This window comes from Chroicocephalus ridibundus, chromosome 3 (genome assembly GCF_963924245.1).
Source record: "Chroicocephalus ridibundus chromosome 3, bChrRid1.1, whole genome shotgun sequence".
Lineage (NCBI taxonomy): Eukaryota > Metazoa > Chordata > Aves > Charadriiformes > Laridae > Chroicocephalus > Chroicocephalus ridibundus.
The window spans coordinates 50,302,771-50,374,859 of NC_086286.1; the positions used below are offsets into that span (position 1 = coordinate 50,302,771).

The following is a 72,089-nucleotide window of genomic DNA, read 5'->3' on the forward strand; positions in this document are numbered from 1 at the left end:
TCCATCTGTGGGAGTTTTGAACATATGGAGAGATATCAAACCCCCAGACTGTTCTCTGTGGCCTTTCAAATTTCTTGCAATCAATTTCAATCCTTTGAGTACGGGGTTTTGTGCCTTGTTGGGGCTTTCATCCATTCCATTTCTCTCCCCAGTTCTGCCTCTTGATGTCTTCAGACTCTGTGAATCCCGTGTTTCAGGGACACACTGTACCCAGTGAGACCATACTTTCCTGTGGGCCAGCCACCCTGCTGTACCTATAGAAAAATGGAGAACAAGGGGAAGGCTGCAGATCCCCAGGCCCTCACGAAGAGGAGGGAGACAGCATGGCAGGGGCAGCACCCACAGGCATGGGTCTGCAAGTCTGCCCAGGACAGGGGCTCTCGTGCTCTATTTACACCCAAAGTTCCTGCAGGATGGGTCCCCACAGCCACCAACACATGCAGCAGTGGGAATAACCCACGTTCCATGGGGTGGTTGTGCGGGTAAGGCAAGGACCTGTCACGATTCCGGTGAAACACAAACGTGGGTCCCATTGCAATAAAAAAATCCTTTTCAGACTGACTGAGATCATTCAAACATTTGCTATAATTTATTAAGACCTCAGTAAGTGTTTGGTATTTTATTTCACCCAAAGAAGTGAAAAGAAGCTGGGTCCAAGCCTTCAAAGGCAGTTTGGCACTTACTTCCTATGGAAATGAATGGTGTCTGGTCCCCTGGACAACTTTTATCATCCGGCTGAACTGCTGAAGTTATCATTTTAGTTGTATTCACTTGCTTCTCAGCTAAAACTACTATCAACTTCAGTATGTTTTACTTCTAAATAAGGATTGAGTCCAAACCATCTAAAAGCTTTGAGATTTGGGCTGTCTTTGCACATATTTTTGAACATATTTGAACATATTTGCCTGGAGAAGAGAAGGTTTCAGGGAGACTTTATAGCAGCCTTCCAGTACCTAAAAGGGGCCTACAGGAAAGATGGGGAGGGACTCTTTATCAGGGAACCGAGTGATAGGATGAGGGGTAATGGTTTTACGCTGAAAGAGGGGAGATTTAATTAGATATTAGGAAGAAATTCTTTACTGTGAGGGTGGTGAGACACTGGAACAGGTTTCCCAGAGAAGCTGTAGATGCCCCATCCCTGGAAGTGTTCAAGGCCAGGCTGGATGGGGCTTTGAGCAGCCTGGTCTAGTGGGAGGTGTCCCTGCCCATGGCAGGGGGGTTGGAACTAGATGATCTTTAAGGTCCCTTCTAACCAGAACCATTCTATGATCCTATGATTCCATATGTAAATACAACAGACCAAAATCCATTTGAGATATAGAAAGCACAGTACTGCAAATAAAATAAAATTATAATATTACAGCCTGAAGAATAAGGATAGTCTTAGCTGTTAAAAAGTCAGTGCTGTATTCTTTTCCTGTTATAGCTGAAAATATCAGTATCTTTGTGATAGAATGTGAAACTACGTAAAAAGGTTGTAATAAAAACAGGTCTTTGGGTAATAAATCTGTTCTGAATCTAGTAAAAGGGTTTTTTTGGAACCCGGAGCAACAACGTGGGATTTACTGAGCATTTGCAGTGCTTATTTGCATTGCACTTGGTAGGGGAATGTTCCTTTGTGGAGGCTGAAAATATTTGGCAGACATAACATGTTCAGCAGCTCACATGTGGGGAAAGAACACAAAAATTCTGTAAAACGGTTAAGGACACATTTAACTGTCTGTAGATGGATATTTGTTTTGTCATATCGTCCTGGTTTGAGGACACATATGTACTGTAAGGACAGGGGGAAAACAGTTTCCAGATTAAAGTTTCCGACCACGACTTAAAAGCCTAGGGCTTTTACGGCGCTTTCCGTAAGTTATTGTGTGACACCGGTTAAATTACGTTGGAACCAATTTAGCAAAACACTTAAACTTGTGCTTAGTTTTAAACTCAAAGTCCTCCTGCCGACACCACTGAACAAGCTTTTGTGTATAAGCACTTTGTTGAGTAAAGACAAAGTTTGTAAATGGTAGTAGCAAGATTTCCCTCTTTGACAAGATTATTGTAAAAGTATACCAGCTGTACTTGTACAGCCTTTGGCCATTTGTTCTGACAGAATGTGTCAGCATTTGTATCTGGGTACATTTTATACCTGGAAATTATTTAAGAAAGGTTGGATATAAAACACTTCTCCCTCTGAATCAAAGAATGGAAAACTAAATATGTGGTTATGAGGCCCATTTTCTGACTACTTATGCACCAGAACTTAAACTACAGCATACAAAAAGCATCATCAAAAATAACTTTCTCCCTCATCATAGATGAATTTACTGTCCCTTGTGTAAGCTATTCCAGTATTCGAAATGTGCATTTAGCTGGAGTACTTACAAAATGCTATCTGAGGAACCACCCAGGTCTTTCTCCCTATCACTACAACCTCATTCAGAAAACTGAATGGCTGAGTCACACGCTAATCTGAAGTCATCTGTTTCAGTTTTGGAACCCAGATATAGTGAACTATGAAAATCAAACCTCACCACAGAAACTAAAAACTGCATTGCTGTATCACATGTATTTGTTTGTAATTAAAAAAAAAAAAAAAAGAAAAAGAAAAAGTGTCATCTCCATCTTAACACTGAGTTTCATGGATCTTACATTAGTAGAAATATAGGATTTGAATCCACAGATGTTCCAGTAGCACTTGTAAAGGAAACTTGGAGATCCACAGATTTCAAGGCTTTTGAGGACTGTTAAAATATTCAATATAACCTACGTAACAGAGGCTTGGAGTCCTACCCCACTGCTGTTGTACTGATACCAGTAACCAGCTGCTCAGAAAAGGTCAGCAGTTCCACAGACAATACTTAGAGCTTGTGAAAATGATTACATTTGTGAGATTAATTTTGCTGCCATTACACGGGAAATCAATATGTTGCAGTTACTATTATTTTTTTTAACCTGGAATACAGAATGAAGTTGAAGTTTGCTATATAAGGTAGTTCACGACCTGTACAATCAACACTGGAGAACCACTGTGGACCAGCCTCTTCCTGCTCATACTGCTGTCTTCTAGTTCTAGTATGTCTATATAGAAGGGAAGAAAGATTATCTACAGTATAAATCAACGGTCACACAGTTGCTATTCTCAGTGTATAATAAGTACAATAATAACGGATTTCCCCCAAAATAGTGATTATATTAACGGGCTTTTGCAATTACTTTTGTAGAAATATTGATGCTCTTACACGGTGACTTTATAGGCTCTCATAATGCATCTGATACTCACTGATGTTGGAAAGTGTAAGGCATGGGGAGATACTGCCTCAAAGAATAAAAGACTAGATGTGGACACAGAAGAAACGAGTAATAGTCCTAAGATTATCATTAGTTTGCTGCATGAGCCCTGCAACTTTTTTTCCTCTCTGTTCCTCTGTCCAGACTGAATATATACAACAGATGAAAAAGGCTAATCCTTGCCATTACTAATGATGATGATGATTTATTGCTACCTATTCTTATCAAGTTTGGTAATTCCTATGAATGAAGCAGGACGGTGAAAATAGAATAAGTGTAGACACCTAACTTCAGGAATTCCCATGAAATCTGTAACCACAAGCTAATGCTTTCAGACATCAAAAATGGGAATTATTCATGTAAGTCTTCACTCGCACACATAAAAGTTGCAGCATAGTGTCTATTATTTGATGAATGTATAGTCTTCAGTAAAAATAATGTAAAGTGTATATACAATCCATAACATAATTAAAAAGCTCTTGTGGCATGCATGAAACTAAAGTTTCTCTTCAGCCTTCTGACTCTACTGAAATTGCTGTGAATAATTCTTAATGCTCATGGGACAGCATTTCAGAAAGAATGTTTATCAGCATGAGGAGAGATTCCAGGACTGCAGGGTAGGACCTGAAGGACTCTTCATCATATTTGTGCAATTAGATACATTTCAACTAGCGGGAATGCTTTTGTGGGAAAAGAAAAAAAAAAAAAAGTTGATCAGGATTTCACCCAGCAAATTTGTCCTCCGGCATCATGCCACAGTAGCTTCAATTTTATCAGGAAAGAAGTCAAATAAAAAAAAATTCTAGTATGTATAGCATATTCTACTTCTTTGGTGGGATTTTTTCTAGCATAGGAGAGTTCAAGTCTTGCCCCAAACTAAGCTAAGTCAGAATGTCAGTGATAAACTCTTAGGCAAAACCAAGGATTATTTGATGGACATCCAGCAAATTACAGTTCTTTCTGAGACAGTGCCATACCAAAATCCTCCCATTCCCCAGTGACTTTCAGTAACGCAAGTTACTGTGCACGATGCTCACATGATCCAAAATGGAAGTCCCCTAGGGCTGGTGCAGAAGGGAAAAAAAGCAAAAACCCAAAGGGTAGACTGAAATAGGCAAAGGGAGGTGGCATAAAAGAATGAGAAGTTAAGGACCTGCGCTCATGTCTGATGTGCCAATATGAAGCAAAATGCAATGAAAGGTAAAACGCTACAGAAAACCGTTAGTATGAGAACTACTGTTACCTCCCTCGTGTTCCCAAATGTTAGTAAATCTGACTTTATTATCTCTCTAGTTACCATTGCTCACTTTCACCTTGTGCTAAAAAAGCAGGTAGCTTGAGAAACGTGAATGCAATTCTAATGTTTGCGTGTGTGCATCAACTAGCTGGGGAACACAGAGTGCCCATTCGTTCCCATGAGCCTTTCCATCAGAAATCACAAAAAGGAGAGGATGTTTATGTCTTCCACCTTGGGGAAAGCGAGCAGTGAGCATTTTCACAGTTGTGGAAAGAACAGAAGCAAATCTGTCTTCTCAAAGGTCATCATCCTCTATATAAATCACTATGCTTGAAACAATATGCCATCAGTCCTTCATTCTTGCAACGCCCACAGAGATGGGAAGAAGAATTTTGCTATGAGGTAGCTGGTTAAAAGCAATCGTGATAAAATTTGTCGCTTTGCTTTGCACTGTCTTTTTACAGAGTTAAAAATTTCCACTGTAAAAAGGGTTCTTCTATGAATGCACCAACAGTGAACTGCACTGTGTCAAAGATACCTTCTAGGTGTCTTAAACACTTTGCTGCCCTCGCTTCTCCAACTGTAAACCCAGTGCAGCTTCCTGATGAGAGTTGTGCCAGTGCCGTTCAAAGTCCTGTGGAAAACACACCATGCAGCTACATATATAGATATAAAGACTAAGTCTTAATATAGTGGGGAGAATGAGTAAACTCAGTAGAATTTGAGGTTTTGTGAACTTCATTAGCTATTTTTTTAAATTCTTGAGGTTTCGCAAAACTGAAAACCAAATGTCTTAGGAAGACAAAAAAGCCCTCTCCCTCCTAGCTTGGCTCACTCCCCTGGACCCTGTGAGAAAGGGGAAGGCTCCTTGGCTCCCACTACCCTGCAAGACCAAGGCCAGCCAAGTTGGAAGGAGCTTCCGTGGCAAAAGGAAAGGCAGCGATGCTTGCGTTGGCGTTTTCTGCTCTAGTGACAGATTGAGCCTTTCGAAGTCTTCCGAGTTCTGAAACATCAACACCTTTTTCTACTGGAATTTCAAATTGTGATGAGCAAAGTTGATGACTTTCTATGCTGCTTTTTCTTTAATATTTGTGGTGTTTAACATCTTTTTTTAAAAAAAAAATTGTGGTATTTATCCATCTATACATTGGACAGGGCTCCATTCCTTGGATTCTGCAGGCAACTCAGCCAAATTCATGCCTCTTTGAGTCAGCTGCAGGATACTTCCACAGATATTCTGCAACCCCCGTTCGGGCCTCAGCAGCGGGGATCCTGGTCTTCTTGTTTGACTTCTGAAATGTTTCGGCATGTCAGGGCAGGTTCTATGGACCCACGATAGGGTTCCATTCTCCACCTCCACGTGGAGCATGGTGCCTTCAGCCACGCTGGGCTGCTCCTCATCAGGGCAACCCACCAGTCCAAGTGCTAAGACTGGAGCCCTTGCTTGTGGAGATACTTTCCAGTCCTCCCAACGAGACTGGGAGCAGTGTGAGACTTCTTGTGTGCCGCTTTCATAAGCCCGAGGCAAGGCTCCCTCCACCAGGAGCACGCCTAAGCAAGCCCACCGTGCCTTCACTGAGATGAAAGGGGATGGTGCTGCATCCCACGGAGGAAGGAAGGTCGGGGGTGCTGGGGCTCACTTGAGAAGCTGCTCCAATAAGCGCTTCACAAACGGAGGGGGGAAAGGTGACTGGGGCATGTCTGCTTTTTTTTTAAAAAAAAAAAGGATAAAAAAGAGAGGATGGGGTCCTCGGGAAGGCTGAGCTCGCTCTCCCTCTCTGCCGGTCAGCTTTCGCGAAGCCCCCGGCCGGGCCGGGGCGGAGGGGCCTGTGCCGCTCTCCCTGCCAGCGGAGACGGGGCTCGGGAGGCCCCGGCCGCCCACGGAGCCCCTCTGCCGGTGCCTGGCGCCGCCTCCCGGGGGTTCCGCCGCGCCGGGCCGGACCGGGCCGGGCCGGCCGCCCTCTTCCCCCCGCAAAACCCCGGGCAAGGCTTGGGGCACGACGTGCGCCCTCCACCCCCTCTCCCCACCCCTCCGCGCCGCTCCGCTCCCTGGGGAGTGGCCCCGGCCGCCCGCCCCGCCTCCCGCTCCGCCCGCGGAGGGCGGTGGGGCGGTGCAGGGGAGGGCCCGGGCCCGGGATGGCCTGGCAGGTAGGCGATCGCGGGCCGCCCGCTGGGGAGGGGGCGGCGGGGGCGGAGGGGGGGGGGTGTTGTGTCGTGTCACTGCCACGGAGGGGCTGATTGACAGCGGGGGCCCGGCCCGCAGCCCATAAAGGCGGCGGCGCGGGGCGCGGGGCTGCGGAGGGACTTGCGACGGCGGCAGGGAACTGCGCTCCGCTCACCACCGGCACCGCCTCAGCGCGCCGTCGGCTCCCCACATGCCAGGTGAGGCGCAAGGCGGGGAGGCTCCGTGAAGCCCCCGCCGGGGCCGGGGGCTGCTCCGGCCGGAGCTCGGCGTGAGGCAGCCCGGCGTTGCCGTCCCCCCGCCGGTGCTCGGGGTGAAGGATGAAGGGACCTGCCCCCGGGACCGCTCGGCGGAGGCGGGTGTGCGGCACCTGCCCGCCGCCCCGTCGGGTCTGTGCCGGAGCCGTCCCGGCAGGGTCCCGCCGGGGAGGCGCTGGGTCTGGGGGGGTGAGAGGGGCGTCCCTGAGTCTGCCGGTAGTTGGTGTTAGCGGTGGTACCTCGGGGTGACAGGTGATGAGGGAGCAAGACGGTATTGGCAGTGAAAGGTGGCATCCCTTCTAAAAATGCATGGAGTTAGCACGGCGTTGAGGGGATGCGGCTGTATCCAGGGAAATGAACGTCCACGCATTCCCGTGGGCCCTGTCTGTGCCATTCGTTGCGAGTGCACGCGCATATGGAGATGCAATTACGTGGCTTAGGACTGCATAGTGCTGCGGAGCAAAAATAGCATCACGGTGAAAGTCACTTTATCCAGCTGTTGGGTTAGCTCTTGGGTACAGAGGATTGTAAGAATAGGTAAATTATTTTTTTTTATATATATTTATATGTAAAAGAAAGAGAGAGGAGTTTGTATGATGACACTAAAAAGTACCCCTAGTACTCAGAACCAGCATCTGCTTATGTCCCATCATCCTACAAGGAATTTCAGCTGAACATTCTCCTCCAAAGTAAAGATGCCGCTACTAATGTGCTGTATCTCCATCAGTGTCTTGTGGTCCCTATGCCAGCTCCTGAAAAATCGTGGAGAAAATAATAGTGTGTATTTTCTGTATGTCTTTCCTTTTTATTATTGGGGATATTTGCATAAAAAGGAGTTTTATTGTCAGGAATTCCTAATCCCTTCACTTGATGTCATGATTTTATATGTATATTTGCTTATAATGAGAGTTCTATTTGTGGCATTTCATGAGGTAAATTAAAATATTTATAGTTGATAAATATTGTTTCCCTAATACTTATTACTTTTTGATTTATTCATAGGAGTTATGCTGCAGAGGAGTGGCCTGTTGTGGCTTGCTGTGTTGATTACCCTGTGGGCTTCCTCAAATGCTCAGGGTAAGTTCTGACACTTCGTAACTAGATATAGAGTAAGTCCCAAGGCTAAAAGTTGGTGTTAAACATAGGTTTATCTGAGCTACAGTGGGCAAAGTAATCATATGATTTTTTTATAAGTGCCTGAAATAGTAGTTGCTGAGGTTTTTATTCAGTAGAGACGTCTTACTACTGTTAAATGAAGATTCCACAATAAATATTGAAAAATTGTTTTCTTTAGAAATTGTTGATCAAAATGTATATAATCTCAGAAGTAATTGCTATTATACTTTCCTCTGCAGTGGTAAAAGTAACATAAACAGAATCATTGAGTGGGGTGAACGTGTTAAAAAGATAGAGGTAGAGAAGTAGATCTCTACAGACCAAATATAAATAGGATGTAAACTGGCACAGTGCCAAGCTCTCATTTACATCTAACTTCTTGGCCTGAATCTTTAAAAAACAACTCTCTTGCTTCCTGTTGTCATGTGGCCACATGGCTTCTCATAATTAGATTTTTATTATCTGGCAGTTAAAATACAGATATTGGCTCAACTTGCTTATCCATTTATATATGTAACAAAATATTTAATGATTACGTTCCTACATGCATCCATGCATAGCCATATACATGAACATACAGCATGCATTTATATACAAGTGTGTATTATATAGTGCTATAAAATACATAGCCATATGTTTAGTTATAGAATCAAACATATTTATACCTACATAGAGGGAAGGGGAGAGTTGCCATGTAAATGGAAATGACAGGTGGAAAATACGATTCACTTGCATGCTAGTAGGAACAGTTCTGTTTGTGGAAGTAGGACAGTATTGTGTTTACTCTGCTGTTCTTTATGTCTGTCATATAATTGCAGTTACTAAGTATAGTCTGCAGAGTTGTGTTTCTTGTAACAGTTTTTGTAGACACATTGTCACATGCTGTTAACTTTTTCAGATGGTGACAAGGAAGAGGAGACTACTTTTGATTTACTTCAAATCAGTAACATAAACCGAAAGACAATTGGAGCAAAATTGTTTCGGGGTCCAGACCCCGTTATCCCAGCATATCGTTTCATTCGGTTTGACCATATACCTCCGTGTAAACCAGAGAAATTAAAAAAGATTGTCAAACTCATACGGCAAAATGAGGGCTTTATCCTTTCAGCCACCCTGAGACAGGACAGGCAATCTAGAGGCACTATCCTTGCTTTAGAGGGTCCTGGCATCAGTGAGAGGCAGTTTGAGATCATTTCCAATGGCCGGGCCAACACCCTGGACCTTATCTATTGGGTGGATGGCTTCCAGAACGTGATTTCCCTGGAAGACGTGGACCTTGCCGACTCTCAGTGGAAGAACCTCACCGTGCAAATAACAGGGGAGAACTACAACCTCTATGTTGGCTGTGACCTTATTGACAGCTTCATCCTTGAGGAGCCTTTCTATGAGCAGCTGAAAGCAGAGAACAGCAGAATGTATGTGGCGAAAGGGTCCATTCGGGAGAATCATTTCAGGGTAGGTAACCTGAAGGAGCTCGGGTCACTGGTGAGGTAAGGGTGTAGCTGCAACTAGTTTGAGAAGATGCAATAGGTGCGGTTTTGTTCTCCCAACACCTCATGGCTTTGGTGGGGTCATAGGTGTACCCAAGCAGAATTTCTGGAGAGTGTGTTTTTATTCATTACTGGATGCGTGTTGTGTGAATTTGGGGGTTGCTGAAAAGAAAGAACTGGTAAGGCAAAGTCAAAGGCCATGAAAAGTACACAAAACCAGTTTACGGGCTTTCCTGTGCAACCATCCACTTTCTCTTCCAGATTTAGGACTTCTGAACATGCTGCATTTTTGTGGTGATTTGTAGAATTCTTTGGAAATTTCTTGAAGACCTATTTTTCTGTTGAAATATATCTGTTCAAGTCATAGGAACCTGTCAATATTTGTTAAATTTTATTTAAAAAAGAAGAATGGAGAAAAGAAAGACTTTTTAATGGAGCTGAAGCGTGTGGTGTTGGTCCCTCCCCTAACAGAGTATCCTGATTTGCCATTCTGGATAGACTTTTGTTTCAATTAAAAAAAAAAACAACAAAATGTTTTGATCAGTCCTGTAAATGAGATTTTTTTTCTTTTTTTGGAAAACTTTTATTGTTTCTCTTTAGTTTTAAAATGAAGCAATTAGAAACTTTCTGGTTTTCCTATAAAATAAAAGTTTCTTCCTACCTCATACAGTGATGTGATCTGGCCCAAGTGCTTTAAGGGTGGCTTCTTTTCACTCACAGCTGAAATCAAACTTGAACTCACACCGTTTCAAAAATTTGAAAAGACTTTTCTTTCCCATCCTGTTGTGCCATCTAGTTGTCAGCCGGAGCATGACATGCTGGAATGTGGTTCCATAGGGTGACCGGTTTTGGCAGGAAAACCAGAAGCTCTTGCCCACAACCTCTCCATTTCTGCCTCCCTTCCTAGCCCATCAGTTGCGCTCATAGAACTGGTTATGGAGCTGTGCCGTTAAGTGGGTCACTGAAGTAATCTGTGTTTTTTTTTTCAAATGAAATTTTTTTTAAGTTTTTTTTTTTTTTTTTTAAGTGAAACATACGCTGGTCTGGCTTTGTAGTGTTGTCCCAGGGTGGTGCTGGCACATTTGAGGAGACAGTGAAGTATGGTGCTTTAGAATGACTGGCTAAGGATGGAAGTGCAATCGGTCAGGAACTTCAAAAGTTGGCTTTGGTCTCATGATAAATGTCTCGTAGAACTGTAATCTAAAATTAACTCTATGGAAATGGAGATATGAGCTCATTGCTGATTAATAACTGTTTTATTATGACCTATTTCAGAACATACCTGATTTTGTTGCTTATAGTATTCAAATTGTATGTAACAAAACTATCAACAGAATTTTTTTTCAGTGTGTGTCAGGTTGAATGCCTCGTAGATTGTTTTGGTTTTTTTTATATATTTACTTATGGCTAAATCCAGTAAGTAGCATGGGTTTGAGACAGACAATTTATTGGTTAATTCTAAATTGATCTAACTGTTTTAAAATATTTTATTATTATTATTATTACAGGGTCTTTTGCAAAATATTCAGTTAATATTTGATACTTCAATCGAGGATGTTCTGCGTAAAAAAGGATGCCAAAGAAGCCAGTCAAGTAAGGCTTTTTTACCTCATTAATACTGTTCAGTTAACTCTGAAAATGAGACATGTCGATGGTGACATATTGTCCTAAAGCCATGCAACAGATCTTTCTGAAATGGTAGAGGAATCTTATTTAAAAAAGAAAATTCAGTTGCTTTTTGGTGGTAATAGGAATATATTTGCTAGCTATATTGAGATGCTATTTCTACACTCTAGGCTACTATTTTAGTTCTTATTGATTAGATTTATAACTCTGAGCCTCTGTTTTTAAGTTGGCAAAAAAGCTGTTAAGCAAGAAATTATTAGAAATTGAAGGAAAAATGCATATGTATACGAAAATACCTACATTCTTCCAAGAGCTGTCCATGATTCTTTAAGTAGAAGACTGGGGATGTTGCTTCTGAATTCTGCTCCTGACTCTCAGTGGGCCCATGAGCAAGTCTTCAAGTCTTAAAGACGCTGAATTCCTCCGCAATAAGTTTGTTGACTGAAGGAGGCTTTGGGTTTGAATTCCAAAGCATTGTTAAACAAAAACAACCTAAGGAAAATAAAAAAAAAACAAAAGAGGTATGGAAGGCATGTATGTGACAAGCTGCCATGTGTTCTTGTTAGTCCAGTTCATGCTGACCTCATCAGGAGGGGAGCCCTCTGTGTGTGGGAGTATATTGGATTCATCATGAAAGAACTATGAAAATTTGTCAAGTATGCACTAAGGTTTTATACTTCAGCTCATGGGAGGTGCTGGCTATTTTACTTTCCAGTGTTTGTAACTGGCAAGTGCTCAGTCAAGAATCAGAGACAGCTGATTCCACCAGAGGAACGTGGTAGGTACACAAGGGAGTTAGGACTTAAATGTTTTTATTTGAAACTCCTACCATATGAAATGCCTTTATTTCTGTCATTTCGCCAAAACATAAGACGTAGAGCAAATCAATTAAGCAAACTTTTTTCCTTGTTTATGCGAAACCCATAAATTAAGCAGTAGCAGGTCTTAACTTGTAAAAGGGGGGCAGAGTATTGAGATTTTGTAGTGAAAACTCTCTATAAGATATATAAAAGTGTGTGTATCTATAAGTATATGCACAAAAAAAATCAACTAAGCTTGCTAGTCTGTTTTTAAATCTTGATAAAGGATATTGGTTGTTTTATCATATGTTCCAGAGGTGTGCCTGGCTGCAGGACCTCAGACACAAGTGTGATATGTGTTAGAAATGAGTTGTGTGGGCTAGAATGGAAGTGGCCTTAGATGGCACAGGCAAGAAGATATGCCCTCATTTGTTGGTTGTCATCTACCCCAGACAAGTTTTTTCCTGTACTCAGAAACTACTCGGAGCTACTTATTACTGGTTTTCAGCTTTGTTAGTGGAAGGAAATGCTTGAGGAGCGGAACTGCTGTGGGAAAACAGAATGTGTATTTAGGTGTAACTGTAATCTGAGTAAGAGAAGGATGGTTTCAGGAATGATGCAGTTCAGCTATCCTACTTCATTTACCAGTGAAAACAAAATTCCCAGAAGGTGAAGTAGAACCTTGAGGGCACTTTCAGCAATCAGAGACAGAACAGCCTCATTCAAGTGGATGAAGTCCCTAGGTGTAGATAGATTGAACCAGCAAAACCAATAAAAGAGGGTCTCTTCAAAGGTTTTACATTATTATTAGTTGATTACCACAAAGGGAAATAGTTTGGCCAAATGTTTAGAAATACTATCAAATAAAAATGGGAAGTTACTGACTTCTACTGTAAAGAGGAAGCCAATGGGAGTGTACAGGGATAATTGAGTTCTTGATGCTGATATGTACATTCAGCTGTTGCAGCTAATAACCAACATATAATATTTTTTTAATTTATTTGTTATCACATCTGTCAACTACCAAATTTTCAGGTATGATAAATTACAGAGGTTTGGGTGTTTTTTGTTTTATCCTTCTTGGTAAGTATTAGCAAATAGTTCAATTCATGGTATTTTTACTTTTGCATTGCAATACCAAGAGAACACTACAAGATGGAAATTGCTTGTGCAACAACAGAAGAGGGCTAATGGCACACTGTAGCTTGAGGCCATCAAAATTATTTGAGAGGCTTGCTAATGCATGTCTGATTTTCTGGCATTGCCTGTCCAGCTTAATTACCACAGTTGAAAAACCATGAGCGATATGCTACTGACCACAAGGTACATAAATATTTTCCCATTTTGATGGCCCACCTGTTGACCTGGGGTACAGACACTAAGGTGCCAAATTTACATGCGAGTGTCACACATGACAGATGTTATCAGTGAAGTGTCCTCAGCTCTGAGGACACAAAAAGCTTTTTTGGAGACAGGACTGTGTTTTTTCTACTGTGTCTTTAAATCCGAGTATGAGATTCTGGGCTCCCCGGTTCAAGAGGGACAGGGAACTGCTGGAAAGGGTGCAGCAGAGGGCTACAAAGATGATTAGGGGACTGGAACACCTCTCTTATGAGGAAAGGCTGAGGGATTTGGGTCTCTTCAGTCTGGAAAAAAGACGTCTGAAGGGGGACCTTATCAACACTTATAAATACTTAAAGGGTGGGTGTCAGGAGGATGGGGCCAGGCTCTTTTCAGTGGTGCCCGGGGACAGGACAAGAGGCAATGGGCACAAACTTGAACAATGGGCACAAACTTGAACATAGGAAGTTCCACCTAAACATGAGGAGGAACTTCTTTACCCTGAGGGTGGCAGAGCACTGGAACAGGCTGCCCAGAGAGGTGGTGGAGTCTCCAACTCTGGAGACATTCAAAACCCACCTGGACATGTTCCTGTGTAACCTGCTCTAGGTGACCCTGCTCTGGCAGGGGGGTTGGACTAGATGATCTCCAGAGGTCCCTTCCAACCCTATGATTCTATGATTCTATGATTCTATGAATATAAGGTATGGTGAAATGGTAACTTGGGATTGCTGTTGGGTTGAGGGTAGGAAAGTATCTCTGTAGTGTGGTGGTGGCAAATACTTTAGGCAGGACTTACACACAGCACAGGGAAGGAGACATGACAAAAACATGCCTAAATAGGCACATCAATAAAATCCCTTCTTCAGCTAGATCAACAGAATGACATTTGCATATGTGAAGGGATGCACATTCTGCTCTTCTGGTTTCTCGTTTTAAAGATAATCATGTGGTCCTTAGGAAATTAGCAGGAAGCCAGCAGCAGAGAACTGATTTCCCAATGATCCCCAGGCATCTTCTTTCAGTTGCTGCCAAGTATCAGTAGGAAGTGTGGATTTAGTTCTTCTAACATAGTTTTGGTTTATGTTTCCTGCTGAGATTGCAGCTTTATTAATGTCCTCAGAATGTTCCGGTCAAGGCACACTCCGTGTTGGCTTGAAAAATATGAAATTAATGACCTGAGAAGTGCTATGAGGGAATCTGAGAAACCTAGTCTTTCAATGCGGTAGGAAAATTGCATTCTTTCCAGGGACTCAAAAAGGAGCTGAAGTAAACAGTTATGACACAGAGTTCTGATCTGCTATGTGGTATATCGGTTTTCTCCCATCCTGTAAGTGTAGCTGGATAATTACTTCAACTCTGGAATACCGTGAACAATTTATTGTAGACCTTGGTTAGCAGCAGATACTTCATAGCTAATTGAAAAGCACATCTAGCCAATCACTTTAAGTATGGTTGAGATGTAATTATTTGATGCCATCTTATTGGTTGGTTCTTTTTCTTTTATTTTTAGCCTTCTAAACAAATGAAGAATACTTCTGCTCCCATTTTCATTGCTTATATATTTAAATATAACACTTTACATCGGATAATCAAGCATCAGATCAAGCCAATTTTTAAAGCATTTCCACCTTCTGTCACTTGTCAACACTGAATGGTATTGGGGTGATTTGAAGCATATGTTTTATTGCTCACATTCTTGTGCTGATTTCTTCTTTTTGAATTGCGATATTCTTTGCTTCTCTTTTCTGTTTTGTAACCTTGAGTTATTACAATGTTCCTGAGTCTGGTAAACAAGTCTTTATCAAGAGATGGGGCAGTATGGATGGATATAGTATTGCTGATACCAAAGTTGAGTGTAGCATCGAGTCCTTAGAGAAAGCTTCTGTGGAATCTATAAGATATTTACCTGGTGGAGATTTAAATGCTTAGTAGAATGCAGACTGTTTTATTTAATTATCTGTGTTCTTTTTTATGAATTCCTGCTAATGCTTTCTGTTATGTTCCTTCTCAAGAATTTGATATAGACAAGGAGGGCTTTTAAACTGGTAGAACGTGTCCAGTTCTCCCTGTATTGTGTGCGCAAAGTTCTGTTTTAATTATGATTTGCCTGATGGAGGAGTGTTTGGAGTGATAAATCAAATATTCAGCCTGATCTTAGCTTGACCTCCATTTCACTTCAGAATTAAGCTATCATCATAACATCTCCACCGAGTTTAACACCAGGCAGTGTAACACAGAGAAGCGCAGAGTCTGGTATAAATTGCATAATGGTCTGAATTAGAGCCAAGTAACCATGGAATTTGTGGGCAGAACAAGGACAACGACTTTCTGCAAGGAAACTTTCTCCTGCCTTTTTCTCTGCGTTGAGAAAATGTGATAGGTCATGAAAAAATATGAAACCTTCCATGGCTCTGAGTGGATAAAATGGGTTTGCTTTTTTGATACTGTGTCCTTTTGTTACGCCTTCTTCATAAATTAATGTGTTGCAGTGCCAACAATGTTTTAAAGTGAGGGCCATGTGAGACACAGCTTGGGTCTTAATTTTGAAAAGGGAAAGTCTATAATTGGAACCAGCTGACATCTAACCCCTCTCTTTTATTCATGGGTATAATCTAGCATGAAGCTGTGCCAAAATAGATGTGTTTAAGCCCTACCCATGGGTGCCAATCTGTGATTTCAGCAAAAATCTGTAATCTGTAGAAGAACTTTGTATATGCAGCTCTTCTTTTTTCCTTTTTTGCTACCAGCTGAAGTGAACACCATCAACGAGAGCACTGAAATCCTTCACTTGAGCCCTGCTGTCACAACTGAGTACGTGGGTGAGAAGCCAGAGAAGAAGGCTGAGTTCTGTGACCGCTCGTGCGAAGAGCTGGGAACGATGTTCACAGAGCTCACCGGCCTGCGCATCGTGGTCAACAACTTAGCTGATAACCTCCAAAAAGTGGTAGGTACCTGTAAGTCTGAAGAACCAAAAGAGGTCTGTTGTGCAGTACTCTTTCCTTCTTTGTTTTATACCACAGGTGTTTAGTAGAGGTTTCTGCATGTATGTGTGTATAACTGTTGGTATATCTACATAATGTAGAGACAACCTACATTTTCAGAGTGTAGGTAGTTCAGTTACAGTTAGGTAGTTCTTGAGTATAACACTTTAATGAAGGCTTGATTTTCACAGACTGGGTTTAAAAGAACACACACATGCACTCATACAGAGAGGAAATCAATCCTCTTAAATGTATGGCAGGTTTGGAAATCGAAATCTAAAAAACCCAACCTTGCCTGTATACAATTGAGGCATTGTTACCATGCTTATACCACTTATAAATTCATCAGCAAGTGGCTACACGGGGTATGTAAACTCTAAGTAAATGTATGGAATTTTCATAGTTGAAGTAAGAGGGTGGCATGTTACTGAAGTCTGCCCCTCTTCTTGTTCTGAATAAGCTACTCCTTTCTGAAGGAAGTTTATTACTATGCCATATGTCTCAGAACTAAAATCTTCCTATCTAAAGATGAGTTGTATTGTATGGCTGAGAACAGATTTCCCGTAGTATTGTGTGACTGTGTCTGTACTGTTAGCTGAAATCGCTATGCAGTATTGCAGTACCTGAGATCTTCTACTTTATGTACATAAAGACGTAAAAAATGCACCTTTTTTTTTTTAGGAAGAATGAAATCCAGTAGTGTTTCAGTTTTGTCTTATTTATAATGATTTGTTAACAACTTACTCTGTTTTTTTTTCCATTTGCTTCATCTTCTAGTCTGAAGAGAACCAAATTATGTGGGAATTGATTGGGCCTAACAAAACACTGAAGAACCAGTCAGTTTGCTGGCAGGATGGCCGTGTCTTTGCAGATAATGAAAGCTGGATTGTAGATAGCTGCACCAAATGTACCTGCCAGGTAGGGTTTTGGAAACATTCTTCTTCTCTGCAAAAATGGATAGTGGGTTTGCTCCAGGTCAGGTCATACTTACTCAGATCTTGGCCTAGACTTACTGATATTCATAAAAAGTATTCCCCATGTCCATCACACTTAGAACAAATCAAAGAATTTCCACACATGAAACTTTCGCTAGATGCCCACCTTAATTTGCCTCTGTATGTGAACATAAGTCAGTAAGTTGATTTCTTTGCCTGTAGGATTCTAAAATTGTGTGCCATCAAATCACCTGCCCAGCAGTCTCCTGTGCTGATCCATCTTTTGTTGAAGGCGAATGCTGTCCAGTCTGCTCTCACTGTGAGTATTTAGCCAAAGAGAAAGAAACTCTTTGGCAATATTGAAAATCACTGCTACTGTGCTGGAGAGGGCAAAACAAGTAAGAGGTTGAGGCAACTAAGATCAAATAAAAACCCCTGAGGTTGGACGTTCTGATTTTTTGTTAGTTTGCAATAGCACTGTGCACTATTATTTCTTTTCCATAGTGCCTGGTTAAAACAAACTAACATAGGTCTCCTTGTGGAGGATGTTGAAGTTCCAGATCAAAAGTTTCATGCAGTTAGGTGCAATATTTATTAAGAGTGCAAGTTATTTTTCCTCTCTGTTACTGTCATGCTGTTACTCTGTTTTATTTCTTCTCTGTTATATATATTCTTCTGATATCGTGCTTTATTTCTGTGGAACAGGCTGTCAAGGATCATTTAAGGCTGTGAGCTAGATTTTGGAGTGACAGTGGTTTTAATAATTTCACTAATTAAGTGACTTCAGTGTCACTTCAGTACATTTCACTCTACTAGACAGGTCTATTACAGAAGAAAACAGTTACTTAGATGTTCTAAATGAAAATGCATGGGAAAATACTCAGAGTTTTTTGCCTATTCAAGCATAGAGTGTATTCTTAAAATGTGCTCTTGATCACGTTCATCGTTATGTTTTGTTCAGAGGTGGGGCCACATCTCATTGTACTGACCTATATTCTGAAGTCAAAGGCAGTTGGAATTCAAGTTTTTGGCTCAGTCCTTCCTAGGGATAAGATGATCTTTCTCCAGTGGTCAGTGCTTTGTACAAACACACTGCGTACAAGTTCATGACAATCCAGGATTCTTATTTGTGCTAACCTCTCATTACACTAAACCATAATTCCCTAACTTTGATGGCAGCTTGGGAAAGCTAAATTAGAAAAAGAAAGGACAAGTCATATGTTCTACAGACAGAGAAGTGAAAATCTTCTGAGTAGGATAATGGAGCAACATTCAGTGCTGAGTATTTTTTTGTACCTTTTGCTCTGCAGCTGATGACAGTGAGGAAGGCTGGTCACCATGGTCAGACTGGACAAAGTGCTCAGTTACCTGTGGCTCTGGGACTCAGATGCGAGGAAGGTCATGTGATGTCACCAGGAGTGCTTGTACAGGTCCACACATCCAGACAAGGATGTGCAGCTTTAAGAAATGTGACCATCGCAGTAAGTAATAAAACTTCTTCCATTTTTTTTTAAAGCTTCTCTGGACTTCTCTAAGTGAAAACAAGCTTAGTCTGAGTTTGCTATGAACATTCACTAGTCAGAACAGTATGTATTTGAACAATCGTATATGCATAATTAAAGTAGCTGTCATTAGATTCTTTGTCATCCCCGCCTTTCAAGTATTTCTCTTTTTCCTGACCACTTAATAGGAATGTGCATTCTGGGCTCAGCTCTGTTAAACAAAAAGGTAGCAAGTGACCTTTTTGTTAACATTATGAACTGGAGTCTCTTGTTTGAGGTCAGTTTGGAGGCCACGCTCAGTTCATAATCACGATACATGGGGTCATGTTTTGATCTGCAGTTAATTTTCGATTATTGGTCCATTCCATTAGCTTAGTAGTTTTTAGGAATGCAGCAATCATAGAAGACTATTGCAAAGTATCAAACTGCTTTTATATTGAAGGCATTTAGAAGGATCATACTCTGTCTCCAGAACTGCAGTTAATAGTGTTGCAGGTAGCTGCTATATCCAGGCTACTAATGTCCTAAGGCTATTGATGAAGCTGCTAGATATCCAAATGTGCATTTTAAACAAGTATTTATTTCATTGGAACAAGTTTATTTTTAAGTAAAACATCTAACATGCATGTTAGTCATGTGTTGGTCACTGAGATTCTTAAGAAAGCTGTACTTGCAAGTCTGAGCGGACATGCTGGGCTTTAAGTGACAGTGGTAGGAAAGAGGTGGGACATTCATCAGATGTAGTGAGAGTCTTACAAGGTTAACTTCACAAGTTGAGTTTGTATTACTGCTGCAGCTGGGCCATTTCCTTGAGTTTTGCTTTTTTCTCTGGCAGTACGTCAAGATGGTGGCTGGAGTCACTGGTCTCCCTGGTCTTCCTGTTCAGTTACCTGTGGAGTAGGAAATATCACCCGCATCCGCCTCTGCAATTCCCCTATCCCCCAGATGGGTGGGAAAAACTGTGTGGGAAATGGACGTGAAACAGAGAAATGTGAGAAGGTTCCATGTCCAGGTACGTCTGTGGTCTTGAATCCAAGGTGACGCAATAATAATCCAGCTGAATTTCTTCTCTTTATTCAGTTCTAAATTACAGTGAATTTCTGTGATGGAAAATATAATTTGTAGCTTAGGGGTGAAATAACACAGAAGGGTGCTCTTAAAATGAAGACAACAATGCAGTTGGCGGCTTTGGAAACCTCGCAAGTTATAACTTGGCTTTAAACATTAAGAGTTTGAGAAATTTTCATTATATAACTTAGTGATTTATCTCTGCATATCAAAAATATAAACACTTTCTATCTAAAAGGAAGCCGATGCTGTACGTGTTAGAAATAGACATACAGTCCCCCAATAGCCAGGTTTCTTTGAAAGTATGCATACATCTTTTACACATATTCAAGACATTGAATTGTTATTATAATTCTTTCTTCCTCATCTATACTTTTTAACCTTTTTAGAGAGCATTCATTCCACTCCCTTTCACTTTGCTTTCATGTAATTTGTCCTCACCTTTTCCCCTTTGTATATCTTTCTCCATTTCCTCCTCTGTTCAGCCTTTCCTTTCTACTTACGGGATATGAGCTTGAAAATGATGTCAAGCTCCTAACCCAACAGTACTTAAATAGCAATACACACTTCATCTATTTTTTGATCTACCTGTGCATGTGAAGTTAGTGAAAATGTTATTTATTTAAGGACAGACACCATTGCCCTTATGGTTTTTTGCACTACTGAAAACAGAATTTGCTTCAAAGATGTTTGTATATCAAGAAAATTCAGGATTCATGACAACAGGATCAGTAGAGTTGTACCAATATAAAATGTGCAGAAGAATCATTGAAATAAGTTATTTATACTGAGTCAAGCAATACTGTTGAAGATGCACTGACTAATGGATTACAAAACAAGAATAACAGCTGCAACCTTACTGAGCATACTGTTGCTATAAAAAAAGCCATAGAGCTCAGGTTTGGCTCGGCAGAAGTTTGTATCTTGTAGTCACACTCTTCTTTGTGTACAAAATGAAAGCTTAGTAGGGAGGTTTGAAGGCACCGTACTTGTTCTGGTCAACTTAAATGGAAATACACCATGCTCACGGGCACAGCATGTTGTTTTAATTATTGGCCAAAAAATGCCTATAAAGCAGTTGGGTAATTTTTGTTTCTTTCTTTCTTTCTGAAATACTGCTGTCTCAGTGTAAGGCTTTGCCAGTACCTTTCCTCCTATGTGTATAGGAAGAAACTGTCTCCAGTCAGGGGTCTGAAGAAAGAGTTGTTGTCATTGGCACCAAATGTTGTCCCCAGTATATTGCCTGTGATGCTCTTCTGTCTTCTGCATATCCTAGTGAATGGCCAGTGGGGTCCTTGGTCTCCATGGTCTGCCTGCACGGTAACCTGTGGAGGAGGAATTCGTGAGAGGTCTCGCCTCTGTAACAGCCCAGAGCCACAGTATGGAGGAAAGCCATGTGTGGGAGATACCAAGCAACATGATATGTGCAATAAGAAGGATTGCCCGATTGGTTGGTATTTTGTCATTCTGTATTCAGTCTGAATAATTATTATTGCTGTTATTTCTTTAATGGATAATTATGAATTGACACTACGGAAATCTACTAATTATACCTTTGTTTCAGGAAAGCACATTTAACTATTCTGGGTGCTGTTTAGATCAGTGGGATTTTATATACATTCTTAATACTGACCTATCCTGAACAAGAATGCATTTCTTAAACAGGGCTTCTATATGCTGTAATGCATTCAATTGGATGTAGCAATCTGTAATATTTTCATATTAAATCAATAGTATATTAAATGCATTTTATAACCCTAATTCTAAGGGTTTTCATAAGAGTCTGTTGTATCAGATGTGATTTAAGCTAATGAACAGATAATACCCGTGTCTTAAATAAAGTGTGTTACATGCCTTTTATGCTTCTAACTTAATTTACACTTTTATGTGTCTTTGCCAGATGGGTGTTTGTCAAATCCCTGCTTTCCTGGGGCAGAATGCAACAGTTACCCAGATGGGTCTTGGTCATGTGGGCCATGCCCAGCAGGTTACCTTGGCAATGGTACCGTCTGTGAAGATCTTGATGAGGTATTGACTTTGTTTCTATTAACATCAGGAAATCACTGTGAGATTTTCATTATTTGGGAATTGCACAGCTGTCTAATTGGTTTCTTCTTTCTTTCATTTCCTGCAGTGTATAGCTGTGTCAGATGTTTGCTTTAAGGTGAATCAGGTCCACCGCTGTGTGAACACAAATCCAGGTTTCCACTGCTTGCCATGTCCTCCACGCTATAAAGGAAGTCAGCCCTATGGTGTAGGGCTGGAAGTTGCCAAGACAGAGAAGCAAGTAGGTGATGTCAAAGAGAATTTGGTGGCTTTGAAACCAAGTAACTCTCACCTGACGATATCTGTGAATGTGATAAACTTGGGTACCAAAGATAACCTAAAATAGATAACTGCTGTTTCAGGATATTTTTGGTTCAAGTAACAAAACACTGAATTTGGGTGTGGCTTTTTTTAAGGGTTTTATTTTCTCTAGGCATCTGCACAGTTGCACCAAATGAGTGTAAAATGCCAGGAGCAAGCATTCCTCTGCTTTGCACTCCTTTCTCTCAGGTGTTTATACCTACTCTGGGGATTGGGAACTGAAGGATCGGTATCGTTCTCTCCATAAATATAATGCTGTTAATGTGGGTGTCATCAGACATATGCCTGAAGTTCTGACTCCCTAAATTCCATTGGGCCAACACCTATCAGTGGTGAAGGACAGAAGGAAGTGGAAGTGATATTGAAGACTACTGTTTGATAGACAAGACAAAAATGTTAAAATGGATGTCATGAGATGCATTCTCTTTGTTGCCATTGAATCAGTCTGTGGATAGTTCAACATGTGAAGTCTAAACGTAAAACATCTGAGTAAGATTCCCAGATACCGTCAATGAAAATGAGCAAGGTGATAAGAAAAAGGTGACAAAAACTTACTAGAGGGGAATGTGAGAATTCATTAGGGTCTCTTTGATTTAAGAAAATAAGATAGTCCTTGCATACTGACAGGCAGAACAGTAAAGGAAAAGGTGGGTACAGTCTGCTTTCTGTTGCAGTTAATTTCTGGGGATTAATGACATCTGTAAGAAAGTAGATGGAGTTCTGAAAATGTTAATCACTTTAATTGCTTTTTGAATAATGTCCAATTTTTCCTGTGGTTTGTTTTAATTATTTTTTTTTTCATTGTGCACATTGTCTGGAGCTGTGAACTGACAGAGCAGTGTGACTTACTAACCACAATTAAAACAAAGTTCCCGTCCTTAGGCATAGTCTAAGTAACTGGCCTGATTTTGACAAAGCTGAGGCACACGCAGCTGGCCGCGAATCTCATCACGTTTTAGTGAGTATGATCTATCTGTTACAGGTCTGTGAACCTGAGAATCCATGCAAGGACAAGACACACAGCTGCCATAAATCTGCAGAGTGCATCTATCTGGGCCATTTCAGTGATCCGATGTACAAATGTGAATGTAGGACAGGTTATGCTGGAGATGGACGCATCTGTGGTGAGGATTCAGATTTGGATGGCTGGCCTAATAATAACTTGGTCTGTGCTGCTAATGCAACATACCATTGTGTGAAGGTAAGTAAAAAAGGTTAATAAAAATGCCACGCCATAATGAAATTTTCTTTTTCCAAAATAGTTGTGAATAACACTTTTCAGCATCAAGCTTGTGGTTGCTTTCTTTAAGCTTTGACTGTTACAGCATGCTCATTTTCTGGGAGATGCTGTGAAATGTGCATTCACTTAACACTAGATCCAGTAAGGGATTCTCAAAATGAAGTCCAGAGTCCTCTGCTTTGGATTTCTTCCTACTCAGCATACACAGAAGGTTGGGATGCTGGTGAATAGAGTTAGCACGCTGAGCAGGAGCTGCCTAAAGCACAGGTGCAGAGCACACAGTGAGAACTAAACAGGAATCTCTGGGCTCAGGTGAGTATGAAATCCTACCTGCAAGGCTTGTAACAAGACACTGACAGCCATGTAAGGCGTACAGTTCTAAATCCTTTCTTGAACTACCCCTTCCTTTAAAAGAGTTAAGCAGATCATTAAGAGCCTGACATAAATCTTTGTCAATAGGCACCTAAGAGAGGAATGAATGAGCAATTAGACAGAAGAGTTCTTATTGCAAAATCTCAGTGGGAGAGGATAGGAGATGCAGCCTCTCTTACCCTTCAGAGATGTGGAGTTCCAGCTCTTACCCGCCTGGGGGGAATGACCTTCCTTCCACCATTGGCTCTAGACCTGGCAGGGGACTGTTCTCCACCCTTGCTGCTGCAGCTGTGCCATTGTAGTGAAAAAGGAAATGTTACTACACTAAGGAGAAAATAAGCATCAGGGAGCCTAAAAATGGTGGTATGTAGGTTTAGCAGTGGGTGCCTACCATGGAATGTTCCCTGGAACCTGGTTCTGTGCTCGCTCACCTGAAGCACACTATAAGTTCTCCTCGGCTCCATGTTCCTTCCAGCAGAAATGGCTCAAAAACAGTGAGCACGCTTGGGTGTCTCATCCTGATGGAGCTACGCTGCTGTGCCAAACCAGGCTGAAAGTTGTTCCAGGTCCACCAGTTTAACAATGGACCAAATAACTGTCAGGGGGCTCCTTCACCCCTCGGTTAATTCCCTGGATCCCAGTTCTGAGTGGTGGCCTCCCTGATGACTGAGTGACAGGCACAATACAGAGGGGCTTGCTCTGTTTGCAGCAGCAAATTAAGCAACTGGGATGAAGTGAGCTTTACCTGAGCAGAAGGCATCAGCAAGTGCTCGGTTTTAAACACCTACCCATGCGACCACTGATTACCTACGGGCTTTCACTTGGGCATGTGCTCAAGTATTTGCTGAATCAGTCGTGGCTACAGGGTCAATGCTTTCTCTTCTGAGGTTCTTGGATTATTTCGCCCCCCCTTAGATCTGAAACACTTTGGTTTCTTCTTCTACATGTAAAAGCGATTTACCTCTAAACTGTCATGAAGTTCTATCACAATAACTTCAGATTAAATAATAAGGAAAGAAATGCAAAAACGACTGAGTTCTAGACCACTGCAGTGTTTTAAAAAACCAACCAACAAAACAAATATGGATCAAGAGACTAGGAAAGTTTGAAATCGGTCTGCTTGAGAGAATCAGAAGTCACAGGTATAATCCAGTTAAAGTTGCGAATCTGGCTTTTATCAGCAGAAGAATTTCAGAGCTTGATGGAAATTTGAGCCTCAAAAACCCTTGCTGTAGCTGATGTCTGTTTATTGTGGATCCAGCCAATTCAGCAATTGCAGTTCATATATTCATTTTTGGTTCCTGTCATCAGAATCTGCAACACGTTGACTCAAGATGTAATGCAAATGATTAGTTTTCATTAAAAATCCAACATGCTGAACCCATTCAGAAAAAATCTGTTTTCAGATTAATGAATTAATGGTTGATTAATGGTTTCTATAATACATGTGTTTATTTAATAGACACAAGTACTTCATTTTAGGCAAAAAAACCCCACAAAACCCTTAAAAATACCAGGTATTTCCAGGTCCTGACATTCATTACAAAATATCCTAGTTGAGTAATCTGATTTTTTGAAAAAGCAAACCAAAGCTTCTTTCTTCGAGCTGATAATGGTTGAAAATTAACTTACTGTCTAAGCAAAGCTGTATGAATAAAGCAAGTAGTTGTAAATAATAAGAATAAAAGCTTAGCAATATCTTTTGGTGTAAATTTCTTTTTCATTCACATAAGAGTAGCTTTTTTTTTTTTCCATAAGAATTATCATACCAACCCACAACTTTGTCAATAGGTGAACCAAAGAAGCATAGCTTTCAGTGGCCTTGTGCCGCAAGGTTGAGTTTCCAGGTGGAAGATGTGATATCTAATAAGTCCTCTTTCTAATGTTTAAGAGACTTTTAAAGTCCACTGGTAGGATCTCTCTCCTCTACCTGGCTACCTCTTTTTTGCAAACTTGTAGGAACTTGCTACCCATGAGGTCTACACCTTACTACTTGACTTGTATGAAATTTTACTCAAATCTATAGAGAATATAGACAGACAGACACACGTATAGACACAAACAAAGTGATTAATCAAGGTTTCACTAATTTCTTTCTTTGTTTCAGACAAATTTTTTTTATATCTCTGGTAGCCAGTGTTGAGTTGGACAGTCAAGGCTGTTCACAGGTATTTGGTAAAAAGTGCCACAAAAATTTGTATTTGCATTGCAGTTTTGATATTTATCACCAATTTTCCAGTTCTCTTTTTCTTAAATTATCTATTTAAGAATAAATTATCTATTAGAACCACTGAGATTGAAAACAGGGCTAGGAATCTTACTGTAATATTAATTTTGTTAGGCTAAGTGTTACAAAAAAGATATTACTGCACTCTGTTGGCAGATTCAGTTTTGGGCTGAGGTAGAGATGGAATGTAAGGAAAAAGTGAGAATAACAGAGTGGGTTTTTATAGATGTACTTATTCTTAGCTAGTGGTAGAATTGCAATCCATTTTTAGCTGATTTTAGTATTTTAAAAAGGAATACATGTTAAAAGTTTGGCAAGCTATTTCACTTCTTATTTTTTCAGTGTAACATAAGACTTGCTCGTTTAAAATAATCATTCTTCACAAAGCTGTGACACAAAATAAAGACCTACGTTTATTTGCCTTTTATTTTCAAAGCCGTGGGAGTGGAAAGGTACTGTTTTGCAGAACAGTATAAAGGCATGTTTTTCAAAACCCTTTCTTACAGTTTTCTCCTTCATTGCTGTGTACTATTTCATTCCAGTAACTTTCCATATGAACAACTATTTCTGAAGACCATCTCCTGGCTTGTATCTGTATTTTTCTGGCAACCAAACCTGGTCATTTCATGTGTAATCTTCAAACATACGTTATGAGTTGTCTATAAAAAGTTGATGTAAGAGTACATGTGTGTGCATGTGGTGTGTTTGTTCTCTGCTAGATAGTTTCATCTAAAACTTAGTGGAAACATCCCTTTAACAGAAGGAGAGCTGGGAAACAGAATGACTTGCAGATGCATTTCACTTTGCAATATGAAAGCGGCAAATGAACTACTATCTTTGGCAGCAAACAAACAAGTTTAAAAAGTACTTGTGATTGATTGTTTTTGTTTTATAGCCTCTGTTATATTGTATCTACTATTCTGCCCAGGCAAGTCATTCTGGCATAATTTAAACATAAAGTATTGATTATTTCTTTTGGCCAGGATAACTGCCCCCTTCTGCCAAACTCTGGCCAAGAAGACTTTGATAAAGATGGCAAAGGAGATGCCTGTGATGAGGATGATGACAATGATGGTGTCGAAGATGACAAAGTAAGATGCATTTCTGTGTCTTTAGTATTCTTGACCTGAACATCTGGTTTTAAGGAAAGCCATTACAATAGATGAGAGCTTTATTGTTCAGAGCTTCAGCTGGGTTATTCTGCACTGCCTTCCCTGAATGATGCCTGGTGCAGAGTAAAGCTGTGTTGGGTCAAAGGAGAGTAGCACTGTGCAGAGCCAAGCAGCCTGGGCAACGTGGGGCTGAATTGTGTTTTCCGTATCAGCTCTGGATTCAGTTTTGTGCATGAAACAGTTTACGTGAAGGTGGTATTGGATTTTTTTATTTTGCAATGGGAGAATGATAGGTCCATTGTATTTGAAAAGCTGTATCTGAGGTTTGTTGGAAACAAGTTATAATGATATAAACACAGCCAGCATCAAGGGGTAATGATGAGTGGAAAATACCCAGCCTGGTTCATGCTTTCCTTCTTTAGATCTGCCCACAAGACTGAAATTCATGTACCTGCAGAACCTAAAAGATAGATAGGCAATTGGTCTAAACCTGTTCTCCCTGTACACTCAGCAAAAGGACAGAGGCACTTCCAGAGTGGGATTCACCCTGCCTTTTATGAAAGTGGTTAGGATGAGTGAATTGGTTTTGGGAAACTACTGTTCCATTTTGTTCCCTTCAGAGGGAGCCTAGATGCTCTAGATCTTCAGATGGTTAAAGTTGGGTTAGAACTGTGTTCATGGAGCCTCTACTTAAAATATTTCAAACACCCAAGAATCATTTGATAAAATAATGTGTTTTAGTACATATGTTTGAAAAATTGTAGCCATATTCCATTTCATGGGCAATGTAAAATTTTGACTTGTCTCTATTTTGTCCTTGAGTATATAAAATGTGTTTCCAAGGAATTAAAAATTTTAGGCTAAAAAAAATATTTTCTAGTAAATGTTAAATCAGAGGAAAAGTAGTTTAAAGATTTTTTTTTTTCTAAATGACCTCCTTTTAGATTCTGTGATGCTGATGTAGCCCTCACTCCCACTGGTTTGGTTTTGTTCGTCTTTGCTTTCCACACTGAGTACTTCCTCATGCCTGTGCAAAAGTCCATACGTAATTTGGGAATGCATGAAACATAGGAATTCTTGTTCTGGAAGACTTTCAAATTAGTGATGAAACTGAAATGAAATTTTCAAAATTCTACTAAAAGGAATGGTCTTAGTGAAAAAAAATATTTTGGGTCAATGACAGGTTTTCATTTTCACTTTGCTTTTTGAAACTTTTTACATTTTATTATCATATGCAGTTTAATACAACCCACAAAAATAGTCAATCCTTGATTAAATTGAAAAATCAAAATATGTGGTTTAAAAGTGAGAATATTGATACTAGTTTGTTCCAAAAATCTCAGAGTTACAATTCTAGTTTGTTCCAAAAAATATAATATGCAGCTGAAGTTGGCCTGATTTTACAACACATTCTGATTTTATTATTTTTTTTAAATGCACGTACGAGTAATACGCTTTCATTGGAAATATCTGAGTACAGATCCAATTTAAAATGCCTGTTGCTCTCCTAGTGAGATACATGACACATTTCGCATGCCTTGTACCAAAACAGACAGTAAACCAGGCTGTACAGATGCCATACTGTTACCACCAAGATCTTCATTGTAGGTACAGCTTGTCCATTGAAAAAATAGCGGATTAATATTTTGATTTTTCGCCTTTGACCAAGATGAACAGGAAGAGTTACTGCTTCATAGTATGCTCTGATGAGTTGTGATTTACATTCTTAAATCTTCTATTTCTTCTTACTAGGACAATTGCCCTCTTCTGTTCAACCCTCGTCAGTTTGATTATGACAAGGATGAAGTTGGTGACCGCTGTGATAATTGCCCCTATGTGCACAACCCTGCTCAGATTGACACAGATAATAATGGGGAGGGTGACTCTTGTGCTGTGGATATTGACGGAGATGGTATGCTTTCAGTTTTGCTAATTAAGAGCTGCTCTACCAGTACACTTTGCTTTATGTCCAGTAAGATGGGCTACCTGCTTTTATACATGGAATAAAATTTGGTCTAGCTTCTCGAAAATGCAGGATAAGAAAGAGAAGACAGGTTGATCTGTCCTGTGTAGTATAGTCATCCACACAGTACCTAAATGACTACAGTGGATATTATTGAAGAATAAATCACAGCAAGTCTTTTATCAGTGTAATCTTAAAAAGAATTCTTTCCTTCATCTGTGTTCCAAAATAATCAGGATCTAATATAACACTTCTGTTTACCTTTTTTTTCCTTTTTAGGGAGGGAAAGTAATATCAGAACATCTGTGCGGCTAAGACAATATCTGTAGGAAATTAATCTGCTTTTCCACGAACATACTGCAAAGCCCACAGTAATCCAAATACACTTTTTTTTATGTGTCCTAAAATATTATTAAAGGTGTTTATTTCATCTACCAGTACGTGCCTATATGACACAGATTTGATCAGAACTAAGGAGGGGGAAAAGCACTTAAATGTCTTTCCTTGCAGCATTTCAAATTTATGAGAATCCAGAAGTACTAGAAGTTGAAGAAATCTAGGTTTTAGATTTCCTTCATTAATGTTTTAAACTTTTGGATGCTTATCTGACTTGAACTACTGAACATTTTGAAGTCTTCTCATCCTTCTGATCATCAGGTTCTTAGTAGTACTTGTCATACATTTGAAGAAAGATGTCATCATATGTATTGGCTGAAAGATTATGCAAATACCCAGGGACTGTATAATGTAGGAGAGGGTACTTGCATCCTTTCCAGACAGCTATGCCAACATATCTTATTTTTCTTTCTTTTCAATATATTACAGTTTTGAAGGAGAACATCAGTTATATAATAAACTGTTCCCCCTCAGGAAACTTTCATTTGAAAGTTTGGCATTCTGTACAACAAATGATGCACGTGTTCTGGTAAAACAAAATTAATTAGTGCTGAGGCAGCTGAATATTAATGCAGTTGTTCCTATACAAAACTTTAGAAATTCCACCATGTTATAGTTGTGTGTTCTGTGCCATTCCTTAAAGTATCTGGGAAGAAAATCTGAATGAAATTATTTAAAAAAGAAAAATACCCCACCCACCCTTTTATCTTTTACTCTATGAAAAGGGGCTAAATTCTTAAGACATAATGAGCCCTTACTCTAGCAAAATCCCTTAATAAAATATGTATAGAAGTCTATCGTAGCAAGAAAAGTGGAATTGATGCTGTAATTTTTTGTAATATTAGCCTTTTCACTATTTCATGTTGTAGCATTCATAAAGCCTATGATCCCCTTTAGAGCCTTGCTACTCTACTGGGGACTCCTGCAGTTTATGGCTGTCTCTGTTGGTTGCTGTATCATCACTCTGATTTCTTCAATCTTTTGTTGTTTTTTTTCCTCATAGACATTTTTAATGAACGAGATAATTGTCCTTACGTCTATAACACAGACCAGAGTGATACAGATGGTGATGGAGTTGGTGATCAGTGTGATAACTGCCCATTGATGCATAATCCTGACCAGGTAAATGTTAGACATGGTTTCCTTAATGGTAATGTCAGAACAAGGGCAGAGAAAAGAACACGGGAATTTCTCTCGGTCCCTGTTTGCTGTAGAGCTGAAGAGGTGGATCTATATTGCTCACTTGTGTATCTCAGGTTGTCAGATCTCTTTGCATCAGGGAAGTAGAGTGATGATGCCTTTAATCCATCTTCAAGGCTTTGGTGAACTGTTTTCTTCCTCTGTGGCAAGTGAGAACTGCCTCAGGGCTGCATTTGGTATGCTTGAGTTTGTTGGTCCATGCACAGATAAGTAATATCAAGCATAGAGAAGCAATCAGAAAATGTGCTTTCCAAACTGCAGCTCCCCTGTGATCTCTAGAATGAGAGCAATGAGGATCATGGCTGAAAGCCTGCTGTGGAAATGTCTTGGTGACCAGATCTTGTGCACTGATGGTAGAATAAGTAGCTATAGGAGTTTGAAGTTAATGTTTCTGCTTTAAACATGGTTGTCATCATGATATCCCTTGTCTCCAGAGAAGTCCTTGAAGAAAAATGTTGAAAAATTAAGTACCAGGCTATCCATACTTTCATGTTTAGTAACAATAATAAATGTACTTACTTTTGATTATTTATATTTTTTTGTAGACTGATGCAGATAATGACCTTGTTGGTGACCAGTGTGACAACAATGAGGACATAGATGAAGATGGCCACCAGAACAATCAAGATAACTGCCCTTACATCCCCAATGCTAACCAGGCTGACCATGATAAAGATGGCAAAGGAGATGCCTGTGATCCTGATGATGACAATGATGGTGTCCCAGATGACAGGGACAATTGTCGCCTCAGGTACAACCCTGAGCAGGAGGACTCTGATGGTAAGAACAATGTCATATGAATGAAAGACTTCATACTGAGCTGCTTCATACTTCAAACTGTGAGCTGCTTTTGACATTTGAGACACTGTGGACTTCAGTGGAACTGCACTGGCCAGTTTGGTCCAGAGTTAGAGCATTAGGAAACCTCTTTGATAGGGGCTCAAATGTGCATATATTTATTTATAGAAGAACCCCTTTAAGAAACTTAGAATAAAATTTAAAACAAAAATCAAAATCCACTTTTTTTAATGTATTTCTGATTTTCACTTTGAGTTGTGAAATTCAAAGTGAAAAAAATTTGGGAAAATATTTCAAATAGCTTGAATTTCAGATGTCTTAAAAATGAAAAATGAGCTGTTCTGCTTTCAAAACAAGTTGTCTTCTGAAAATTAAAATGAAAAAAAATATGGTGTAGATATGGTGTAATATTTCATTTCAGAAATATTCCAGAATAAGGCTGCCCCCAAAATTGAGGTAGCTTGTTATAGGCTGGATCTTGCAAAAGAGACTACATTTATGTATGGAGCAAGTATTCACAAAAAGAGTAAATTTAAACAGTTTAGCCAGCTCATCACTGTCATTAGCGGCAGGTCCAACAGAAATCTTGGAAAGGCGATAAATAAATCCAAAAGCTGCTCCCACGCTCTTGCAGATATGAGCTATAGCATATAAAGATGAGGCCCTGGAGGGAGCTGTTGGACGTGGCTGGGTAAACAAATGCTTTCTGGCTTTCCTTGACAGGGAATCAATGTTGTCAACAGCAGCTCAGTACCAAATGAATGTCAGCTGGACTTTCAGTGAATAACTAGATTCTCCTGTGACTTAGAATTACCTCTTTGATATTGGCAAAGGGAATAAAATTGAAAGTTCATTCTCTTTTCTCCAATAAGTGCTAAGACAAACAGGTGCAGGAGCACGTAGCTGGCCAGGATTTGGAGTTCTCCATTGCTGATTGCCAGGGTGGAAAATGGGACCATTTTACCACATATCTGAACTGCAGAAAGACTTTGAGACATAGATGCTTCATCTTTCTCTAACTACTTTTTTTTTTTTCTCCATCTGTTGCCTAAAATTCACTCTGCTTTCTCTCTGAAAACTTTATACTTGGATAATGCTATGCTGGTTAGGCATAGTGATGTAGCTTTCCATTTGTCCGTGAAGCATCTAGTAGTGGATCAACAATGAATGAGCCGGATCATTGCTGTTTCCTATTGTGTTAATTCCCATGTTGTTACAGACGTCACAAACTCTTACATTAAAAAAAGCAGATGCTCAGCTATATGAGGACAGAAACAAATAAATGGCAGTTCTGGTTTTACATTAGTACCCAGTGTAATATCCAGTGGTTTCTGTTGTAAAAATGAGAGCCATTTGTGAATTTGTATACTTGTCTAGCCAAGTTTTTCTACTTGAATTTTTCAAGTGCTTGTACTATTGTATGCCACTGAATAACAGTGTCATTGTCAATGAGGTAATTTTTTAGATACCTCCTTTCACCACCTGCTATTCAAGGCAAGTTACACTTATTGGTTTCCACCAAAATCATGGGTAAATTAAGAAAGGAGTTTATTTTATTTTTTTTAAATGTTGGGCGTACTAAAAGTGTTGAGCAGCAGCACAACTGTAGCAAAGCTCTATGGATGTATTTTTAGATTCTCTAAAAAACTTCTTGTGATTCATATAACAAAACTTAATAATTCCATTCCTCCAAGGTTAGTCCTGCAAGATACAGTGCTTCTTTCTTTTTTCCTATGTTTTTCTGAAGCACTACATTTTTTAGAAGACAAATTGTTCTACGCACAAATGAAAGAGTGATTCAGCATGTATGCATTTTTACTGCAATACTGACCCACTTACTTTTGACATAGATGTGACATTTCCGCAATCTGAAGTACGTTGGATTGTGGCTGAAGGAATCTTGAGACAAAGATAAAAGAGTCCAAAAAAAAAAGTTTAACATCTTCAGTTTTATATAAGAATTTAGTAATGTGCAGGAAGATTAGGATTTTAACACTTGTTTGAATTCATTTACACTGCACATATTAAAATGTGGCATTGTGTCCACATCTGGGACAAATCAAAATGAAAATGTAATACAAGCATTAGTGAATTACATCAATATAGCAAACTTCCAACTTTTCTCACCCCAATTCTAAAGCAGCGTTATCAACTGGTGCCAGATTGATCACTGTCATAAACCACTGATGGGACAGTTTTATTAGCAATGATTTTGGCGCTCATCCAAGCTGATGACTTTTTCCAGTCATTACCAGCACCATTTCAAATGGACTTTCAGAGAAGGAAGCTTTTCTTGGACTAAATTGGAGCATTCTTTGAGAAACAAGAGGATAACATGCCCATATGTATTATAAATTTCTTCCATCAGTGGGAGAGCTCTTATGAAGGCTGGATAAATTGCTAACAATTGCATTTGTTTATTCACATTGCTTATAGGTGATGGCAGAGGTGATATTTGCAAAGATGACTTTGACAATGACAATGTCCCGGATATTTATGATGTATGCCCTGAAAACAATGCCATCAGTGAAACTGATTTCAGAAAGTTCCAAATGGTCCCCCTGGACCCCAAGGGAACAGCTCAGATTGATCCCAACTGGGTTATTCGCCACCAAGGCAAGGAACTGGTGCAGACTGCCAACTCTGATCCTGGAATAGCCGTAGGTGAGTATCAGATGTCAGACATCACCTTTGGAAAAGTAACCAGTGATTTGGTAACAAGGAAGGGAAAAAAAACCCAGTAGATAAACAAGACCTTTTTGGTGCTGCAAGCTTTGGACTGACACACAGGGACAGTATATATGCCCAAATTGAAAACAGCTCAATGCTGCTTGCCTTTGACCATCTCATCACTAACACACATAAAATACGCAGTTGAAGAACTTGATATAAGTATAGTGCCTACTGTCTTCAGCACCCCTTGTAAACAACTTATTTCTCTCCGGAAGCCTTCATGCGATAGGTAGGCAAGTGCAATTACCTCCTCTCCTATAGGTAAGGAAACTGAAAAAGATAGCTTACAACTCCTGGCAAAACTCAGGATAGAGCTGGGACTCTTGGGCGTGGGCAGCAAGACTCAGCATTGTAACTTGATGGTTTGTCTCTTTTGTCCTCTCCCAGGCTACGATGAGTTCAGCTCTGTTGACTTCAGTGGGACGTTCTATGTTAACACAGACCGTGATGATGACTACGCTGGCTTTGTGTTTGGCTACCAGTCCAGCAGCCGGTTTTATGTTCTGATGTGGAAGCAGGTCACTCAGACCTACTGGGAGGACAAACCCACCAGGGCTTACGGCTATTCTGGTGTGTCCCTTAAAGTAGTGAATTCTACAACCGGTACTGGTGAACACTTGAGAAATGCTCTCTGGCACACAGGAAACACCCCTGGACAGGTGAGAGATTTAAAACTTCAGGCCAACAATGCATGACTAATACTTTAAAAAAAGGGGGGTGTCTCGAAAGGAATTTCCTTTCACACCTCAATTTTTTTGCAGATGTTTATCAGCTTTTCTTCAATTCCCGTATTACTAATGTCAATATTAACATTTGCATTGTGTTTCAAAGAAAACATTACACATATAAAAAAATTATGAATGGAAAAAATGACATATATAAAAGGGAAGGTGTGGTGTGGTCCAATGAAAAAGGAATGAGAGGTCTCAGTTATCCACAAATCCTTTGTGACCTCTGTATTGGCATTTGCTTCTTCAGCTTTCCAGCTTGTTTTAATTATACGTGGTTTAGAGTTCAGTAACCAGTAACAGCCAAAGAGAAAAGAAATGAAAACAAAGAGAAAAACTGCTGCTGTTCCAAACAGGGCTGAGCCATGGAAGAAACTTGTGCCTTTTGGAAATTAAGTCACTGGCGCTTCGCACGTGGATAGGAATTTCACACTTTGGAGCTCCTTGCAGGAAGTGAGAGATTTCAAGGAGCAGGCCAGAGGCAGTAACATCTGTGCAAGCTGCAGTCCCTCCGCTTCAGTGGAGGCACTCGTACAGATAGGAAAAGTAGCATTGACTCTGGCAGCGTGGGTGTGTACGTGCAAACAGGGGCAGGACTTCCTAAGGGGAGTCAGGTTCAATGCTGTAATGGTCTTCAGTGACTCCAGCCATGAAACTACAGATGAGTAACTGATCAATAATTTAAGACAGAAATTTTCATTACTCTCACTCTATAAAAGAGGTCTGCTGATAATACCATCAAATGTTAAACAGTATTTTCAGTTTCATGCTCTGCAGCAAATAAGCGTTGGCTGTGTACAGTTACTATAGTGGATGTACAGTTACTGGAGCACAGTCTGTTTCTAATAAATCATTTGTATTCCTACTGTAGGTGCGTACTTTGTGGCATGATCCCAAGAACATTGGCTGGAAAGATTATACTGCTTACAGGTGGCATTTGATTCATAGGCCTAAAACGGGATTAATAAAGTAAGAAATGTTTCTGCACCTCTATATTTTCTAGTAGCAAAACTTTTGTCTTTGATATAAGAGCTATGTTATCAAGTTTTTTGTTCTGGTAATGATGATACTTACGTGACAGTTTGTTCCGATATTTTGGGAACATTTTGTTATCTTTAGAATAAGTTATTTTCCTCTTCAGATCTATTTAATTTAGTCTGGCTGGTTCAGTATTTACATCAGCTAAATAGTCTTAAATGAAAGAAAAAAATAAAGTTCTTTCTCAATAGCTCTTCTTTAAAGGGACAAAAAATTCCTGAGGAAAACTCAAAGCAAGATTAGCCCCAGCGTCTGGAATTCAAACAAATGAAATTAATTAGAAACATCAGAATTGCCACAGGGAAGTAGGCCAACGGCCTGTCTTCTTCAGCATCCTGTCTCCCATAGCGGCTTATACGAGATACTGCAGAAGTAGCCATGAGCACATCTGTAATGCACACAACAAGGAGCTACGACATATGACTTTTCTTGGAGTCCAGCTGTTTATCTGGTGTTCCAAAGAATGAGCATGGACTGTCCATGTCAATTTTATCTTCTTCTAACTACTGTAACTGTAAAGGACGTTTTTGATGGGGCAGACTCTGACCATACCCCTTAAGGTCTTGTTTGTGCTTATGAACAGGGGAGTTTCATTTGGCTGTGAAAGACATAGGGTAGACAAATTTGGATAGAGTAAGTTATCTTGTTCTTGGAAAGAAAAGAGTTTCTTTATGCATCAAAGTATTGCAGTGCAAAGCATTGACCGATGCAGGTCTAAAGGAAACTTGATTTTTTTTTTCATTCGTGTTGCTGTTACCTGTATCTTCCTTTGCAGAATCTACTTAGTATCAGACAAAGCATGTTTCAACTGCTATCCCATTAGATCAATCTAGTATAACATGACCATTTATATGGTCCAGGGCATTAAATTCCTTCATTCTTTAGGGTATTTTTATAGAAAAAAAATAAATAAGCCCAACTATTTCACTAATGTAGTCATGAAACCATTTTATTTGTACAGAAACAGCGATTTAGCATTAACATGATTAGATCTGCATAATTTTTTTTTTGTTAGGATGAATAATTTATTAAACTCTTCCCATTGTTTTGGGTTCTTTACATTTTGAGAATTTTGTTAAATAGGGTTACATGAACATGAAAACCTGTCAGTCTTTTTGCTGTTCTTTTTACCATCCGTTAAATCCTCTTTTCAGGGAGCAATTTCGTACTTGTCTTTGGGCACCTTTCAGAAAATAAAACACTTCAAGGTAGAGCAAGTGCTGGACCTGCCTTTCTGCCTAAGTAGAAATCTGCCCCTAACCCTTGAGTTACAGGAGGTTGCTCTAGTGTGCTCACGTGAAGCCATCCTGCTTTGTATAACTAATGTATTGTCAGTTGAAGCAGGACAATAATCACTTTCTCCAGAGAGTGCTCTAATTAACAGACTATAGAGTTGCTTCTCATTTGGCCCTAAGGCTATTTTAAGAGCCTGAGATCCGAAGAACCTTGACTGTCTCAAGGTCTCCCATGAGAAGTGGAGAATCCAAGTTCAAGGAACTGCAGTCTGTTTGATAGAGAAGGAAAATGAAGAGATGTCTTTAGAGGTCTTCTGGCTCCAGGGTGGATGCCTGAAACACTACAAAAAAACCCCAAAACACACCAACCCAAAAAACCCCCACCCCAAGTTCTCCCTCTTTTACAATTTATTATTAGTCTAGCTGTTAGTGTCCAAATCCTTCCATCTTTCATTAAGCTCTAAAAATGTCTGAAATTGAGATTCATCGTGTCTCCAATTAATGTTTTCTTTCACTCTAAAGGGAGTTCTTCCAATTCCTGATGTTGACCCTTGCACCTAAAGATAAATAAATCAGCTGTTCACACAGCTGTAAAGACGACTTTGTTAAGTGATGTGGCGAGGTCTTGTATTAACCTCTGAGTTCACAGGGACAGGGTCTTATCAATGAGTGCTAGTACATCACATAGTTCATTCCAGGAGACATGACTGTTCTAAATAAAGAATTGGGAAATCTTTTGCAGATGGTTTGCATAAAATTACTTATGGAACAATTCCACTGCTTCTGATTAATGTGTTGTGGCTGCCGGCCAGGTGGGTGTGAAATAGAGATGAGAAGCAGTCCTTACAATGAAGTTGGGTTGTCTGGTGCCTTGTTAAAAATAATTCTGTTTCAGTTCTTGGGAACTTTCACCAGCCCTTAGCACTGGACTCTGCATTATCCTCCTTGTCTAATTTAAATCATATTCTTTTTTACAGAGTTTTAGTGTATGAAGGGAAACAAGTCATGGTGGATTCTGGACCAATCTATGATACAACCTTTGCTGGTGGACGATTAGGTCTCTTTGTCTTCTCTCAAGAGATGGTCTATTTCTCTGACCTCAAATATGAATGCAGAGGTTAGTTACAGAAAATGTCTGGAAAATGCTGAAACCTTTGATAACCTGTGGAGCAAGCACGGAATATGGAAATGAAAAGTATCCTCTAGTAATGGAAAGCAATCTGTAATATTAGTAAACCTTGATTTGTTGAAATACCACAAATGCCCTTTGCCCCTGTAGTAATCTCACTTTGAATAACAAAACCCAGATGTCTAATACTACCCACCTGGAAAAAATGAAATAGAAATATCTGAGCAAGAGACGTGCTTAGAATTCGCTCTGTATATCCACTTCCCTTTGTAGGCTATTTCAGTGTCTCGTGCGCGCAGAGAGCTACTACTTCTTGATCACCCCTCTTTCAACAGGCATGAAGGAGACAAGAGATATTTTTAACGAGCATGTGTGACTATAGTGCCTTATTCAAAATGTTTTGAAATACAGAAAATGCGTTTCCGGGTTTTCTCATATGATTTTTTTTATGTACATTTAGATACATAGGTGCACATACACATATGTGTGTGTCTCTGTCTGTATAGGCAGATACCTATTTATATAAAAATGTCTTCACATTTGTAGGAAAGTGCAGAACAGGAAGCATTGTGCTGCATCCTTATAGAGTATCATGCTGGAGCTCTCTTCTTGTGTAGTTGACTTTCTAACCGACTAAACCAACCACAGCTAATATCTTTTCTTCCCATTTCTTTCAGATGCTTGAGCAATGGTTGCTGCATTACCAGCAAAGTACTGTAAATGCTATGCAACCTGGACACCTCAGTACATCCTGGTACTCCCAGTTTCTATTTTTGTGTACCTCCTGTCCTCTGTCCTCGTGCTCCACTCACCAGGTATTTCCCTCCTGCCAGGAGTGCCTCAGCCATCCCTCCACCCAAGTGCCTTCTCACAGCCAGGACTAATGAAACCTAAACGTGAGCGTCCGACCCACCACTGAAGCAAAAGCAGATTGATACATTAGAACACTTTTGTACAGTGAAAACTTAGCAAAACACGTTTGTTTGGTTTTTTTGTCTTTTTTAAGGAATGACGTTTACATATAAAAATGTAATTACTTAATGTATTTATATATATGGAGAAAAAGAGGGGGGTGATGATTATTAGTCATTGTCTTTAAGTGAGGAAAAAGGTGTTTGAATAACTTTAGTTGTATGGTTGACAGTTCCTTGCTCTGATCAGTGCTGGACTTCAGTAACACAAAGCCTGGGATCTAATTTTAACAAAGTAATGGAGGGCAGCGCCAACAATATCTATAATAACAATGATAATGCCTTTGAATAATAAAGTAAAGGTCAATGATGAACATATTATGATCCAAAAAGATGTTCTTTAGTTGACAAGGATGCTCTTAATAACACCCATTAGAATTACAGTAGGTAGAAATGTCAAATTTGCAACCTAAAGCATTGTCTTGTAGAGACTTAATTCAGTCCAAACAGAACTGAACTAGAAACTCACATGGGAAAGGGAAGAGTGATTCATTTAAACATCCAAAGCTATCACTATTGTCTGACTTGCAAAAAAATATTTCCAGTTGTTCCCTTTCCATCATATTTTGCATTTCCTTGTAATAAAGAATACACCATAATCACGTGGAGCAAAATGAACCTGAACCACTTTCCCACCTCTGCTGCAGAAAGCACTTTGACATCCTGAATCCTGATGTGGGTTTTTGAAAAGGTGGCAAGGCCACTGTTACTTAGTTTGGTAACATATGAATTTAAGGTTCCATTTATAAATATTTTGTTAGTATTTATTATGATTATCACACTGAGCTACCTTCTCTGATAATTTATTTTAAAGCATGTCGTATCAGTATACGTTCATCATATCAGTATTCATATCACCAGTAATACGTTCACAAATAATGATATTTTAAAGCTATTTTTAAAAGCATATCACAACATTTAGATATTGTCAAAGCATAGTATACACTTAAGTATAGTTTCATGGGTTATATTCATGTATGCTTTAAAGTTAAATGAATAATAATAACGAATTTATAAATGGAACCTTAATATATATCCAGTTACCCTAATTTTAATATTTTATATTGTTATCTTTGTCTGCTGTATATAGCACTTCTTAAATAATGCTGAAGGGATACCAGTGTTTATTCTAAACAGATACAACAGTTACTCAGATACACAATAGTATAAACTTGTTTAACACTTTTTTTTTTGTTTTGTTTAAGTTGTATGAGCTTTGTTCACAAAAAGAACACACGCTGGTGTAATTTTATTCATAGATGGGTTTACTAATAGAATAATACAGTACCTCTGCCGCCTTATAGGGCACAGTGAGCTAAATGTTGAATCAACTTTTTCTCCCTTGAAATAGATTTTCTTGCTATATTCATTAGAGAGGAATCCACAGTTGCTGGCTGTATTGCACATTTTATAGTGTTCATATTATCAACTCTTTTTTTGTTTCAGTTTTGTTTTGTTGCTGGTGTGTGATTTTGTTTTCTTTTTTTTTTTTTTTTTCTCCAAATCCTCTTAATGAGGTTTTTAAATGTTTCAGTTTCTTACTTTTGGTGTTTCAATTTGTATCCCCAAGTCCCAAGCAGAAGGGAGGGTGACTTCATTAAATGTAATGACTGTAATGGCTGTGTAGGGTTTTTTGTTTTGTCAGAGAGGGACATCAATGTGGGGGTGAAGATGTTAATATTTGGACTGTATCATAATTTTCCTATTTTATGTAAATTATTTATGATGTTTTTTAATTTCTTTTTCATTTTTTTCCTTGCAAGTGTGTGTGAGAGAGAGTGAGATCAATGAAATTTCATTTTGTTTTGCCAAAGATTGTAAATAATTATTTATTTGTTTACACGGACGGAACTTTATCATTTAACGTCCTGATTCATTTAGTCAGATCCTCATTTTTTATATATATATATATATAAAGAAATTAATGATAGGAAATAAACTGTAAAAAGGTTTTATAAACAAAATTCTCTTTACCTTTTTTATAGTTAAAATGTTTCTTTAAAGGAAGTATTCCGTTCCCCAAAGCCCTCAGTTAAATAAGCCTCTTGCCTTGCTATAAGCCAGTTCATGTCAAGCAAACCAGCAAAGCTGTTGCTTGGTTACAAATCAGCGACTGTCCTCTAAGGTTATAAACAGCAGGTTTCCTAGTCTCTCTGACAAGTCATCATTCCCCATGATGTTTTTATCTGGCAAACTATCCCAAGTTTTCTTTATGGCATTGCGACTGAGAAATTTTGGTCCTGCTTCTCTTTTTTTGCTGGACTCATGCACACATTCTCTGTATTGTGTCTTGGCCGATGTGTTTGAACAAATGTACAGTCCTATTCTGTGACTGCTTCCGCGGTGAGGCCCATCTGAGTCATTAGGATTCGTTGGTGTGAGGAAGGATTGCCTTCCTGATGGAGAGTTTCTGGAACAAGTGGATCGTCACTAACCAAAGAGAATAAAATACAAGAAAAAATTCTTCGCGTAGAGAGATTGTTGCCATGAGTATGAACTGCTCCCAGGGAGGGGAATTTGAATTGGATTAGGAAACATAAGAATACCCAACGTGCCAAAATGTCAATTTTGAGGTGTGAAATCAAGTCATATTCTCTTATAAATATCACAACTATTCACTTTTCTTGGCCTTACAAATATCCCAGCTATTTGCTCTCCTTGGCTTTTGGTTCTGGTGCGAGTACTCAGGACATTACACAAGAAAGCCATATAGTCTTCAGCACAATCTCTTGAAGAGTCCTTTAAAATAATACAAATGTTCAGGCTTCTTGAGAGGTGGCTTCGTGACATTGTTCAGGTAATAGTGTGATCAATATCTTGTAACCCATGTTCTCAAGAGTCTTATTTAAATCTCTGGAATGGATCTCCAAGAGACTTTTAAGCATGAGTGCTTAGTAATGATTTGAAGGAAAAAATAAATCCCTTCATGGCAACCAAACACAAGCCCGCAAAACAGAGACAGGGAAACAAAATGACTGGAAATGTGAAACCATAGCAGCAGCACTTCAGAACTAGTACAGGGTCTCTAAGAAAAACAGAGAGGGAAGGATCAAAAAAGCAAATATTATACTGTGAATGAGCAGGTTCACATAAAGCAGTGACATCCTCTGACCTCTGTCCATTGTTCTAATTATAGGCTTTTGAAGATATTCGGGAATATTTGGTTGATTCGGGAAAAATACATATTCAAAAAATTTGCAGCCTCTGCACTTCTGGTTCCCAGAGAGATACGGGCACGGAAGAAGGCGGCCTGTTTTTCTCACAAAGGGAAGCAGAGTAGAGCAGGCGTTGATTCTGCCACTGACTCCTGTGTGATACTAGGCAGAATTTTTTTCATTTCCCTGAGTATGAGACTCCCATCTACTAAAAGTCAATGATAAATTTCCTCCCCTTTAAAACCAATAAACCAGGAAATACTGAAATCCTGAAACCTCCCCCTGAAATTAAGTTCTGATGAGACTTCTTGACCACTTTTAAAACATGGGTTTTGCACATAAATTTTGAATAAGCCTCTGAATTCTGAAAAGTTAAGCTGAACTCGCAGCATTTAAGGATTTTTCCATTGTAAGAGTAATACGTTTACCACGATTTTTTCCAGAAAGGAAGGAAAAAAAATCCACCCCAGATCATATGTGTGATTTCACAAATCAGGCAGCCCAAATACTAGCATCATGAATGCTAACATCTGTGCATACTCCTTGGTAGCTACGCAATGGGGGCAGAAGCTGAACAGACGATCACAGTCAGTGGGCCAAATCCTCATCTTGGTCAGCTCAGTGGGAGTTTTGCTGTGGACTTGAGTGATATCTGGAGGAGATTCATGGTTTGGCTTGTGCTGCAAACCTCCATAGCGGAAGAGCTCCAATGCTCGCATGGGAACATCTGCTCTCTAAAGCCATTTGAAAAATAAATAACTGTGTAATAACTTGGCACAGTCTTGTTCCCAATGTGGAGAAGACCACCCTTGTAGATCAGGAAGGGAGACTTTGAAGCAAAAGAAACCTGGGATTGATTAAACCAAGGGTCCTTCTGATCCATTATCCTGCTTCTTGAAAGCTGCCAGTACCAGATGCACCAGAGGAAGGTGTAAAATCTTTATCATTAAAAATCATACGTTAGCATGCCTAGAAGGGAAACATCATTCCTAGGCCCAGGTTGATAATGAGTGGTTTCTGCCTTCATTCCTGCATGGCTTATTTTGCACTAATAAAACTGCAAATATTCTTGTCATTCATATAAATATATCGGGTTTTTAATCCCACTTCTCAACCTATTGAAAGTTCTTGAGGTTGATTGTACATGATACGCAGTGTAAATTTCCTTTTACCGATTTCAGGTCTGTTACTGTTTAATTTCATTCACAGGCTTTATTTCTCACAGACGTTGGGAAGGAGTGAACAGTATATATTTCATCATAAAACTGCATGTTAGAAAAACTTTTTACTGCTTTACTTTTACTGCCTGTGTGCATGTGTCTGTAATGGGGTCATGCAGTACATCAAAGGTAGAAGAATTTCCTCTGCTTGCTGAAAAGATTGGCTGTCATGTTGCAATTCTGTTAAGATATAGGATGCTACACACACTAAAAAATCTACATATTTTGCAAAGGGTGTCATTCTGTGCTTGTCTTGTTCTTGATGCTTTCCCTAGCCATTTGCTACTGGCCACAGATGGAATCAGGCAAATGAGTTGGACAGAGCTTTCACAACCTTTTGTCCTGTCAATGATCATTGATCATTACCCATTCATCTTGGTATTTGTAGAGCTAGACGTGAACATGTTTGGTGTTGTTCCTTTAGAAGAAAGTGAATTCCTTTTCAGACATCTGCTGAACATTTCTAGACTCCTTTCAGCACTGCAGAGCTCACCGGTCTCTGGATGCTGGAGGCATGCATTGCATATAATACTTCAAATCTTAAAACAGCTATAATAAGGTAACTTGTGACTTGTTTTTAGTCGTTGAGATTACGTATTCATTCAGTAACTTTTAGGTGATATAGTCTGCACACTCCCTTTGTGAGCTGATTTCCTCTCTTTAAATCATGCTGACACAAAAGAAAGCAAGGGAGAGGGTGGAAAGCTGCAGGCACTGTCATCTGCTGCAGTGCCTAATTTTTGACCAACACTTTTTTGAATATGTGATTAAAATGAAACCCAGAGTTTTCAGTTTCATGCAAGACAGGTTTCTCTCAGATAGTCTTCTGGTTGATCATTCTGTCCAGTTTTCTTCCTAGAGTCGCTGCTGCTGCCGTCTTGAAAGTAGCAACAACATCCAACAGAAACTGTAAGGAAGGATCTACCTATCATAAAGAGACAATGGTTCAAGATATAGCAAAACCAATATCTCAGCTTGCTTTAACAGCTATTCAGGAGCAGTGGCTACCAATTGTTCAAACTTTCCTTGCTGGTGAGGCTCCAGTTCTTTAGAGTTGGATCGTGGAGCCCAAGAAAATTAATCTGTCCTGATTTCTGAAGATTCAGCTGAAGTGTCTCCACTCTAGAATTTTGCAGTCAGAAGTAAAGGACCACCCAGCTGGTCATGGATGTAATCCAATGGGTTTAACTATACACAGTAGCTCAGCTTTGATGCTGAAGAATTGGGGACAATGTCTAGAGCTGAAACCAGTGACACGTGGAAGATCACTACCTTTCTCAAGTGAGACTCAGTTACAAAGATACTGGCAATCACTGCTCTAGACAATAGCACTTCTCCATTCAAAGAGAGAAGTTCCAATGTTTGTAAAGGACATCAAGAGCTGAGAGAAAACCAGAACATTGTTACATGTTCAAGTTAAGATTTATACAATTTTCAGAGAAATGGAGCATCCATAGGCAGTAAAATGGCAAGCAACCACATTCTTGTTTTTTTTTTTTCTTCTTGGAAATTCTTCTTTTTAGTTAAGTGCAGAAAAAAGACAGAAATAAAGTGTCACTCTGCATTCAGTTTTGTTATTAACGTATCAATAAAAAGCTCCCACTTGTTTGAGAAGGAAGAATCCTCTACTGTACACAGAGGGAACTGAGAGGACTATTATTTATATAGAGCCAAATCCTTCCACAGGGTTTAATTCCTTGCTTTCAGTTGAAGGCCTTATAGCTTTCTTTGTTTATTCAACAATAATAAAATGGTCAAATATAATAAGTTACTCGCTTGGATCATCTTACATGTTATCTCCATTGAAGGCAGGTGTCCAGAGCTTGAAATAGACCTTAAATCAGTATTATTCACTAAATGGAAAGAAATTAAAGCATTCGTGGTTATAGTAGGAAGATTACCCAATGCTGAGTAGGAACTGTATCTTCCATCACTGGACAATCATGAAATCTATCATTCTTCATGCCTAGCATCAGCCTTTCCTGTGGTGTGAGAAGATAATAGTCTCCCTTTGTTAAACATGAGGGAGAGGGAAGCTGTGTCTGAACAGAAATGAAACAGAGGGCTTCTGAGCATTAGGTCAATGTCTTTATCACAAGATCATCCATTTCAAAACAAACAGGCACAAGTCATTATGACAGCGATGTGAAAACATCAGCTCCTGTTATTTCCTGTTCAGACTTTCATCTAACAATGAATTAATGTCCCCCTAAGAAAAATGAAGACAGAAAATCACAAAAATTGTCTTAGTTGAATGCTTCCGTATTCCTTTTTTTACATCTGAAAATTCTGATTATTCATCCAACCATGGGGCACCATGCTGGAGAGATAGATCAAAAGAACACTCTTCTGCTAACTTGTTAGATTTGGCAAGTTGAGACCTATACAGTGGAAGGCCCAGACTTTCAAACATATCTCCAGTTTTGAGTACAGAAAAATGGTTCAGAGCTAATGGCTACTTTAACAAATGACTCAGGCATCTCTTGTATTATGAGTTTATTAGTAAGACAAATAATCTTTGTGGAATATTTTCAAAAAGGGGGAAAATACTTACTGTATTACATTTGAAAATGAGTGGATAATATCCACTTTTCTGCAGTGATTGAAGGCTCTTCCATGTAAAATCTTTCAACTCTTAGGTTTGTTTTGGTTTGGTTTTTTTTTGTTCCATTTCCATCTTTGGTAACTTTCTGTGAATAAAAATGAGAAACTTAGCAATCGTTCTTAACTGTGTGGAAGAACTGATGTCCGGTTAAGTTTTTACTGAAATCTTGGAAAGGAAAGTTCTAGCCAGAACCATTTCTTTCTTCTGCAGAGAGGAAGAACGGTTCTACTCCAGTGCTCGTTGACTGCCTTTTGGCGAGAGAAATAGTACAGCTGAGTTACTGAAAGCAGGAGCTGGCACCTGTGACATGATTCCACTTGACCCATTGCAGCAGCCAAAGAAATGGCCAAGGTAAGGAATCCGGCATGCAGCTATGGCTGTGGGCAGTCCCCTACAGAGGAGAAGGGGAAAATGTGCTAAGCCCACAGACAATTACTTCAAACACTGATGTCTGCAGATCAGCTCCATAGCTGCTGTGTTGCCTATACTTAAAATACTTTCCCTACCCTCATGCCAATGCATCTGTCTACAGTCTAGTTCCAGATTTAACACCTGAATGATGCATACAGACTAACCTAAAGAGTTTTACTTGCTTATTTCTGGAATATTCATGCCAGTGTTGTTTTTCCTTTCTATGAACTAGGATTTCATAATGCTTGTGTGTGTCCCAGGGGATGAAATAATGACTCCAATGCAAAGCATTGTGGTGTTGTAGCACCATGAAGGACTGTTGCTTATGCATCTTCAATCCTGTCCAGGACAAGTTCATAATGTGGTGGCTCTTATTTCTCAAAAAGTGTACATTGTTTATCTCCATAATTATGAACATACTTTCTACCCCTGTACTGTTTCTCCCAACAGAGCATGAAATATTGTGATTTAACATTGCAGTTGGTACACCACAACCTATTTCACATCAGCTATTACTTCATATCAGCTATTTAGGTCCTGCCCAATTCCCAAAACAGAGTGGAGCCACTGTATTTTTTGCAGTACTTTCAGAAACAAAAGATTACTTGGAAAACTACTACATTAATTTCCATAGCTTCAAAATAAATTAATGCTCCACTTGCACATATGGCCTTCTTATTAAGAGGAATTTTAGTTTTCTGTCCATTTTTGATTAAATAGTAATATGAATTTTTAAATTTTGACACTTCAAGATGGATATGGAAAAGATTTTATCAATGTATATTTTTGTGCCCTTTCCTGCCATATTCTAGAAAAGTTTTAACACTGCAAAGTGGCTTGGAAGACCTTTCGGCTGTAACGTCTATATAATTCAAGTTGCAGAACTGGTGTTTCTCAAGAAGAAAGATGAATTTTTGCAAGAAACTGTAAGTGTTTCACTGTGAAGTGGTTAATAAGTAAAGTAAGAAATGGCAAGTATCTGAGAAACCTTTACCTCTTCTATTGCTCAGTCTTTGCTCTGCATAGACGTGTCCATAAAGGATGAACCGAAGTTCACAATTTGCCTTATTAGGACTACCAGTTTTTCATACATGTTTATAATTTTGAGGGACATACATCATCTTTTAGCAAAAAGCCTGATGCTTGTTATGTCGCAACTGTTTTTTATTAGAAATGTAAGATAAAAACAAAGCCGTGGAAAGAGTTATTAACTCAAAAGGAAACAATCTCAGAGGATTTTAATTTCCTGTTATATCCATATTTTTGTGTCTCATCATCTGGGGCTTTGACACTTGTTTATGCACTGCGCTGTGATGTTCTTATCACATGAGAAGTAGTTCCATTTCTCCCAGGGATAAACCTATAAGAAAGGTAGAAAATCATCCCTATTTTACTTGACACAGCTCTCAGAAGTGCACAGCAATGCCAAGGTGGTTGGAGGCAGAATCTCCCACTGTCACAGACCAGCAGGTGCTGAGAAGGAAACTGGAGAAGGACGAAGACAAAAAGGCTGATAGGAGGAATCTGTACAGCTATTTTCGATGTCTCGCAACATCAAATAGCAGCTCCTGATGGGGGCTTTTAGGGGTTTCTAAATTTTCTTCAGATTAAATATCCTGAAGTGTTTCAAGCCAAAGGGATTTTTTAAAAAACTTGTCTAATAAGAAACTGTGCATGCCAAATATATTTGTTACCTGATCTATCTAAGGTTTGTTTGTTTGTTTTCTTTCTCTTCCATCGATGATACTTCATGTTGATATTGGTAAAACTTCAGGGGGTACATTGCAAAAAACATCCTCCTTATTTTTATAATGAAGGAAACACATTTTTTATACTATAAAGAGAATTGTTTAATTGTCAAAGAGAGGGTTTTTTTACTTTTTCAGAAACAGATAGTGAGCTTCACGAGTGCCAGAGCAGCTGCTGGGGATGGAAAGGAAAATTCAGCCCTTGTGATGAGACAGAGATATTGCAGGGTGAGGAGGGGGAAAGGCATCTGAATTTGTGTGGTTCCACTGTGAGGCACAAAACCTCGGGAAACTCTATTAATAAAGTCTATTAATATAGGCTTTCTGTTGATTACTGGGTCAAGGATATTCATTTTGTTCACCCTGAGTGAGTCACGAAGCATTTGTGCTTATATCCATTTTTAAGTACACTTGCATATGCACAAACCTGTATACAGACATATACAAAGTAAGTGCTCATATGCACAGGGGTTTGCCTGAAAATCACAATGAAAAGCGAACCTCCTGCACAATTCTTGTTAACAAAAGCATGGCTGCCGATTCAAAATAGTCATAGGCCAAAATATCCATACTAAACTTACTGGCTCAGTGGCAGATGGAGACATATTGTGATGATTTGTGCTGCAAAGGGGCCTCCGCTTTTTTAAAGTACCTATGCCAACATCACTTTACTGAAGCTATTGGCAAGCCAGCAGAAATATCTCAGATGGAGACATGTAACATACCAGATGTGGCTTAGAGGAATGAGTGCAGGGAAAGCAGCAGCAATAAAATCACACAAAATTTTATAGGGACTGAAAAACCACACAAAAGAGGTGGGCAGGGGGAGAGAAATACTGTGCTCAAAGTCATAAGCAGTACTTGCAGCAATATAGGATCTTGTCTGCAGAGATCATCAGTCAGCATCTGAACCACCTAAGATGCCTAGCAGGATCCCCTGGGGAACTGCTGTGCTGTGTGCATCAGAAGCCAGCTGCTAGTCTGTCTTTGTTGCTTTGTACTTTTTATTAAATAGATTATAAAACCAGAGAGCCAAATTCTTGTTTCACTTGTGCAAAGGCAGGCTGAAGAATTAGATGTATGCATAAAACACAGAAGTTTTGTTCCTCTGAGTGAGCTTACAGAGGTGGCATTTTTCACTTACATATTTGTTGTTTGGGAGATTTTCCTGTTTTCTTCATCCTTTCAGAACAGAATGAAGGCCACTGATCCAAGTTTGTACCTAAGAAATACCGATACTTCTTAAAGATGGAAACAGAAATTATTTGAGTTTGTTAATGATGAGCTGAGGGCAACTGTTAAATCCTATTTCCCAAAGGAATACTGGTCATAAAGGATTGGCCATTTGATCTGTGTATCGCAACGTCCCATTTGCAGCTATGGCTGTAAGAAATGGTCTGTTTCCAGATGTGCGAGACAGATGATATTCTGGTAAATAAATGGAAAAAAAACCCAAACCAGAAATGGGATTTAATCATCTGAGATGTAGACATCTATACCTGGCCAAATTCTTTATACTTCCTTTTCAGTTAGTGAAGAAAAACAGGCTTTCCTACAACAAAGTTTTTATTATAATATAGGTGTATAAAATAGGACAAATAAATCTGAAAAGCTCAAGTCCAAGCCAAAAGAGGTATGCACTTAGAAACTATTCTTCAGGATGCAGAAGGAAAGCACCTCTCCTGTTGTGCCCCGCTCACAAGTGACTATAACACTAGAGATATTCTTTATTTTTCTGATATTTTCTTGTAGTGAGAACATTTCTCTTATGCACTCTTAGTGGTGTATAGAAAAATAATTCCATAAAGGTTTTTCAAGGTGCTTTTAATTTTATCCAGGCAAATAGAATCATAGAATGTGTTGGGTTGGAAGGGACCTTTAAAGGTCGTCTAGTCCAACCCCCCTGCAGTAAGCAGGGACATCTTTAACTAGATCAGATTGCTCAGACCCTTATCAAGCCTGGCCCTTGAATGTCTCCAGGGATGGGGCCTCATTTTTGACTATGCTGGTTCAGAAGGATTCGTTACCTGTGTTCACTCAACCGACTTCATCCAGGTCGACCTTTGCTTTACTCACACCTCTGCACTGCGATGTTTGAATAGAATGACTCATTAATGACTTATTTCTGAGCTTAAGTAAAAAGATTCTGACCAAACAGAAGGATCCAAATGGCTGTGATTCTGGTTCCTAGCTGTTGCATTCACTTGACATTGCTAATTCTAGAGATATTAACAATATTGTAATAGATATAAATCATCTCCTAAAAATTTAGGAACGCTGCCGTGATAGATAGACCTTTGCTGGGGTATAAGAAACCTTATGACTAAACCAAAAATCAGTTCTGAGCAACTGGTCCAGCTGGCTCTGCTTGGAGCAGAGGGGCTTGGGCTAGGCAATTTCCAGAGGTCCCTTCCCTTCCCAACCAGTCAGTGGCTCTATAAAAGATGATGGAAAATTAAAGGAGCTATTACGTAGCTTGCTAGAAGCACCAGATTCAGGTGCTTCATCACTAATGGCCAAGCTTCAACAGCGAATTAGACTAAGAAAATCTGTAAGTAATTTGGGATTTCAAAGGTGAACTTAAATCTGACTTTAAAAAAAAAAAGGAACCATGATATGCGTGAGGTTGTATGGTTATCTTATATTTAACCTACAGTTAGTACCACATGCAGGACATCAAATTACATAGCTCTGAGGGAAGACAGAGTCCTGATTACTCTATTAGACAGACACAGGAAATCAGTGTTGTCCTATTTAGACAAGCAGATGTGTAGAGCTGGCACTGGGTTTAACCATTATCAGAACTGCCTGATTAGTCCCAAGATACCTCCTCTGCATCAGAAAATCAGATGATTGCAGAGCACTATGATGATGCTTCTTCTCAAGGGCTTCCAATTCTTTATTCCTCTGACTGAAAAAATTTTCCCTTGACTGCAGTCTGGATAAGAAAAGTATAAAATATATTAAAAAAAAAAGAAAAAAAAAGAACAGCCAAAAGAAGTAAACCATTAAGGATACAGAATATGATTTGTACCTACTAGACCAATTTTACAGTGAAAAACTAACTGGGAACTGACGTAGGCTTTTTATTAATCCTGGTTTCTCAAATAAATTAAGCTGGCTTGATCATGCTATCCATCAGTCTACCACCTGCTAGTAAATCACTAACAGAACTTTTAAGCTCATTGGTTAGTTTTAATCAACTTGACAGAGCTGAATTTGACAGACACTTCAAAGATTATTAAGTAAATATGATATTTTTCACAGATAGAATTGATTAAGATTGATCTTCCATGTGGATTCTCATTTTACTAGTAAGTCGTAGAAAGACTGAAATCTTTTCTCATAATTGGCGGATCTCTAATCTCTTTCTCTTTGATGTCTAATAAAGGTAAAGCTCATGAGGCAGCATTCATATAATTCAGTGAAAAATTGGCTAGAAGACATAAATGCATTGAAAGCCAGTCACTAGTTCCAGTGCCCATGGAGTTATTTGTGCCACTGGCAATACTGGGAAACCCCTCATATGAATGGCCTATTCACAAGAATTTAAGACAAACAAACAAAACCAAGTCATTGTTATCATTTCTGTGTTCTATATTAATATTGAAAGCTGTAGCCAAGCTTCAGGGATTACTTGCTAGGCATCGCACAAACACAGTTGCAGATTGTTGTCCTGGAAAATCTGTTAAATGGTCAAGACAGACTAAAGACACACGTGTGCAAGCGTGTGTGGAAGTCATGAGTGGAGGAAAGGTAAGCGGAGAGCAGTGTAACAGATAGGTAAAGGGGTTTCCCCAAATTCCCGTAAAAGGTTGGTGAGGAACCGAGAACATAACACAATTTTCCCAAATGTCACTTTTTGTTCTTTCTCATTAGTGCCTGATGTGAAGTCTTATGCAGGATTTGAATAGGCAAAAGGAATGAGTTTGGTTTGTCCACTAGCAGATAAGATCCTTGAGACTAGTTGCCTTCCTCCATGTTATTGGACAGAAACATTGCTGTCTATGGTGATATGGGTAGAAGTTAAAAGCATGCATCCAGGGAAAAAAGACAGGAAAAGATTTAGAGAAAAAAAAAATCATACCACTTTGAGATCTGCTATTCTTTATGTTTCAACAGAAACTAGTTTGAAATAATTAAACAGTCAGATAGTTCCGAGACAGACCTTTATAAGGTCTTTCATCCCATTTTTGCTCTTTATAGCCCCTTAGACAGCCATGGTATTTGATCTTCTTTCTTGACTTCCTGAAGAAAACATGTCCCCTGCAAACCAACCAGATGAAAATGTACACAATCACATCATTATCGACTGATTTTTGCAGATATATTGATCAACTTAACTTTGGTTCATTGGTTGACAAAATGTTTTAATCCAGAACTAAGGAAACTATCTTGTTTGACTCTGTTTCTGTATCTGTTCCAATATTCAAATACATTTAACCTTAGATAATTTCATTGAATAAGAGGATTTATTACCCCAGATTAGTACTTGCTGTGCCTGAATGGCCTAATTGAATTTCTTCCATTCTCACAGAAATTGCTAAAGCACACAATGTCTCTTCAATTCATCTTATTCTAAAAAAGAAAATAAGCACCAAGAAGCTGAGCATATTTCCTAGCTTCTCATTTTATATACTTCTGTTAGTATTCACCTGGATGGTCTTTAATTATATTTGGGACTGAAATAATGCCCTAGATTTGAAGACTCCACTGTTCAAGGGCTGCTTAGATGTACCATTCGTGTTTTATAACTCCTAATACATTGTGTGAGATTTTTTCCTACTATAAAGAAGCATGATGCAGGTTTATGATTTGTGGAAGCTGTCCACTGACAGATAATGAAATAAGTTTATTTTGCAGAATAGTTTTAATACTAGAGAAGACAGAAGCATCGTGGAGGGTTCTGAAGGTGAGATCTCAGATGTTGAGGAACACACAGAAAGCATAGAAGTCAAGCAGGGAAAAGACTGTGCAGGTGGCAGTGTGGTAAGTGATACGGGTCATACCACATGGAGAAAAAGTGGCTCTGAGCAAGGTCGATGGTGAGGGGAATTACACAGAACAGGCTTATACAGGTGAGAACAAAAGTCTTGAATTTTAAATGGTGGGAAAGAGAAAAACAAAGAAAGATTGGTTTGAATTGAAATTTAGAGTAGTAGAATAAAAACTGAAGATGGAACAATGAACCGCAGTTTTTTCTAACAAATATATTTTTGTGAAGACCTCTCTAAGGCATGGACCTCGGCCCTTTTCATACTACATCAAATCAGTGCCATAGAATAAGAAAGGAATACAGCCCAGATCCATGCTTGCTTCTCAAGGCAGGGCAACCTCTGCTAAGACATTCCTGACAGACGATTTTCTTGGTCTGTTGTTCAGGATAGTGATTTCAGGACTGCCCTATATATTCTGCTTAACTACAGTTACAGACAGAAGAATTTCTCTAATTCATAAAGTATTTCTAGCTGTTCTTTGAGCCTATTACTTCTTGTCCTATCCACAGTGAACATAGAAAGCACTTCACTGCCAAACTCAGTGGCAACCTTTTACGTATTTGAATACCTAAATTTTTTTTGAAATCCCCTCCTCCCAGGCAAGCCAATATCAATCTTTTCTCAGAAGTAACACACTATAGGGGCCGAAATACTCCTCTTATTTTCCACTACTCAAATTTTGTGCCACCTGCTTTCTGTTTGGACAGTTGGTTGCATTTCCGCTTGTCTGTATCAGGTTGTCCCCTGTTGCAGGTGTACTTTAGTCTACTTTTGAGAGCAGGAGTGATTGGCTATTTCAAAACCTGGATGCCCTTTGCCCCTGTGATCTTACTCAGTGCTGTGAGTTCCATTCTGGACCATCATGGACATAGGTTAATGGTGCAAATGTGTACAGTGTTGATGCCCTTCCTATGACTGAACGTAACAAAGCCACTGGGCTCTGTAAGCAATGTTAGAAGTCATTCCAGTCTCCACAGAGATAATTAGGTAAGCATATGGCTGCAGATGCTGACTTGGTCTCTTTCATTTCTGAAGTACATGCTTCTGTTTGTAGAGTCCCTTTGATACAAGACTGAATAAACCAATCAGGTTTCTTTAAAAAAAATTGATTAAAGAGATCTGTTTAATCTAGACTGCATATTCAGTTACTGCTGTCCTAAAAATGCACCCTTTGACAGTGACATTCCCTTCAGGATAAGAATGACGAGGGTGAGCAGAGCTTGCTGAACCAGGAGGAGTGAGGATGAATCCTGAGCACACAGAACTCTGGAGGAAATTCTGCTCTTGACTGTGGGGTTTCAGATGGGGTTAAGTTGTACTGAATAGGGAAGGGTGTACGACAATTTAAAAAAAAAGGAAAACAACATCTTTAGATACTTCTTGCAGTTTCTGAGGTCCTTGTTTCTAAAGAAGTACTTTCATTAAGAAAGAAGTAATTCTGCCTTAAAAAATGGGCAGTGTCTTAATCCAGCAATCCTAGTGTGGAACACTTTATCACAAAGAAGGAAGCTCATTTGCTTTCTGACAACAAACTAAATCTGATTAAAGAACTTTCAGAGAACAGCTACCTAATAAACACTGTTAAGCTAACACTACTGCATATATTGACTATGGTACAAATGATTATACTGGGAGAACATGAATGCTGAGAAGAAACTGTGCTATTATACCCGAACTGTCCTTCACACTTTTAGCACCACAGCAGGTAGACATGCAAGAAGCAGAAATGTCCCCAGAAGATACTGCTGGCCAAAGATTTAAATTTCAACCCCATACTGTGCATGCATACCGATACTGGAGTACACATATGGACAAATACGCGAAGCGGAAATAAATGTTTCCGCAGTCACACTTCATAACAGCAGTGAGAATCAGAACCTCATGTTTGCAACTCCTTATCACTTCTGTGTGGGAATATCTGAAAGCCTTAATTGTCCATGAGCCTAATCATGAGGTGATGATCACTGCCAACAAAGCGCTGAGAGCTCTCAGCTTCCACTGCTATCACAACAGGGAGATGGTCAGTACTTCACAGCAGCAGCAGCATTGTCCTGCCTCTCCAAAGCCATACTGTTTGCTGAAGGTCCTAGCTGAGAATAATTGTTGTCGCTAAACAAACAATAGCAGCTCAGCTGGAGCCTCAGCTGCTCTCGGCCTGACAGCCTCAATTCCCGGCTTCTGACTCTGGAGGAGAAACATGGCATTTGATCTGCGACTCGCGGAAGACCATTCCTTCCCCCATCCTCCCGTGCCTTTCATGTCTCCTTGAATTGCATCTCCTACCGCCAGTGTGCAAGGGAAGCCAATTCTGGTGATGTCAACAGGACTCCTCCGAGCAGGCTATGTGTCATCAAAGAGCTGCTCCTCGGAGGAAACCTGGATCAGCGCCTAGAGCAAAAGCAGGCTGCCAGCCTCGGAGAAACATTTCTGTTATTGAAGGGGGCCAAGGGGCACTGGCGGCCTGTCCTTCTTTTCATCAAATCAATCAGGCACCAAGGAGCAATTCCAGCAAAACAGTCCAAAGTAAATACTGTGATTTTGAGAAGGATAAATGACACAAGAAGCCAAAGGAGTCCTTGAAGAAATGGTGCGGTAATATTTCATTAGACCACCTACTGCCACAGTTAAACAACTCCATTATGTACAACCTTGAAGTCATGAGGACTTGAAATGTAGGGGAGCCCTGCAGGAAGGATGGGCCGTATTCTCACTTTAAAAGCAGACTAAAAAGGAGCTTCAGAAATCCTGGCCCTGAAACTTGTAAAACAAATAATGAGGTAAATTTACCTACAAGAATGTTTTAAGATGATTGTTCTTTCTGGATGCGGTTGTTTGGCTTTTTTTTAATACACAACAAATCTTTACTAAGGCCAGGACTATGATAATGGGACTACTTTCAGTGTGCTAAATCCCATGAACAATGCCTATGTGTGCAGTATATTATTTTCACTTTTATTGGGAGCTAAGCTGCTGTGCAACTTGATAAAAGGGACATGTTTTTTTAATGCTACTCTCCTCAAAATCTGTTGAGTTAGTTTTATTCAGGAAAGTAAGACTTTGAAATCTAAGTCCCATAACACGGATCTCATGATTGACCTGCAGTCCTAATGCTTGTGGTCCAAATCTTTGACTTCTTTCTTTCTGACAGTGTTAAGCAAACAAAATTTACATGTGGCTTAACAGAGATGTCAGTAAAAAGGAACAAATTATTGAAAGGGACTGCCTGGTTCTCCCTTTAATCACCAGCAAACCTAGATATTACCTGCAATTGCCCAGTGCCTTTCCTGTGTTAAAATTGAATTGTTTGTGGTTTTTTTTAATGCACATGGTGAATTGAAGAAGTCTCTGGATTTAGACAGGAGAAAGAAGCACTGAAATTTCACACAGAGGATTTAGATCGTCCACCTACAACTGCTCCACCACCACTGCTATTTGTCAGTCCTTACTCCTGCCTATAATAACTCTGTAGTGGCTGCTGCCTCTCCCCCACTGACAGCTTTTGCCTGGCGCAGGTTCTTACCTGGTGCTGCCACAGCCGTGTGGGGCAGGGGGCCATGCTCCTGGGACCTCCAGGGGAGCAGGAGGCTGGCTGCTGTGCCCAGTGCCAGGGCTCGCAGATGTGGGGCTCCCTGGTGACCTGGGGGGGTTGCTCGTGAGGGTCCCTTGGGGCAGGACCCAGCTGCCAGCCAAGAGCAGGGCAGCCAGGGGGGCACTGGGGCAGCCCCAAAATCAGTCATTGGGCACCTCCCTGTGGTTGGGGACAGGCCAAGTGTGAGCCAGGACATGGTTCTGTGGGTGGGGGGCACTGGGATTTGGGCCTGGTGAGGGAAACCTGCGTCAGACATGGCTTCAGGAAAACATGGCGAGGCTGAGGGCACGAGCCTTGGCTGAAGGCAACCCCCAAGGAAGGGGGCTCCGCCCTGTCCAGGATGTTTTCCTGCTCTTCCCTCACAGCAGCTCCTACCATGGGTGATGGCCCTGCCTGCCACCAGCTGAACCCCTGGGAGAGGGGGAGGGAGGGAAGAAGCCCACACAGGACCCTGACAAATTGTTGTTATTCAGATGCAACCCACCGTTATTCTGAACTTCTCTGGTCTAGAAGTCTTGGCAGGGCTGACTCTCCTGTAAAATTTTAGATATTTTGCGGTTTATACCAGGTTATGAAGTTTGGTGGTCTTTTAGTCAAACACAAAAGCAGTCCTGCCTGCCAAACCAGGTGGTTCAGATCTGCAAACACTGTGTGAAAGATTTCTGCAAACCGCAGAGATCAGTTAAAAAGGCACTCATGCTCTCTTTATCAGAAACCAGAAGATCAGATGTATAATCCCACATAGGAATTAGAGTCAGAAATTGTATCTGTTCTCTAGAGTTACTTTTTCTCCATGCTTCAATACCAAGCTTTGCTTTCCAGCAGGACAGCAGTCATCCCACTGCATGAATTTCTGTGGCTTCTTCACTAGGGAGTTAACTGAGACAGGCAGTGGTGAAATTAAGCATCATCTTTGCTGGCATCCCACCAAAAATGACCTTTGGCTTTTTCGGATGAGTTATGATAATGACACAGGTTGATCTGGTGGAGGCTTCATCCTTTTCTTTCAAGAAGTTCTGTCATGGAGAAACATCAGTGTTTTATTTAAAAAGTAATAAAAAATTGTTTTCCCGTTTTCACGTAACTCATCTCTGCTCTTACTGGGGCACACTCAGAAATAAAACCTTGGTCCTGAAGTTCTGTTTGGATGGATGGAGGGACCACTCTGCACCCCTCCTCACCCTTTGAAAGGGTCGCGCGTGAAACAAGAACTCCACAGCAACCGGGTGCAGTTGCAGATCGGTGGTTTCAATGTGTTCTCAAGAGCGCCAAATGTCTTTGTAATAGCCTATTCCCAGTACAAAATATGGTTAATTTTGAAGGCTTATATATTTACATTGTTAAATTAATACATATTAAGTAAATGATCTCATAGCATGTGGCCTAGGACACTTTTGCCATGCCTAGTTTCTGTGAGTCAGTCCCTACCTATCAATGATATTTGCGGTTTAACAAGGTGTTTCAGTATCACTTAGAGTTTCCTTTTGACACGGCAAGTAAAGCGCTTAATACAAGCATTGGCAGATAAATAGCATGGCCTCAGATTATGAGCCTGTGCGATGAAAGGGCTTTACAATTTGGGATGAGATTGGGGGTGTAGGGACTGAAGAATCAGACAACAGAGAAATCTCTTAGGGAAAAGTGTCATCTAATACCTGCTATGTGTAGTTGTTTGGTAGTATTTAGAAATCAGTGGATAATAGTAATTAGGAAATGTTTTAGATCTTTTGCTAGATGCCCAAAGTCACAGATACAGACAAAAGGCACTAATTTTTATTTTTTCAAATAGAACCAGTTTAAATGGAAAGCGGAATAAACTAGACATGATTGCAAAAGTCATAGATGCACAACCACACATGGTTTTCTTTTTTTCACTTCAATAGATGCATTTTCAGGTATTTCACACACTCATGAACACATAGATGTGCCCATATTACTGTAAAAAATTTCATAAACAGTCAGTGTAATTTTATATTTTTAAATGAAGACAATACGGATTAAAGTTAGGACATTGTAAAAGAAACAAAGTGACAGAAGAATTTACAACTAGAATGAAACATTATATAGATTTGCTCATTATTGTATAGGCACATGAATCATAATTGAGTGAACGTTAAAGAATTCGATGGCTATTTCTAGTCCATGTTTGGGTAGAAAAATAAGTGTTGTCACATCCAAGGCAGGATTAACTGTGTTTGCACCAGTTCTGGTAGATATTTACCAGTGATGCTGTTGTCATTTAGCCCCAGTCTGCAGCTAGGACTATGCAGCCACTTGCGCAGTTCTCCCCCGGTGCAATGGAGGAGAGAACTGGAAGAGTAAAAGTGAGAAAACTCATGGTTTGACATAAAGACAGTTTAATAAGTAAAGCAAAAGCCACATGCAGGCAGTGCAAAACACGGAATTCATTCACTGCTTCCCATCAGCAGGCAGATGTTCATCCATCTAGAGGAAAACAGGGCTCCATCACACTTAATGATTACTTGGGAAGACAAACGCCATTACTCCTAATGTCCCCCTCTTCCTTCTTCTTCCCCAAGCTTTATATATTGAGCACGACATCACATGGTATGAAACATCCCTTTGGTCAGTTGAGGTCAGATGTCCCGTCTGTGTCTTCTCCTAACCTTTTGTGTACTCCAAGACTGCTTGCTGGTGGGGTGGTTTGAGGAGCAGAAAAAGTCCTTAACTGCTCAGCAACAACTTAAAACACCAGTGCGCTATCAACACTATTCCATCCCAATTCCAAAACATAGCACTGTACCAGCTGCTAGTAAGAAAGTTAACTCCATCCCAACTGAAACCATGACATTATTCCCTAATCTCCCCATTCAAACTACTGAATCCAATGCTTTGTTATACAAATAACAGCTTTTTCCATTTGTGCTTCTCCAATCCACTGTGGACCTTGGGAAAAATACTTTTTTTTTTTTAAAATAAACTCTTTGTACGAGCCATTTAGGACCATTATGTCTTCCCCTGTTTTCTACCAACCTCAGTTTGCTTAATCTTTCCTTTTATCTCCCATTTTCCAGGCAGTTGATCAGTTTTCAACTGTCTGCAGTTAGTTCACATCTTTCTTGAAACACAGAGCCCTACCCGCTACATAGTACTCTGTTACACAATGTCTACACACTGCAGAGGAAAGCAGAACGACTTCATTTGTTTTGCAGGCTGGACTTTTGTTTGAATATGCAGTCATGGTTTGTTTGGTTGATTTTTTTTGCAGCTATAAGACAGTGCTGACAGATTCAGCTGGTTACCAACTGTTGGTCCCACATCACATCCTTTAGTTATTGCTCTCCATCTTGTATTTGTCAGCTTGATTATTTCTTTCAGAGATTACCTATCATTTGTTCTGATGATTTTTGTCCAACTTTTTTTCAGACTAGACTATATCTGAGACATAAGTATTGAAATTAGTACAGTTTGCTCAGCATTCTCCATGGGTTAATTAGGTTTCTGAAAAGGCATGTAAAAACTCACCATCAACAGATGTCGTACAAACAAAAGATTTTTTTGTGACTTTTGAGGCCGCAAACCCAGTTTCAGCTGTACTCTCTACTACACAGACAGGAAAATATTTCTGTTTGCCAGAGTTCTTTGGTCTGATTTACCACACTCTTTAGCCTAGGTCTCATTTGCTCATCAAAGAATTATTACCTTGCTGATTCCACAGTGTGCAACCTGAGCTATGCTATTCTGCACTAGAACGGAGGTCAGCTCTTGGAGAGCTTGATCGTGAAATCAGACTTGCTTCCAAGAACACTGAGATTTGTATAGCTGTCTAGATTGAGAGTTTTTGCAACAAGATGCCCTAAGGATCTGACAGCTGGAGCAAGCACTGCGTAAGTTCTTTAACAAACTTTCTGGAAAGGGGAGGAATGGCTGCCCTCTGCAGATACAGCTTGTAACTTAACCAGTCTTCAGCACTGGGTAGAGAAGAATGGCACATCTGGATTGTTGGGAAGGGGCCTGGAGCAGTATGTTCTCTTCCTTTAAAATTCTCTGCTACCTTTTATCAGGACACGCTAAGAGCTTTTTTTGCATCATCTTCTTGTCTCAAGGGGATTAAAACTATGTGGAGAATCTGCAGTATGCACTTTTACTCAGTAACCTCCCCAGTTTCTTCATAAACATAAAAGCATATCATCCTGCGAGGGGATTGCAGAACACTATCCATTAATTCATGTCAGGACTACAGTTTCAATCTTCATAATCTTTGGAAAGCTACCCAAAGGGTATAGACCTTGTAAGACCCCAGAACTCTTTTCTCATGACTAGTGAGGGTTAGATAAACTATAGTGAGGTTCTGTTATGTATCTATCTTACATTTGTTTTATTTACTAATTTTTTTAGTCACTCCCCTTGAACCTTTCAGAATGAAATAGTATTGCTTAAGTAGCGGAAAAATAAGTTTGAGCCAAGGTTGAAGAAAGAAACAGGAATATTTATAGTTCAGACAATTCCATAATTGTTTTGTCTGGGTCAAAATGATCTACCAAAGCTTCCTTGGCAATGAAAACCCGAATGAAAAATTTTGGTCAAATCTATTACATTTATGCAATAGTGACAGACAAACTAGATCCTTCTGTCTGATAGACACATTCTTCTCTTTTTGCGCATTATTGTTTTGCTTGTTGATTGCAATGCAGTATTCCTTGGAGGTTCCGCTGATCATTAGGGCCCATTCTGGAGGCAGAGGGCAAGAGACAGTCTTCTCTTGAAAGGTCCTGCAGTGGAAAAAACAGGCTCAGGAAAGGGGAGAAATGCATAAGACACATGATAATTTACAAATCTGATGTTTCAAAATTTTATTTTTTTTATCCACCAGTGACTTTTAATTGTATTGGCTGGAGTGTATTTACTGTATCTTTGACAGTACATCAAATGTGAGCTACAGCAGTGGTGGGTAAGAAAGGAGAAAAAGATTAGATAAAGCAAAGGCAGAGACAGGTGAAAGTAGGAGGGTGGTGACGGTGAACTGAAGGAACCGTGTCTCTGGTCAAATAGGTGAACTTGCTAAGGAACGGGTAGAGAGCATAGTTTTATAACCGTATCAGTTCCAGAAGATCCCTTGATAAACTGTTTACTGCTGGAACCAGTCCTCACTCCAGTTATAACACGGATTTTTCTCTCTACTATACAACTCTCTGACAGAGGGAAGGGTAGAATAATGCCTAGTTCCTCTGCTAACCTTCCCTGTACATCTTCAGTGAGTGAAGGAGAGAGGGACAATTGTTTTAGATCACTTTATTTCCTCCTGCCTGCAGTGCTGCTGGAACTGCATCTGCTGAATTTTCCAAGGTGTAAGTCAAAACACTAGGAAATGAACTCTGACTGAACTATGTTAGTACCTTAGGTGAGATCAGGAGTTAGATTTTCATGGGAATCTCCTGATCACTCCATGTTGTGGTTCTTGACGCAGAGTCATCCTGGAGTGTGTGAACCTGATGCTTTTTGGACTAAACTAAAGCAGCAGATGGACTCCAGGAGCAAGTCCCATGCTTTGCAGCTGCCAATGAGATTTCACTCCACAGAAAAGAAAAAACCAGTGTGTTCTGTCTTCCCTCCTTGAAACCGTTGGAGCCATGTGTCCCTCTCTGAAGCAGCAGACCTGTCCTTCTTCCACTTTTTTGTCTGCCTTTGAACTTCCAAACAGAGATGGTGTTTCTCTGAAGACCCCACTGGGGCTGAACTCAAATCTTGCTCTGGTTTCATGCTGTGAGGTACCTCTTGGGCACCTGGGGTTTTGGGTCAGGGAGTCAAAAGCGCCCAGATGAGAGTACTGTCCATTGCTACTCTTTATTACTACTAGCTAAAAAGTTTGCATGCCTCACATCAAGCCAACAAAACTGTTTGATACTTACATGGAGTGAAAGTAAAAATACAGAAAACTGCAGAGATGATAAAATAGTGCCCTCATCATTTTTCCAGTTTAGCTGTAACATGAAGCTGAGAAGTGTCACGCCAGTTTCCAAGTCCATCCTTCAAAACAAAGATAAAAAGCTTAAATAAACTTTAAAGAATGAGTTAGTTGTGACTGGAATAAAGTTCAAAATTTTAGCTGACATGAAATTTACTAAAAAAAAAATAAGTTATTCTCCCCTGAAAAATTCCTCTATAGATCTTGAGCTGTATAGAGACAAGATTCTGCATATTTTTTTTCGCTCTCCTGTCTTGGTTACTGTAATGACATTGTCTTTCTCTTTTAAACTAAAACTTACAAATTACTTGGAAAAACTTAAACTCACTCTGTTGTACAAGGCAACATCAAAACAATCCAGGCAAGTTTTGAAAAACATGAAAAACTAGTAAACAAAAATTGTATCAGTCATCATCTCTGCTTCTCTATGAGTCTATACTTCAATCTATTTCACTGTAAATATGGAATTTAATTAAGATGTCACAAGATTTCTTTTATATAAAAGGAGATTTTGTAAAAAAAACCAACCAAACAAAAAACCCAAAAAACAATGAACCACAAACAAAACAGTAGTAACTACAACATGGATTTCAGCTTAGGCCTATTTTGCCAAAAGCGGTTGGCCCTGACTCCTGGAGCAGTGATCAACTGGTAAGTATTCAACAAATAAATTTTTTTCTGGATACTTTTTTTTCTGTAGTGTGTATTTGTGCTCTGGTTTTCCATTGAACCTTATTCCTGTGATATGTTTTTGGTGCACTGCTTAAAATTTGTTTTATTTGTCAGAAAGATTTTTGTTTGTGCTTAGGTCAAGCCTAGAAAAACACCTATGTCATTTTCACTTTTAAAATCTGATTAGTATAAGCTAATAAATATCTTTACTGGAGCACACAAAACATAAGCTGCCAAGTGGGTTACCTAGTGTGGAAATTCACCAGTGATGTATTGTACCTTGGTTATTCAGTCTGTGCTGCTAAACTACATGGTCAAATCAGATCAGCTATGAGAAAATTTAAATTTTATTGATTTCAAAGTAGCTTTGCAGTTTGGAAGGTTGAAATTAGCCAAATGAATTTTACTAGCAGTGACTGTCGTACTGCATTTTTACAGATTGAGGCCAATTTGTAAATCAGGTGGAAGTGCGAGAGGAAAGGAAGAAGAAAGAGCTTGTCTGATGCCTGAAATAATGATGTGATGTACTTGGCTCAGGCATAAGGAGAAGCCATGAATTTCAGGAGAGGGAAAATACCCTCAGTATCTACTCTGGGAATTTTTGCATTGATTGAAAAAGAGATTATGATCTATAATCCCTAATCATTGCTTACTTCTGATAGGCTGCACAAGGCCTGTGCAACAATCACGAGTCACTTATGCTCCCAAACACAAGTGGGATTTAAGCAGGACTAAGTAACATATAGGCCTGATGTATATCCCATTCTACCAGGGTGGATTTCACCTTCGGAAGGTTAAGAAGTTGATGAGCTGCTCAAGAAAAACATCAAGACACATGGCTTTCCTTTGCTGTTGTTCTAAAGAAAGGATTAAGCGTCTGGAGTTGTGTGGGTGGCTTTGCAGTGGACAATGTATGTTTTTCTTCAGTTACCATAAATATATCAACAGAATATTATCTCCTCGGTAAGAAGTACTTCTGCACTTCGTTAAGATGGAGAATTATCAATTCTGTAGCAGGGAAGCCATGTAAATGAGGCCTTCTAAGTAATCACAAGAAAATAACATTCCACTGAGAGTCTTTTAAAAATAGCTTGAGCTTGAAATTCAGAACTGGTTGGAAGGCTGGAAGAGAGACAAGCTCGGGGAGGTCTTAATAGAGATTTACTAGCAATTTTGGAAATATTTGCGTAAACTGCATTAGCTCTACTAGATTTTAATCTGGATGACCATATTCGTACACACACTGCCAATATTCTGAAGAAGAACAGTTTGCCATCTTCTGTTTTTTTCTCTGGACTGCTGCTGACACTACAGAGATAATTATATGAATACTACAAGCTTTCTGAAGCCTCCAAACATAACAAGTGCCATTTCAAGTAAAAGAAGGATAAATGCAGATTTCAGCTTATTTGATATTCATTTGGCAAAAAAATACTGTTATTTAAGTCCTGTCAAATGTTCTGCATGGACATTAAATAGACCACCAGAAGTGTCCTTTCAGCAAGCTTAAAAACTTTATGGCAGCGGGACTTTAGAATGGTTTGAATATTCTGTCTGAGAGTGTCTTTAAACTGTGGATGTGTTTGATGAAATCTGCTCAGATCACAACTAGAAGGTTGTTTTTTTTAACTAGCTAAGAACCTTGCAAAATTCAACACAAAATCTAAAAGACTTTGGGAGCTCTTTCCGGCTCCAGGGCTAGCAATAAAGATTCTGGAATCTCAATTTGTGTAAAATTGTACTGAAAAGATTGTACAGTGTGGCATGGAATAGAGAAGAGAAACCATTTTTTTTAAGCAGTAAATTTAGAAGATCAGATGTCTATTAGAGGGAAGCAGCAGGTATCTTGAGTAGAACAACATCACATTTACATAGCCGAACTTCAGAGTAAAATATGAATTGAGAGACATTTAAAATATCTTCTCAGCCAAATCTGCATAAATCAAAAAATTGTTATAGTGCCCAGCAATACACTCAATTATATGCTGTTTTAAATTATCCAGGGCACAGTCATTGGAGTATATTGCCCCTATGTGTTCCCTGGTCTGTGAAGTCAGCTTCTGTTTTGTAGGGGAAAAAATTCCTGACTTTAAGGAATAAATCAGGCTTAATCTCATGAAGCGCAAATGTATCTGTTGTTTTAGAATCTCTGCATCAGCCCTTAAAAACAATTAAAAGAACCCCAACCCTAACTCTGTAAAAAATGTTCTGTCCTGATGTGTGTGGAATGCTCGGAGCTAAAAACTTTTCATGATTTCAGCCACAGAGAAAGATTTCATGATTGGTCATGAAAATAATTTCATAATTTTCAGCCATATGAAAGAACTAAGGAAGTCTGCGTCTGAATGTAAACCCCTTCTGACTCACATCAGGATTTTCCACATTCAAAGCTGCACCACATTTTGCTGTGTAGTTCTTTTTGCTGTTTCTAATTCCTAGGCAAGAAGCATTCAAGGACACATCATGTGTTTCTTTTCAAATGTTGTTGTTGCAGGTTGAAAAAATTGCTATTTGTGATAGAAGTTCTGTCCTCTCAACATTGCAAAAATTCTGTCATGTGCCCTGTAACCATAACTTTTTGTCTGAGCTCCCCACTTGTCTTGGATTGCAATATATACGCAAGCCGCTGGCAGTGGCTAAAGCACAACAGGTATTTTTAAATGCTATTCATATTGTGTAGGTTTATCTTGCAAGTAGCTCGCAAAGAACACAAGTGTGCGCGTATATCTTCTCTAATGAAATACTCAATTTGTTTAAAAAATGTTCTTTGGAAAATGGTGCTTGTACCAAGTATTTGTATAGTTAGTGCTGTAGCGACCCATATATTGCCCTTGAATATACTCCACTTCAAGTAACTGTGCATTTCACGGTTTTGAAGTCAGAGCCTTTAGACTAACTGCATGTGTGGGTGTGTTCCATGTGAAAGATGCCATGGGAGGACGATGGGGCTGGATCCCTTGTCATTCAGATCTGGTTTCACCACAGGCCTCAGGTCACTGCCTGTCTGACTGCTCACCTATGCGTATATCAACACCTCTCAAAGAACTAGAAAAAAATTAAGTACCTTAGACTGCTTTGCTCATGAATACATGCCACTTTGGGGGATTTAGCAGCAGTTAGTTCATCTAAGGCAACTGAAGCCTGAAATCTAAATAAAAACACACTGCTGCACAGCTCTGCCAATAGAATCATCTGCCTTGATGCTTCTCTGTAAAACTACACATTTGATTCCCAACTGTTTGCATTATCAATGTCTACGCTAGGGATATATTTAAACAATGTTGCAGGAGTTGCCCATGGCAGGGGAACGTAAGCTCTTCTAAACTATCTGTATGACCCACAGCTGAGGAGAGCAATTTTGGAAGGATGTGGACCACGGCCCTGGGCCAGGAACACCAAAAGCTGGGAAGTTGGTCTCACACAGCCATGAAGTAAAAAAGTGTGTAATTGGAGCTGCTTGGTCTTGAGAATTCCTTCTGAGAAAGATTTGCATATGGTACAGTTGCCCAGAGCATGGGAATCCCTAAAGAAAGGCTAACGTGTTTGGCTGTCTTTGTTACAGAGAAACAAAACAAAGCAAAACAAAACAAAACAAAGAAGGAAAAAACAAGGCCTTTTTTGGCAGGGGTCTAAATGTGTCATTGAGTAAAAATCCTGCAGCTGGCTAATACTGTAGCTGAGAAAGTTAATTACATACAAGGAGATGTCAGGATATAGCTCAGACAGCAAGAGGGAATGGAGCAGAGGTTTGGTTGTGGCAGTCAGCGTTCCCTTGGCAGGGAAGTGCTGAGCTTGCAGGCACAGCCGGGGCACACGTCCTGGCCAGAGGAATCCAGTCTGTGGCATGTGGGCATGGAGGCTGAAATCCATCTGTGGTCAAAGCAAATGTGGTCATTTAGAGACTTGATTTTTCCCAAAAGAAAGAGATTGGCTATAGCATTTGGAATTAAAGCTAGCTCTGATTTTAATCCTTCTAAGGTGCAAACAAATACTCAGATATTCAATATCTAAGTGATCAAAAGCACAGGACTGCAAAACTGAAATGTTCCCTGTCTTTTCTAAGCAGAAGAGAGAATCCACATCTCCATAGCAATACAGCAGGGTTAAAATCCAGAAAGATCTAAACAAATAATTCTGGACTATGCTCTGTGAGTGTGGAATTCAGCTCCAGCTTTATGCAGGTTTCTGTACATGAAATAGGGTCTGAGCACTCAGTGTCAATCCAGTCAATAAATTCAATGGAGCCATATAGAGTAATTAACCTGACCCTATGGCAGATACTTAGCAATGGTCAGCTAAATAACTTTCTAGACTTCATCAACATCCATACACTTGCTAGTACATGAGCATTTAATGTCCCAAGGGATCCTGTCTGACTCCAGAAGGGCACTGATCTCCTGCATATCCTGAAACACATATGCCATCTCCGTGTGGATCCCTTGGACACACCAGAACATTTCTAATGAAGAAGCCTGTGTGTGGGCAGCGGAATAAAACCTTATTGATTGTATAGACTATACCTAGGCACCAGCAAGGAGCAGCGGATGATGTTAAACAGACGTAGCAGATGCTAGAGAACTATTGACCAAAACATTCCGGTACTGTATCTTTAGATGCTGAATAGCTTGGTTAGCCCCTACCTCACTGCAGAAAATATTGCACTGAATAGCATGTATTAGGAAAGTGCTTAGGTAAGGACTAAATGTTAAGTGCTTGGATTCACTGACACTCCTGAGGCCCAGCAGGCCTATCCTGTGATTAGCTTGGCTTTTGCTCTATAAGGCAAGAATATATTTTTTTTCATTGCATTGCATTTTCTCCTTCCTTGAGGAAATGAGAAATTTGTCCCTTATGAGTTACCTTTGACCATTTTCTCCTCCCCTCCCCTAAGTCAACTTCTGAACTTCAAGTTGGATAAAACCATTATTTAGCACAAAGAAAAGCCACAGCAACAAACATATGACAAGCATATGGCTAAGCATTTTAACCTTAGCTAAACACTCTAAATTTTTTAGGAGGCAAGGAACAAATATTTATGTTTGCTTCTGCTTTTTGTTCTCACGGCATTTGGTAGACAGCATGGGACGTGGCACAGCAGCAGCAGGGAAGAGCTGTGGTGCGGTGTGGCTGGACCAGGTCCCATTAAAGGAAAGAAAAGGTCCAGCTGTCTGTCTGTTCCAGCCAGCCACTGAAGTTTGGTCCTCACTTACTATATCATAGCCCTGTGTTTGAAGTCCATAGTCAAAAGTCCATGATGGAACTGCATTGCCTATTGAAGGTTAGATGATAACTCTAGTCCAATAACTAATGATTTGTTCTCATTTAACATGTCTATTTTTGCACCTGTTACCATAAATACTCTTCTCCTCATACACTTGCTTGCCACATATGCCCAGCTTGGATACCACCACCCTTAGCCGTGGCTTTGTCCAGTGTGGACATTTATTTAAAATAAATGTCTTAGGGAAACCCAGAATTTGTAAAGCAACAGGTAGTGAAGAGACTTCTGAACTCCTGAAATTAGCGACCTCAGCTAAGATTTCCAGAGGAAGCAGAATAGCGTTGTACCCATTTACCAGTTCATGGTTGGCTGCTAATGGGAGTTTTACTAGAGAAATCCAGGTTTCCCAGCCATTAAATTGGAACTTCAGAAACTAGCGAGTAAACGGTCTGAAACCTTCATGAGAGGTAATTTGGATCCAAGTGGTTCATATTCTCTTTGCCATGCTTTTAAATTTGACAATAAAGATGTGGAGTTAAATCTTGTCATCGTTAAAGCTAGCATCAATGTCTTCCTGACTTTCCCTAGGGCTAGAATTTCACTCATAATAAGTACACTTTTTTCCTATCTTGCTAACAAAAACGATATCCCATTTGACCCAGTTGGCATATTTTCCCATCTCTAGAGCACAGCGTGTTCCCCTGAGGTTGTTCTGGGAGGACCCATTCTGGGAGCAGCCCTCCCTTCTGTCTGGAATGAGGGCTCGGGATGCTCATGTGGTACCATCAGTCTGATGAAGCCCTTATGTGTGGTCCAGGTCCAGGATATGGGGTGGATAAGGGGAAGAGACGCGCCAGACAGAGAAGTAAGTGGGCCAGGTGCCACGTCTGATACTGTTTCCTCTTCATGGAAATTAGTGTGAAAAAGCTATGTACATAGCTGTCCTGAATAACCAGATGATATTTTTATTTCTGTTTCTGTTCTAGTGTTTAACACTCATAGCTGCCTTGTTTCTTAAGTGGAAAACCTCCACATGAAACTTTGATATTATGGGCCTTTCTGCTGCCATGCACTGTGCAGGAGTTGGCAAGAAAGTCCAAATCTCCTGTCTGCTGGCGCATATCCCACAGCTGCAGGAAGTCTCAAATTTTTTACACAGAAAGAATTTCTGACTCCAAAATTATTTCCAGGAGCTCTCCAGTATGGGAACTGTCTAAAGGACAGAAATCAAAGCAGGAACAATTAAAAGAGCTGCACTGCATATGGTCACAATCTATGTTCTAAGAGAAAAAAAAAAATTATTTTCTTCTATAGCATCAGATATAGTAATTCTGACAGCAAAAATTTTACCCTGAATTCATATATTTACTAGCATAATCTCTGGTAAGAAAAATATCTGAAAGGCTCAGCAGTGGCACATATAAGAACAAAGCAGAGAGCTGCTCATGGCATCACTTTCCTGGGGATTTGAGTCAGAGAGTGCACTGAAAAAGAATGACATTTTCAGAGAATATTAGCTAATTATACTCACAACCTGATTTTTATTTTGCAGGGAAGGAGATCCTTTTGCATATGCACTATGATGATCCATCTACACCATGTAGAACCTGAGTTCAAAGTTTAGCACCTGACAGGCAGCTATTACTACTAATTTGTAATACTCAATTTACTGCCCTGTTTGGCTCTGTCATAGGGGTGCTTTTGAGATTATCACTCTGCAAGGTTATTGATGAGCACCAGAGGCACAGCAGCAACCCCCAGGGCAAATAATTTTATCTTTTTTCTACTCGTCAGTCATTTTTGTCCAAGTGTTTTTTTGAAGTTCAGCATGTCCCCCATTTTCTTCCTGTGTATGCACTTTCAATCCAAAACGCCAGGAGTGATATCCAAGAGATATTGTGCAATCAGAGGAGACTGTTTTGTATTCCACAATCAGCGCTGAATTTTTAACACAGGTGTGTTGCAATATCTTAGGAGAAAAGAAAGGACATACAATGCAAATAACAGTTTTTAGAATATGGCAATACTTGTTTCCTCCTAATTTTACTTTCATGATGTTTCATGTCTAAAAGCCAAAAAATGTGGTAAGAAGAAAATATACAAAACAAAATCCAAATGTTATCTGTCCTAATCAAGTAAGCCGCCAAACAAATATAAATTAATTCAAAACCATTCCATACTGTGCAGTCTCCAATATCCAAAAATAATATTTTACCTCGTGTTTCCATTACTTCCCTTTGCAACGCAGAACTGTGCTTGGCAACACATGTCTTTCTATTGTTCCTTTCATAACATTTATCAAATGATTGTCTACACTGCAGTCATTCCTGTGTTTGAACCTCATGGAGACAAGCCTCTCTAAGATTTCAACACGCCAATGTAGGTACTGCTAGCAAGAGAGTTGTGATACCACAGAAGCCAACTTGGGCATGCCTACCAAGCGTCTAGGTTTTCCGGGGCATTTTTATTTTTCACCTGGAATTTCTTTTAAAGGGGACCATAAGGAAACGCAATACATGCCTAGACTGACTGATAGCCTTTGCAGGGCAGATGATTTTATCAGACTGCTGCTCATCTGGAGACACTAGGCATGCTCTCAGTCATATATCCAAGACTTCAGGCTGCTGTGTGCTTTGGTTGGATGTACTGTTCCTGCGCGCTGTGGTGGATTGCCATATGCAGGCAGTCCAGTGCTGTGCAACTGCACAGGTTCCAGGAAGTGTTGGCTAAACCCCTTGAACATACTTGTCTCGCGTTGTCTGCACATGCAACAGAAGTTAAATGCCTCCTGTGCACATCAGATTTACTACCTGTGCTCAGCAAAAAGCATAGCATGTCTGATTCTCATGGATGGGCTGTTTGATTTGTCTGTTCACATTTGGTCCTGCAAGGTACTGCTCATGTGCTGGGGCAATCCCAGGCACTGGGAGAATGGACTGAGAACTAACCCTGAGGAGAAGGACTTGGGGATGTTGGTTGACGAGAAGCTCTACATGACCCAGCAATTTGTGCTCGCAGCTCAGAAAGCCAACTGCATCTTGTGCTGCACCAAAAGAAGCATGGCCAGCAGCTTGAGGGAGGTGATTCCACACCTCTACTCCACTCTCGTGAGACCCCACCTGGAGTACTGCATCCATCTCTGGAGCCCTCAGCACATGAAAGACATGGACCTGTTGGAGTGGGTCCAGAGGAGTGACACAAAAATGATCAGAGGGATGG

The 72,089-nt window shown here is 39.8% G+C and overlaps 1 protein-coding gene across 2 annotated transcripts; it reads left to right on the forward strand.

Moving 5' to 3' along the window:
* Positions 1–6,759: 6,759 nt before the first annotated feature.
* THBS2 (thrombospondin 2) lies at positions 6,760–41,737 on the forward strand. Of its 2 annotated transcripts, none has more exons than XM_063329113.1 (22): positions 6,760–6,898; positions 7,958–8,032; positions 8,970–9,526; positions 11,070–11,154; positions 16,079–16,275; positions 17,090–17,230; positions 17,470–17,566; positions 18,558–18,728; positions 19,585–19,761; positions 21,094–21,267; positions 21,718–21,845; positions 21,952–22,104; positions 23,167–23,385; positions 27,007–27,114; positions 28,888–29,047; positions 30,498–30,616; positions 31,240–31,474; positions 33,929–34,156; positions 34,613–34,884; positions 35,825–35,922; positions 38,204–38,343; positions 39,033–41,737. In XM_063329113.1, the coding sequence occupies exons 1-22, from the start codon at positions 6,892–6,894 to the stop codon at positions 39,038–39,040; spliced, it is 3,549 nt and encodes a 1,182-aa protein (XP_063185183.1). In that variant the 5' UTR covers positions 6,760–6,891; the 3' UTR covers positions 39,041–41,737. The 2 variants fall into 2 exon arrangements, with proteins under 2 accessions (XP_063185183.1, XP_063185184.1); XM_063329114.1 differs by having other exon boundaries at positions 6,786–6,898; positions 7,961–8,032.
* Positions 41,738–72,089: the final 30,352 nt, after the last annotated feature.

What these genes read in the sequence shown, in the direction of transcription:
- THBS2 (XM_063329113.1), top strand. An exon ending in CTGTCCAGTCTGCTCTCACT is followed by an intron (nt 17,567 to 18,557) that starts GTGAGTATTTAG and finishes TTTGCTCTGCAG; the next exon opens with CTGATGACAGTGAGGAAGGC. An exon ending in TCTGTGAAGATCTTGATGAG is followed by an intron (nt 21,846 to 21,951) that starts GTATTGACTTTG and finishes CATTTCCTGCAG; the next exon opens with TGTATAGCTGTGTCAGATGT.